This window comes from Chrysemys picta, chromosome 17, assembly GCF_011386835.1.
Source record: "Chrysemys picta bellii isolate R12L10 chromosome 17, ASM1138683v2, whole genome shotgun sequence".
In the NCBI taxonomy this organism is placed as follows: Eukaryota; Metazoa; Chordata; order Testudines; family Emydidae; genus Chrysemys; species Chrysemys picta.
Genome location: NC_088807.1, coordinates 6,796,440 through 6,866,343, shown reverse-complemented (window position 1 = coordinate 6,866,343; position 69,904 = coordinate 6,796,440). Strand labels below are relative to the sequence as shown.

The window sequence follows — 69,904 nt, the reverse complement described above, 5'->3', positions numbered from 1 at the left end:
TTGCCCCAGATCCCTAAGTGGCCCCCTCAAGGATTGAACTCACAACCCTGGGTTTAGCAGGCCAATGTCAAACCACTGAGCTATCCCTCCCCCAGTTATAGTTTTGGCCTTCACAACATCCCCTGGCAATGAGTTCCACAGGTTGACTGTGCATTGTTGAAGAAATACTTACCTTTGTTGGTTTTTAAACCTGCTGCCTGCTAATTTTATCGGGTGACCCCTGGTTCTTCAGAGAATATCAGGGTTGGAAGGGACCTCAGGAGGTCATGTAGTCCACCCCCCTGCTCAAAACAGGACCAATCCCCAGACAGATTTTTACCCCAAATCCCTAAATAGCCCCCTCAAGGATTGAACTCACAACCCTGGGTTTAGCAGGCCAATGCTCAAACCACTGAGCTTATGTGAAGGGGTAAATAACACTTCCTTATTCACTGTCTCCACACCAGTCATGATTTTATAGACTTCTATCATATCCCTCCTTAGTCGTCTCTTTTCCAAGCAGAACAGTCCCAGTCTTTTTAATCTCTCCTTATGCAGAAGCTGTTCCATGCCCCTAATCAGTTTTGTTGCCCTTCTCTGAACCTTTTCCAGTTCTTTTCTAATATATCTTGAGATGGGGCGATCAGAACTGCACGCAGTCTTCAAGATGTGGGCGTACCGTGGATTTATAGAGTGTCATTACGATATTTTCTGTCGTATTACCTATCCCTTTCCTACTGGTTCCTAACACTGTTAGCGTTTTTGAGTGCTGAGCGGATGGGTTCAGGGAACTATGGGTCCAAGGTCTCTTTCTTGAGTGGAAACAGCGAATTAACACTCCATCGTTGTGTATGTAGAGTTGGGATTACGTTTTCCAGTGGGCATCACTTTGCACTTATTTGAGAGATCCTTTTGTAACCTTTCTCAGTCTGCCTGGGACTTAACTATCTGGAGTAATTTTGTATCAGCGGCAAATTTTGCCACCTCAGTGTTCACCCCTTTTACCAGATCACTTATGAATATGTTGACTAGGACTGGTCCTTGTACAGACCCCTGAGGGACACCACAATTTACCTTTCTCCATTCTGAAAACTCACCATTTATTCCTACCCTTTGTTTCCTAACTTTTAACCAGTTACTGATTCATGAGAGGACTTTCCTCTTATCCCATGACAGCTCACTTTGCTTATGAGCCTTTCGTGAGGGACATTGTCAAAGGCTTTCTGAAAGTCCAAGGAAATTCTAGCCACCGGATCACCCTTGTCCTCATGTATATTGACTCCCTCAAAAAATTCGATTGGATTGGTGAGGCGTGATTTCCCGTGTTGACTCTTCCCAGCATATCGTGTTTTTCTATGTGTTCTTTACTGTAGTTTCAGCCAGTTTGCCTGGTACTGAAGTTAGGCTCACCGGCCTGTAATTGCCAGGATCGCCTCTGGAGCCTTTTTAAAAAATTGTCAATCCTCCAGTTCTGTGGTCTAGAGGCCGATTTAAGCGATAGGTTACACCCCCCAGATTGGAGTTCCCTCAGAACTCCTGGGTGATTCCATCTGGGCCTAGTGCCTGTTGGATTGATCAGTTTGTTCCAAAGCCGGATGTGGAATCTCGAGGAACCCCTGTTTCTAAGAGGGGACAGCTTGGGACACACCCTCCTGCCCCACAAACACTCCCCCCAACACACACACAAGAACACCCTGTTTCTGGTGCGTCGGTGCCTGGGCTGCGAGTGACCCAGCCTGGGCCATGCACTGCAGCCCTGGTCCCCGGCTGGAACACAAACGATCCCAGCCACCTGTGGGGCTCTGACAGGGTAGATGGTGCTTGGGGTGGGGGGGCTGGTCAGGAAGATGGTGCCAGGGAGGGCTCTGCCAGTCCTCCCAGCCCCACCCCTCGCCCCACTCTGCTCCCCCGCCCGCCCCAAAGGGAGTGTCAGACCCAGGGCACCCAGCTGCGCTGTCCGCGCTGGGGATGGCCACAGGGGGGCAGCAGAGGGCCAGGAACGAGGTGTCGCTGGTTGCTCGACAGACACCTGCCACTTGTTCGATAAATTATTTCAATGAGCTAATTTGCGTGTCAGTAAATCATTTGCATAGGAGTGGGGCTTCCCTCCGGGGCTCAGCCAGCGGTCTGGGTCTCCCCATGGCCTGCCCCCCCTACCCTGCCCAGAGGGGGAGTAAAGCCATTGTGGGGTCCTGGGCCAGAGCAAGTGGGAGTCCTTCCCCACCCCTTCTGCCTGAACCCCCCACGTGCTCCTGCTGGGGAAATGGAGTCGGGGCAGGGAGCACGCATTTTTGTGGGGTCCCCCAACTGGCCGTGGCCCCTGAGCATGGGCTGTGTTGGCCCAGTGGCTAATCCGCCACTGACCCCCCGACAACCCAGCCCCAGAGCTCCCCACACACCCAACCTCCACATGGCCCAGCCCTGGAGCTCCCTGCCCCCACCACAACCCAGCCCTGCAGCTCCCTGCACTCCCCTCCCCACCCCCTGCATTGTCCAGTCCTGGCACTCCCTGCCCCCTCTTCCCCCCACAACCCAGCCCTGGCGCTCCCCATGCCCCCTGCGCCCCTCTTCCCGCATGGCTCAGCCCTGGAGCTCCCTGCGCCATGCTTCCCCCCACCCCCGCATTGCCCAGCCCTGGAGCTCCCTGTCCCCCCTGCCCCCCCTCTCGCCCCCCTCCCCCCTGCATGGCCCAGCCCTAGGATTGCCAACCCTCCAGGACTGGCCTGGAGTCTCCAGAAATTAAAGATGAATCTTTAATTAAAGATTATGTCATGTAATGAAACCTCCAGGAATACGTCCAACCAAAACTGGCAACCCAACCCAGCCCTGGAGCTCTCCGTGCCTCCGGCATCCCCGGATGGCCCAGCCCTGGAGCTCCCCATCCCCCCTGCACAGCCCAGCCGCGGAGTTCCCCGTGCCCCTGGACCCGCCCCACATGGCCCAGCCCTGGAGCTCCCCATCCCCCCACGGTCCAACCCTGGAGCTCCCCATGCCCCTGGACCCATCCCACAGGGCCCAGCCAAATCTGGGGGTGGTCCAGGGTCGGTCGCTCCCAAGGGCCCAGTCGATCTCGGCCTCACTGCTGGGCCTGGGACACGTGGGCTGAGACCCTCATCCCCACGTGAGGCCCCCCCGTGGTGGCCGCGGTGTCTTTGCCCTTTGCCCACAGCCGTAGCCAGGAGGCGCCGCACAGACCCCAGCAACCATGTTCCCCAACTACACAGCACAGCGGGCCTGGCCTCCCGCACATTCGCGCCTCTACAAGGCTCACCAGCTAGTCGAAGGGATCCCAGCCAATGCCTGCCCCTACCAACGGGGCCACCCTTCAGTCCCTGCTGCGCTGGCTGGGCTCACGCTGGGCCCTCCGGCCCAAAGGCTCTGTAGCTCCGTGGCCCTGAGGCAGCCAGGCCCCCAGGAGAAGGAGGCTGGAAAGCTCAGATCTGGCGAGTGGACACAGGCCGGGTCTCCCCCGAGCCCCACACCCGCCTCCACCAACCACCCCCTACAAGCCAGTGCCCTGCATGGCTCCCTTCACCAAAGCGCCGCCTAGCACAATACAGCAAAGACAATCACAGAGTGCACTGCAAAACCAGCCTCACGCAAACCTACCGGCCGGGGGCCGGGGCTGGAGACCCAGAATCCCGGACAAACTCAGCCCTGCGCGGGCACCCAGGTCGGTCCCACGCTCGGCACCAAAGCAGGCGGTCCCGTCCCGGGCCCGTCAGCGAATGACACTGCAGCCGAGGAGATGCAGGTTTCCTTGGGAGTTCCCTGCCCAGCCCGGAAGTGCTGCCTGTTGGGGACAAGGCACCCAGAGCAAAGAGCTGGCGTCTCGGCTTTAAACGGGAAACCCGGCTCAGCCTGACCCAGGGTGCCATGAGCACAACGTGTAACTCGGCGGGGTAGGTCTGTGTGTCATAGGCCCGATGCGCGATGGTGAGTCTCCTTCAAGGATTTTGGAGCAGGGCTCTGAGTTCCACCATCCAGATCCCCCCATCTTGGCAAAGCTCGGATAAGCTCGTGTCCTGAGGCCAAACCGTGGTGCCCCCAGGCCTCGGCCCACGGGCCCTGTGCTGGGCCAATGCTCTAGCGTGGGAGGCTAGGCTGGGCCTAGGGGAGGTGACATCTCTGGGTTCCCAGCTTGGCCAGGTTCAGGGGGCTGAGTTGACTGCCTCTCGCCCCGGTGCCGCTCTGGCTGCCCTGGCTCGGAGCCGCTATCTGAGGCCAGCAGCCGGTGGGCATCCTGTGGGGTGTGAGCTTGGCAATGCAGCCAAGGGGCCGTGGTCACATGAAGCCAGCTCCACGTGGCCCGACAGGGGCAGCTCCCCTGGTGCAGGATGGTGTGATAAATTAAGGGGGGGAAGCTCCCTTTTATGGACACCCAGTAGATATAAAATCCCTGTTAGTAGCTCTTCTCTACTTGCTTTACCTGTAAAGGGTTAAAAAAGCCCATAGGTAAAAGGAAGGGAGTGGGCACCTGACCAAAAGAGCCAATGGGAGGGCTAGAACTTTTTAAAATTGGGAAAAACACCTTCCCCTTTGTCTGTCTGTTGTTGTTCTCTGGAGAGAGGAGACGCAGAGCAGCGATGTTGTAAGAAACTATAAACCAGGTCTGACACATCATACCTCGAACCTACTTATCTGAAACCACAGATATGTAAGTAGATCAGGGAATGTCTAGGAAGACGCGATTAGGTTTATCTCTTTTATTTCTTTATGGCTTGTGGACTTCTCTGTGCTAACCTCAGGTGTTTTTGTTTTGCTTGTAACCTTTAAGCTGAACCTCAAGAGAGCTATCTTGATGCTTAATTTGTGTAATTGTTTTTTTGAGATCTAGCAAAAAGCCTAAGTTCTAGATATATTTTCTTTCTTTTTGTTTTTAATAAAATTTACCTTTTCTAAGAACAGGATTGTGTCCTAAGAGGTTGTGCACATGTTGTTTAATTAGCTGGTGGCAACAGCCGATTTCCTTTGTTTTTCTTTCTCAGCTCTTCCCCGGAAGGGGGGATGAAAGGGCTTGAGGGTACCCCACAGGGAGGAATTCCCAGGTGCGCCTTTCTGGGTTCTCTAAAAAGGGTTTTTTTTTGCACTTGGGTGGTGGCAGCATCTACCCATCCAAGGTCAGGGAAAAGCTGTAACCTTGGGAGTTTAATACCAGCCTGGAGTGGCCAATATTAATTTTTTTGATTCCTTGCGGGCCCCCACCTTCTGCACTCAAAGTGCCAGAGTGGGGAATCAGCCTTGACAGACGGGCACCTGCCCTTTATCCCAGCGGGGTGGAGCTCAGGGGGCCGGGTCAGTGCCAGCCTTGGGAGGGGCACCGGGGCTGCACGGGCTCTGCTCAGGGAGGTACCTCATGTACCACAACCCTGTGAGGGGCTCCAATGCTGGACACTGGCTGGGGCGATGGGGGTTCACACAGTGTGGGGGGAGCAGGTGGGAACCCCGGCCAGGGGACCTCACTCCCTGGAGCTGGGGAGAGCCCATCTCTGCCCACACTGGGGCCTTTGCCGGGTGCCCTCTTCCTGCCCAGGTCGCCCTTCCCTCTGCTGCCTTTGCACAGGGAACTGGTCACGCTATATCCTATAGGACTAATCTGCTTGCTTGTGTGTATATCTTTTCTTATAGTTTAAGTATTTAATGTATTGTAATCGGTTTATAAATTTATATTAAAGTAAGTTTGGCTGGAATGCAAGAGACCTACAGGCCATATCCTGTATGTTAAGCTAAAGCAAAATTAGCATATCTACATTAAAACCTTTTACTCAAAAAGCAAAGTTAACCTATAGCTTGTTACCTAAATAAATAAGTACCCACGCCTATGTCTATAACCTTTTATCTAAACCAATACATAGTAAAAAATGGCATGGGGGGTTTTCCCACAGACTTAACAAGTACGCCACAAAAAACGGATGTGCGTACGTACCTGTCATCAATACGCACAGACATACTAGCCTATGGGGTAAGTGTACCCCAACATTTCTGTGGGTAAAAAAAAAATGTGGGCGTAAACGAAAAAATGTCCTGCATTTGCCCTATAAAAAAGGTAACCCACCTCAATAAAGTATCTCCATTTCTCATTCTCCATTTTCTCACTCCATCTCCATTTCGCACTTACTCCGGTCTCACTTTACTCTGGTCTCACTTACTTCCTCCACTCTGTCTATCTACAACAACTGCTCCTCTTGGTAGGCGATACTTGTTCTTCTTAAACTTGAAGTTTCAAGGGAACTAGGCTAAGGTCGGTTTCCCGAAGTTTTATTCTTAGTTTGTTTATTAGGTTTTGATTTAAGTTTAAGTCAGTCAAGTAAACCCTGGTCAGCTTTGATAGCGCTTAGCATTTTCTAAGCACTGCCTCCCTCACTCAAAAATTAAAAAACCTAAACCGCAAAGTTGGTCCTGTGTCTCTTATCATCAGGTTATCAAAAAAGGGTGTGAGTATATTAACCGAAGCTTTGTTGCATATAATACTATATTATCATCTGAATCTTTTAAATAGCAGTAATGCCATTGTAACTTTGTCACTCTTAAGTATTTTACCATTTACTTGCTATTATTAATTTTAATAAAAAGTCTTTAAGGCTATATCTGTCTCTGTGTGAGCTTCCTGTCATACCCCCGAGGGTCCTTTATAAATCCTGTAAAGCCTAATTCAAAACAAAAACTTTTATCTTCTAATCAAACAAATTGGCAAGCCTAACCCCTGTGACGAACTGGGACTGTTCTTGCTGGGGTGTGTGAGTGCTGACAGGGGAGAGTGGCTAGGATGGTCTGCATCGGGGGATGGGAGTCTGCCCGAAGGCGCATACCTGAGCGTGTAACATGAGAACCCAGGAAGGGGTTGGAGGCCAGGTGACACCTGGGCCCGGGAAACTGAACAAAGGCTGTGGGAGGGGTCGCTGAAGGCGGTGTGCTGGAAGCGGGCTGGAGAGATGGCTGGGAGACAGAGATGGCTCTGACCCCCCAAAGGGGGGTGGGCTGGGATGCCCTGGGACCCCAAGCTGGACCTAACTGAGGGGGGCCCTGTTGTCTGTGCCTGCAAGACCTGTCTTGGACTGTATTCCTGTCATCCAAATAAACCTTCTGCTTTACTGGCTGGCTGAGAGTCATGGTGAATCGCAGGAAGCCGGGGGTGCAGGGCCCTGAGTCCCCCAATACTCCGTGACAACCCCATACTAATTAATCTTATTAATAATAATTATTATTACAATCAAATAAAATTAAATTAATAAATTAAATTCCCATCTTATCCAAATTAATATTATCATTACACTCTCAATCAGGCTACAACGTCCCGTCTGGACCCCGTGTGCCCGACTGGCTACCTGGGTTCAAGGACGAGGGGTTCAGACTGGCGCGGGTGCCGGGACAGGCTGCTGGGCTGTTCAGGAACCACGAGTGCCTTTGTCCTGGGTTTGTACAGCGCCGAGCACAGCGGGGTCCTGGGCCAGGGCTGGGCTCCTTGGCACTCGGTCATGACCATATTGGAGAGCAGGAGATGGGCACAGCTGGGCTCTTCGGCTGGCAGCGCGGGCTGCCCGGAGCAGGGGGTGAACGCCAGGATGGGCGCAGAGCTAGTGAAGCGCAAGGACAGTGTTGGCACCAGCACAGCTGGGATCAGCTGGCCAGGGATGGGTGTCACCCCATGGAGGGGGCGGGTCTGGACCAGCCTCTCAGCGGGAGCAGGTTTCTGGCTGGGATTCTGTGCCAGGATCCCCCTCCGGCCCTGTTGCTGCTCCCCTCTGTGCCAACCTGGCACATGAAGGGATCCTGGGTGAGGATGGCCTCAAGGCCAAGCTGCCTGGCCGCTCCAGAGCCCCCTGGGGGCAGTGGCTGTGGTGGGGGAGCTGGAGAACCTGGGGTGGCAGGTTTGTATAATTTTTGGTGGTGCCCAAAATGCTGGTGACCCCCCGGCTCCTGCCCTGTAAGCCGATATATATATCACTGGTCTACAATTTTTGAGAAGTCGTCTGCTTCAGAGATAAAATGTGCTTTTTATTATGTATTTTGATGTGCTGAATTCAAATATGACAATTAAAACAACCGATTGGCTACTGTTTCTAAGATATTTAAGTTTTTACATTTTATGTCCATGTATATTGTGTAGATAGTAGAGTTTTAATCATAAATTGTAAACCTAGGTCTTTTCATGTGTTTATGGTTGCTTTACATAATAATATTTCACCTGTCCTGTTTTTGTAACACTTTAAAAATCAGCAAAAGGGTTATATCAATAAAATTTATTATGAAACAAAAGGCAAAAAACTATTCTGTACATAGTTTAGCCCTATTCAGTGTCTACTCAGCACTTCTTGGCTTGTCTCTTTTATTCATTAAATGGAGCATCTCTTGTCACTGTCCAGCGATAGTCTGCAAGCATTGATGGGCTCCATTTGCCCTGATAGCGTTTCTCCATTGTTGTGATGTCCTGGTGAAATCGCTCGCCGTGCTCGTCGCTCACTGCTCCGCAGTTCGGTGGAAAAAAATTTAGATGAGAGTGCAAAAAAAATGTATCTTTAGTGTCATGTTGCAACCAAGGCTTTTGTATGCCTTGAGGAGGTTTTCCACCAACAGCCTGTAGTTATCTGCCTTGTTGTTTCCGAGAAAATTTATTGCCACTAACTGGAAGGCTTTCCATGCCGTCTTTTCCTTGCCACGCAGTGCATGGTCAAATGCATCATCTCGAAGAAGTTCACGAATCTGAGGACCAACAAAGACACCTTCCTTTATCTTAGCTTCACTTAACCTTGGAAATTTTCCACGGAGGTACTTGAAAGCTGCTTGTGTTTTGTCAATGGCCTTGACAAAGTTCTTCATCAGACCCAGCTTGATGTGTAAGGGTGGTAACAAAATCTTCCTTGATTCAACAAGTGGTGGATGCTGAACACTTTTCCTCCCAGGCTCCAATGACTGTCGGAGTGGCCAATCTTTCTTGATGTAGTGGGAATCTCTTGCACGACTATCCCATTCGCAGAGAAAACAGCAGTACTTTGTGTATCCAGTCTGCAGACCAAGCAAGAGAGCAACAACCTTCAAATCGCCACAAAGCTGCCACTGATGTTGGTCATAGTTTATGCACCTCAAACGTTGTTTCATGTTGTCATAGGTTTCCTTCATATGGACTGCATGACCAACTGGAATTGATGGCAAAACATTGCCATTATGCAGTAAAACAGCTTTAAAACTCGTCTTCAATGAATCAATGAACAGTCTCCACTCATCTGGATCGTGAACGATGTTGAGGGCTGCCATCACACCATCGATGTTGTTGCAGGCTACAAGATCACCTTCCATGAAGAAGAATGGGACAAGATCCTTTTGACGGTCACGGAACATGGAAACCCTAACATCACCTGCCAGGAGATTCCACTGCTGTAGTCTGGAGCCCAACAGCTCTGCCTTACTCTTGGGTAGTTCCAAATCCCTGACAAGATCATTCAGTTCACCTTGTGTTATGAGGTGTGGTTCAGAGGAGGAGGATGTGGGTCCTGTGACATTGATGGTTCAGGACCAGAAGTTTCATCCTCTTCCTCTTCCTCGTCTGACTCAAGTGAGAATGATTCTGGTGCATCAGGAACCGGCAGTCCTTCTCCGTGGGGTACTGGGCGTATAGCTGATGGAATGTTTGGATAATGCACAGTCCACTTTTTCTTCTTTGACACACCTTTCCCAACTGGATGCACCATGCAGAAGTAACAATTGCTGGTATGATCTGTTGGCTCTCTCCAAATCATTGGCACTGCAAAAGGCATAGATTTCCTTTTCCTGTTCAACCACTGGCGAAGATTTATTGCACAAGTGTTGCAGCATATGTGTGGGGCCCATCTCTTGTCCTGATCTCCAATTTTGCAGTCAAAATAAAGGTGATAGGCTTTCTTAACCATAGTGGTTATACTGCGCTTTTGTGATGCAAAAGTCACTTCACCACAAACATAGCAGAAGTTATCTGCACTGTTCACACAAATACGAGGCATCTCTACTCACTTTGGCTAAACAGAAATGTGTCCCTTTGCAAAATCAAACACTGACAAATAAGAGAGCACGACACTGTATGATTTCTAGAGCTGATATAGGGCAATTTGTTCAGCAGAGTGATGTAAGCTTCGTTATGATTGCATCATCCATGACTTCTAGGAATAACATGATGCAATTCATATCATGTATGACGCAATACCAGCTTCAGATTGCATCATTCATTGTTTTGCCTAAAAAGCAAGTACTGTCCAAACCCAGTCATAGATTTATTCATAGATCCAGTCAAAGATGTATTTTAGTCATTTCTGGTTTAAACTGAGATCCCTTCCCTTTATAACTCACTTATCCTCCGCCATTCCCAAGTCAAGGGTCGTATATACTGACCCAGTAGCATATCTTGAAAACTAGAGCCAATCAACACTTTTAAGCATCATTTTCGTTCTCAGTGACCCAGAATGAGTAAAGTTTGACTACGTTTATTTCAGAAGCAGTTTGGCTGTAGAGCAGTGTATTTTATTAAATAGTGTAAACATGGACTGGAAGCCGTAAGCATTTAAGTTTCTCTTCTCAGTTTCCCCTGCAAGGTGTCAACTGAAGGTGTTGGGGACAAAGAGATCAGGTGGCCTCTTTGTCAGGAAGAGACACAAAAGCCAGAGGAGGGAGTTTCAGTTTGGAGCTGGCTGGGGAAATGGGGAAAGGCCCAGAACTTGGGTCTGGGCTCCCCAGCCCCCAAGATGGACCTGACTGAGGGGTCCTGTTCTCTGTAGCTACAAGCTCTGTGTTCCTGTCGTCTAATAAACCTTCTGTTTTCCCGGCTGGCTGAGAGTCACGTCTGACTGCAGAGTTGGGGTTGCAGGGACCTCTGGCTGCCCCAGGACTCCGCCTGGGCGGACTCGCTGCGGGAAGCGCACGGTGTGGGAGGGGAGGCTGAATGCTCCGAGATCAAACCCAGGAAGGTGGAAGCTTCTTGGCCTGGAGAGAGGAGGCTCCCCCGGAGTCCTGACTGGCTTTGAAGGAGTGGTTCCAGAGCATCCCAGCATCCCCTTCCACACCATGCGCTTCCCGGAAGTCCGCACAGGCAGTGACACTCCCTCCTCTGGCCTTTGTCTCTTCTCCAGGTATTAGGAGGCCACCTGATCCCTTTGTTCTCCAACACCTTCAGTTGGCACCTTGCAGGAGAGCGGCCTAGGCCATCAGTTGCCCGGAGACAGGGTGTCGGCCATTCTCTGTGCAGACAGCATCACACTGGCCCTCTAGGGCTCTACAAAACCACACCCCCTTATCCCATCATCTAGATCCTTAAGAAATGCGTAGGGGAAACTGAGGCACCCACACAGTATTCAGAGAAAACATTAAACACATTCCCACTTCGTAACACCCTGTATACGACCAGTTACATACTTTAAAGGGTGTAAAATAATCAAGTATTGTGCTAAACACAATGATACTCCAAACTGACCACCAAGTTTAAGTTGCGTGTTTTTCCCCTCAGGTGAGGGCTCTGGGGTGGAGCTGGGGATGAGGGGTTCACAGTGCAGGGGGGTGCTCAGAGGTGGGGCTCAGGGTTGGGGTACTGGAGGTGCAGGCTCTGGGGTGGGGCAGGGCTGGGGATGAGGAACTTGGGGTGCAGACAGGCTGCCCCAGAGCTAGGGCCAGAGAGGACTCCCACCTCCCATACTGGCAGCAGCAAGCTCCGGGGGAGGGACCCCTCCTCTCCCCCCTCCACCCCCCCGCAGCACACTCACTCTGCACCACGGTCACTGCACATGCTCCTAGGGCCTGTCTCAGGTCCAGAAAGCCCACTCACCTCCCCTATGGGGAGTACTGGGGGGGGGGGGTTGGGGGTTGCCATCATGTGTGGCCTCCCTGCTGCTCCCCTCACATAGCCTCAGGGGGGATGGGGCTGCCCCTTGCCCAGCATGGGGCAGGTGTGGGGACTGCAGAGTGGGGGGGGCAGGGTGTCACAAAATTCCCCCCAGCCGCTCAGGTCTAGGAAGCCCCCATCTCCCCTGTGGCGGGTGGGTGCTGGGGGGGGAGGGGACTGTCATCACATGTGGCTTCCTTCCTCCCCTGCTGCAGCCTTCTGCCCCTCACCCTACCCTCACTGGGGGTGGGGGATGGGGCTGTCCCTTGCCCAGAGTGGGGCAGCAGTGGGGGCCGCGGGGGGGGGGGTCACAGGGTCAAACACTCACCAACGCCCCAGCAGCTGCTCAGGTGAGCGAGGTCCACTCCAGATGTCCGTCTCCCGGCTGGAAGCCCCCTTGGCGGCTCCTCCAGGTGGGTGCGGGGGGGGGGGGGGGCTGCCAAGCACGCGTGTGCCCCCCCCCCCCAGCGGTGCTGCAGCACTCTGCCAGCGCGGCGCTTGTGCACCAGCAGCGGCAGCCAAGCAGAAGCAAGGGAGGGGCCCGGGCTGTTTTCTTTCAGGCTGGGAAGATGCGGGGGGGGGGGGCCGCCCCAGGCAGGGCAGAGACCCAGCTCCAGAGATGGGTGGAGCGGAGCCGGCTGGCCCCTCTCCAGCTCCGCAGTCCCACATCGCTGCCAGCCCCCCGGAGCGGACGCGCCCCTGGGGCGTGGGGAGGGAGCCGCTCTCCAGACAGACACCGGCGCGGGCTCCCCCCAGCCCAGGAAAAAAACCGGTGATGACCCTGCTGCGGCGGGGGAGGCTTCCAGCCAGGGCCACAGGGAGGGGCTTCCTCTCAGGAAACCCCCCCTCCCCTCCCGACACCCTCCATCTCCTCCGGGCGTCCAACTCACTGCGGAGCCACTGGCCGGTGCGGCTGGGTCCCGGCAGGCAGGAGATGGAGTGAGCCCCAGGGTCCCCTTCAGAGCACGGTAAGGGGGGGCGTGCGGGGCTCCCGCCCCCATGAGCCTCCATCCCCATCCCCATCCCCGCCCCGCCGCCGCTGCCCGGCTCTCACTCCAGCCAGCCCAGGGGCCCAAAGCACTTCACCAATATCCCCAGACGCCGGGGGTCCCATTGGAGGGAAGAAACTGAGGCACGGGGAGGGGAAGACAGCAAGTGTGAAAAATCGGGACAGGGGGTGGGGGGTAATAGGAGCCTATATAAGAAAATATAAAATCGGGACATCTGGTCACCCTAAACAGCAAGTCAGGGACTAAGCCAGGAATCAGAACCCTGGAGTCCTGTGGCTTAGCTCCCTGCTCTAACCACTAGACCCCACTTCCCTCCCCCCCAGGATTCTGTGTGTCTGTGAGCCTCACAGCAGGGAGCCGCAGGGCTGGGGCAGGCTGCAGTGCCGGTGCTGGGTACGTGCCCTGCCGGCTGGGGGAGCCGGAGCCGGTGCTGGGTACGTGTCCAGCCGGCTGGGGGAGTCGGAGCCGGTGCTGGGTACGTGCCCTGCCGGCTGGGGGAGCCGGAGCCGGTGCTGCGTATGTGTCCAGCCGGCTGGAGTTGTTGGTGCCAAGCAAATGGGAATGAGCCAAGTCTCTGCCCGGCTGCTGCCTTCACCATCCTGGCGAGTCCAATGCAGCCTGGTCCTGGTGTGGTCCAAGCAGGGCTCCCCTGGCGGGGCAGATGGGCACAAGCCAGCCCCTGCCGTGGGGTTCCTGATCTCAGGCCAGTCGCTGCGGGGTGGGGCCGGGCTGGACCTACTGGCCATGTCTTGGTGCCACACCCCTGGGGGAGGGGCCCAGTGGGACTGGGACCCCGGAAAGTGAAAATGGGTCCGCCCCCGTCCATGCATTTGCTGGACTGCACATACCCCCATGCCCCCCTGTGCCCGTCCAGCTCCCCTTGCCCACCCCACTGCCATGGCTGTCCCTCCCCCCACATCCCTCTTCTCCCATCTGTCACCCATCCCCCCATGCCCCTGTTGCCCCCCCACTTTGCCCCCACCAACTACCCCTCTCTATTGTCTCTCTGCCCCCTGCTCCCCCCCAACTTTGCCCATCCCCCTCCAGCACCAAAGTGCAGTTTGACCCCGGGGAGCCTCAGGCTCTGGGACTCACCCAGGCCCCTGCAGCAGGATAGAGACAGAGTCAGGAAACCTGGCACCTGCCAATCTTGTGGCCCTAGAAGGCCAGCCACTGCCAGCGCCAGGGATAGAACCTAGGAGTCCTGGCTCCCAGCCCCCTGCTCTAACCACTAGACCCCAGTGTTTCCTCAATTCTCCTCACCATGCAACTTGGCCAGACTCTGCGGGAGTTTGGTCCCTGGACCTTTGGCATTTTGCTCCAATGCCGTGCAGAGGGGAACCCCCCGTCGCCCTGCCGTGGGAGCAGAGCTTCCAGGGACATTGGCTTTGGCTGCTGGTAATTACTGTATGGATCTAACCCCGCCAAATGCACTGTCTGCCCCTCTCTCTGGGCACCCTGCAAGGTCTTTGTTGGGGGGGGGGAGTGAAGGTGACTGGGGCGTGTGTGTAGGGATTAGGCAGGGAGCAGAGGGGTGGGGGGGAGCACATTTGTATTACGATCTGTGATACTGTAGTCCCCAGGACCTCAAATCAGTCCCCTCTCCCATGGCGCTAGGTGCTGTACAAACACACGACAGACAGTCCCTCCCCCAAGGGGGCCTCCCCAGTCCTGGCCCATGTCTAATCTGCCCCTGTCGCTGTCCCCAGAGCCACTCCCATACCCCGTGCTCTGCCCCTCCCTATTGACAGCTCCGCAGGGCAGGGGTCTCCTTCATCTCCTGCCTGGCTGGAAAGTGCTGGGTGTCCTGGGGCATCTATGTGCCTGCCAGCCTGACGGCAGGAGCGGGTGCCCCGCCCCACCGGTGTGGGGTGTCCAGACTCGCTCAGAAAGCTGCCAGCTGGCGTGGCAATAAGAACAGTCAGACGGCTGGGCTCCCTGCAGGCTCTGGGGTGAGGAACAACTCCTCGGCCCCCATCCAGGGGCTCCCAGCCCCCAGCAGGCCCAACAACCCAAGCCCTGCCAGGCACCTTTCAGCAGAGGTGCCAGGGTGCCCTGAGGGAGCGGGTCCGAAGCATTAACTCCTGTCCCTGATGCAGAGGGGCAGGCAGAGGGTTGCTGCAGATTGCAAAGCAAGGCAAATGGGCAGGGGGTGGGGGGAGACCCAGGAGTCCTGTCCCTGCCCCCTGCCGTAACCCATCAGGGTAGGGACAAGAACAGCAGCGTAGTCTGACTCCCAGGGAGGTGGGTGGGGCTCAGCCATAGCCCGAGTAAATTGACCTGGGCGCTAGGACTCGTTGCTGCGAGGTTAGTTTTGCAGTGTAGACGTAGGCTAGACCCCACTCCCCTCCCAAAGCTGGAGATAGAACCAGGAGTGCTGGCTCCCACTCCCCTGCTCTGACCACTAGACCCCACTCCCCTCCCAGAGCCAGGGAGAGAACCCAGGAGTCCTGGCTCCCCAGCTCTTTCTTGAGCTGCCAGACCCCAGTCCTTCCTCCCGCGGACATGAGCTCTGACCGGCTGCCAGGCCCTGCTGCCCGGGCCCTGTGTGCTGCGATCGGGGGCCGCACATGCTGCCCCCTCCCCCGCTCCTGCCTGGGCTGCCAGTTCAGCGCAGAGGGATCCAGACCCGTTTCCTGCCGTCTGCAGCCCTCCGGCCTGGGGGTCATTTCCTGGTCTCAGCCGGCGCCTCCGGAGCTTGGGGATGTGACTCACGGGCTCCCTGCCCCCCAGGGTCCCACCGCCATGCCAGGATGGCTCCTGTCCTACTGCAGGGCTCCCAGCCTCAGGACCTGCGTGGCACCAGGCACAACAGTTGCACTGCTCATTGCTGGCCTGGGCACAGCTGGCATCTGAGCCAGGCAGGGGGCTGCAGAGGGGTGGCCAGGCTCCCCCTTTGTCTAGAGGCCTCCAGGGGGCACCTTGGGGTGTTGAGCCCCACGGGGCTGGGGTGGGGGTCTGGATTTGGCCTGGAAAACGGGTTCGCTCCATTTCCCCGGAGAGCTTTGCTGGCCTCTGAGCCGTAACCCCCAAGCATGGGAGTGAGTCGGAACAAGGAGAGTTCCTGCTTCGCAGTCTCAGCTGGGAGCCCCGGCAGGCCCTGGGGGGAAGCAGAGCCTGGAGCGCTGCCTGCCCCGAGCGAAGGGCGCAGACGTGGGGCCTGCTTCGGTGCCTGTCTACACTGCCTACGCCGTGGCAGTGCTGTGACCTGGGCAGTGCAGTCACGCTTTATTGCCAGGGGAGAGCTCTCCCGGTGATAAAAAATAACCACCCCGAACAAGGAGTGGTAGCTTTATCGCCGGGAGTGCATGATAAAGTGCTGTCTATACTGTTTTCTTACACCCCTGCATGACTAAAGTTTTAGCACCAAAAGTGGCAGATTAGACACAGCCTTAGCTCCAGGGAGGGGCAAGAAGGGGCTGGGAAGGGCCCGTCCTACTCTAGGCTCCTCGCTGTTCACCAGCTGGGCTTTCTAAGTGCTCTAAAATCCACAGGCTGACTCGATGGCTGTGCCCTATGGGTGCAGGGGGGACCCTACCCAGCTCTGGGAGGGGAGTGGGGTCTAGTGGTTAGAGCAGGCAGCGATCTGGAATCAGGACAACCGGGTTCCTTTCTTGGCTTAAGGAAGTGGGGTCAATTGGTTAAAGGGGGAGGGCTCAGAGCCAGGACTCCTGGGTTCTGGCTCCAGCTCTGAGAGCGGTGTTAGAGCTCTGCTGGTTAGAGTGGGGGGCTGGGAGCCTGGGCTGCTCCAGCTATGAGAGGGGAATGGTCCCTTTGAGAGATGGGGCCTTGTTGGAAAACAGCAAGGACACCAAGGTTGGGCAGATCTTATCACGCCTGTGTGCATACCCGGGGCTCCGACTCTGGCTCCGACCCTCCCTTGTGAGGAATTCAGGGCTGGTCCAGCCTGCCCCGGGGACGCTCTCCAGACGTGGGCACCGGAGCGTGGGGAGACGACCCTGCAAAATCAGCCAAGGTCCCAGCCACCTGCACCCCCAATCGAGGGCCCCTTTGGATCTGGGGGCAGCTGAGCCTGGCCCGGCTGGGGGCTGTGTTGGGGCCAGTGAGGCTTCTCCCCTCCAGGGGCATGAAGGGCATTCCCATTTGCAGGGCTCCAGTACCAGCGATGGGCCCTCTACCCCCCCGCCCCAACAAACACCCACACAAGCGGGAGGTGAGAGCGGCTGCAGACAGCCTGGCTCAGGGGCAGGGCATTGGCAGGGCCCAGCCTCCCGCACCAGCTGCATCCAGCTCCCGGGTGTGTGTGTGTGTGTGTCTGGGTGCAGGTGTGTGTACATGAGCATGTGGCATGTTTGTGTGTGTGCCCTGGGCATGTCCACATGAGCATACAACTGTGTCCATGCATATGTGTGTGTTTGTGTGCATGCTCACACCATTATGCGGGCGCCCCATAACCCAGGTGGCTCAGTGCGGGCAGTTCCGCACCCGTCCCGCCCCATAGCCCGACATGGCTCAGTGTGGGCGGCTCCTCACCCGTCCTGCCCCATAGCCCGACGTGGCTCAGTGCAGGCTGCTACCCACTCCATAGCCCAGGTGGCTCAGTGCCCACAGCTCTCTGCCCCATAGCCTCAGGCGGCTCCGTGTGGGTGGCTCCCTGCCCCATAGCCCAGGTGGCTCAGTGCCCACAGCTCTCTGCCCCATAGCCCAGGTGGCTCAGGGCTGGCTGCTCTCTGCCCCTGTCCTGCCCCATAGCCCAGACGGCTCAGTGCCCACAGCTCTCTGCCCCATAGCCCAGGCGGCTCAGTGCCCACAGCTCTCTGCCCCATAGCCCCAGGCGGCTCCGTGTGGGTGGCTCCCTGCCCCATAGCCCAGGCGGCTCAGTGCCCACAGCTCTCTGCCCCATAGCCCCAGGCGGCTCCGTGTGGGTGGCTCCCTGCCCCATAGCCCAGGTGGCTCAGGGCTGGCTGCTCTCTGCCCCTGTCCTGCCCCATAGCCCAGACGGCTCAGTGCCCACAGCTCTCTGCCCCATAGCCCCAGGCGGCTCCGTGTGGGTGGCTCCCTGCCCCATAGCCCAGGCGGCTCAGCGCCAGCTGCTCCCCGCCCCTGTCCTGCCCCAAGGGCGGGCGGGGCCGGCCTGTTGCCCAGGAGTTCCCGGAGCTGCTCGCCCCGCCCCAGCGGTCAAAGGGACGGTGCCGAGGGGCGGCCACCTGCCGAGGCGGACGCGGGGGGCCCGGGCCGTGGGGGCCGCTGTCAGCAGCGCGATGCAGCCCCAGGTACCGGCTCCGCGCTGCTCCGGGCGGGGCTTGGGGCCGCGGGGGCCGCCGCAGGGCCACACCCGCGCGGGGCTCCCGGGGGACCGGGCCGGGGGGTTGCAGCTGCCCAGGGCTCGGGGTGCCCGGGAGCTTCCCCCAGCACCGGCGGGTTCTCGGGGCTCGCGCCCGGGCACGGTCCGTGTGGCTGCTGCAGCCCGGGGGTCCGGGGAGGGCGCGGCACCGGGGCGCGTCCAGCCCCGGATCGGATCACATTGTCGGGCTGGGGGCTCCCCGGGGGGCGCTGGGTGCGGGGGGCTCTGTGCCGGCCTGGGGGGGGATCAGGGGGGCTCTGTGCCGGCCTGGACCTGTGGGGGGAAAGGGGGTCTGTTTTGGTTGGGGTTGAGAGGGGCTGTGTGCTGGCTGGGGGGTGCGGGAGCGGGGTTCAGGGGGGGCTGTGTGCTGGCTGGGGGGTGCGGGAGCGGGGTTCAGGGGGGGCTGTGTGCTGGCCGGGGGGTGCGGGAGCGAGGTTCAGGGGAGCTGTGTGCTGGCTGGGGGGTGCGGGAGCGGGGTTCAGGGGGGCTGGGGGGTGCAGGAGGGAGTTCAGGGGGACTGTGTGCTGGCTGGAGGGCGCCGGAGGGGGGTTCAGAGGGGCTGTGTGCTGGCTGGGGGGTGCGGGAGGGAGTTCGGGGGGGGCTATGTGCTGGCCGGGGGTGCGGGAGGGGAGTTCGGGGGGGGCTGTGTGCTGGCCGGGGGGTGCGGGAGGAGTTCGAGGGGGGCTGTGTGCTGGCCGGGGGGTGCGGGAGGGAGTTCTGGGGGGGGGCTGTGTGCTGGCTCAGTGGGCCAGTGCCAAGCACAAGGCATTCGGTCCATTGGTGCCTTCCCCATCGCACGGCCACGTACACCAGTGCCCGCCCTCCTGCCAGGGTTCCTGGGGTGGCTTCAGAAGGCGAGGGCCAGGAGCGTGGCTGGGCTGACCGGGAGCTGTGATCAGCCGGGCTATAGCTTTGTGTGTGGCCAGGCTGTCAGCTGGCATCATCATAAATTAGCCTGTGCTGGACCCTGATGCAGTCAGTGCCCGGAGAAGCCTCCACCCTTCTCCCCAGGGCTGGGCTGGGCTCAAGGCCACTGCGGAGCCTGCTGGCAGAGCAGGGCAAAGTCCTGTGTCAGGCCTGGCACTCGGGTGTCTATCTGCTGGCTTCAGGACAGGTGGGCACCGGCTTGCAGAAGCCCTTTCTCCCATGGGTGGCTGGGGCCCCCGGGGTGTTTGCTCTGCTCCCAGGGAGCAGCAGTTTCGCTTTCGTCTTGGCTGCCTACAGAGTGGGGGAGGGGGGCATTTCCCTTGGCAATGGAGCAGAACTCAGCTCCCCCCAGCGTTCCCTGGCCCCCGGGCGCTCAAAGGGCAGGGAGAGCCTGTGGGTCGCCCCTGCGGAGCAGTCACCCAGTGCTTGTCAGCCTCCCCCAGCAGGCCAGACTCGCCAGGCACTGCCCTGGGCATGGCTGGCACCCTGTCTGCCTCTCACCAACAGCCCTGGCAGAACTGGGGGCCAGGGGGCACTGCCCTGGGCATGGCTGGCACCCTGTCTGCCTCTCACCAACAGCCCTGGCAGAACTGGGGGCCAGGGGGCACTGCCCTGGGCATGGCTGGTGCCCTGTCTGCCTCTCACCAACAGCCCTGGCAGAACTGGGGGCCAGGGGGCACTGCCCTGGGCATGGCTGGCACCCTGTCTGCCTCTCACCAACAGCCCTGGCAGAACTGGGGGCCAGGGGGCACTGCCCTGGGCATGGCTGGTGCCCTGTCTGCCTCTCACCAACAGCCCTGGCAGAACTGGGGGCCGGGGGCACTGCCCTGGGCATGGCTGGTGCCCTGTCTGCCTCTCACCAACAGCCCTGGCAGAACTGGGAGTGAGGGGGGATCAGTCCCCATGGAATCCAGTTCTCTTTGCCACTGGGCCTTGCCCAGCCACCCAACTTCTGGGCAAGCCACTCCCCCTCCGGGCCTCCATCTGGCCCTGGGTGAAAGGGGGGCGCTCCTGCCCTGGGCAAAATGGGGGGTGCTCCTGCCCAGGCAAGGGGCTTGGAGATCGAGGGTCGAGAAGCCCCGTGCTAGGGTTACTAGAACCGCTGTTATCTGAAAGTTCGCCCACACCCTGGGGGTGGAGTGGGGGGCTGTGCAGTTGAGGTGCACAGGGAGGCTGCAGCTGTGCTGGGTCCGATGGTGATGAGCGTCCGCGAAAGGGGTTGGAAGGAATCCACCTCCCCAGTGGGGCAGCTCTAGTTCCGAGTCTGAGTCCGCCGTGTACCTCTGCGGGCTGGAGGTGTGTGTGTGTGTGGAGGGGGGGGGGGGAAGAGCTGTGTCAGTATATTTAGTTTGTCTCTATCACTCCATTAAAAGGAATTCTTGTGACCTGCGCTCCCCCCTCCAGTGTTTGCAGCAGATCTTTGCTGTTCAGCTGAACGCCCCCCTTGGGCCTTTGCTTTGTCCCTTCCCATGTGGCTGACCCTTGTCTAGGTGGGAGAGTCCGACCAGTTCTACAGGTGTAACTAGGCCCAGCCTGGCCGGGGAAATGGCCCAGAATGGCCCTTGCGGAGCCTCCCCCCCCCCCCCCCACTGACACTGAGGTAAAGCGCCTGGGTTGGGTTTAGCTCAACCCCCTTCCCCAGGGACATGAGCTCAAGGCTTGTCTACACCCGAAACTCGTCCCAGTGTAGTGAAAGCCGTCCAGCCCTGCTAGGGCGAGGGCAGTTTTACTGGGATAACGTGCTGGGACTGGCAGAGCTGTTGCCACGCTGGACGGGGAGGGAGCATTCTGGGTATACGGCCCCTTTGTCCCAGTGTCGCTGCGCCCAACTAGGCTGGTTAAAATCGGCCCTGAACCCACGTGGTTGCACTGGGACAAACGCTGCATGTGGAGCAGGGATACAGAGACGACGTGCTCAGCGTAGCCTCGTGGATAGACTCAGTCCTGTTCCTGGCTCTGCCACTGGCCTGCTATGTTACCCTGGGCAAGTCACTTTGCCCCTCAGTGCCTCAGTTTCCCCACCTGGGGATAATGACACCGACCTGCTTTGGAAAGCACCTTGAAACCGACTGTTGACAAGAGCTGGGTGGGCATGAAGAGCGTCCCCAGGGATGGCACCGTCGAGTGGGTCACTTTAAATTCACACCTGCCGCAAACACTTCCCATGTGGCTCAGGCCTGGCTCCTGTGGGAAACATGGGCACTGCCAGAATCAGTGAACGTTCCCAGGCTGGGCTCACACCCCCACCAGACACTGCGCTGGGAACCCCTGGGCCCAGGCTTCTCCCTGCCAGCGTCCCATCTCCCCAGGGAGCACAACACGGGGCAGGAGCCCCCTCCTTGGGGGTGGGGAAGAGAGACAGCTGGGTTGGGTGCCCTGGCCAGCCTGTGTACCCAGCACTTCTCCTCTCAGAGATAACAGCTAGTCCTGACGTGCCAGTGCCCGCAGTCTGTGTGATGGTGCTGAAAGGTCAGGGTTCAAACCTACCCACGAGACAGCCCGGGGGGCAGGGAGGAACAGGGATAGATGCACATACAAGATTTTGTTTTTATCTCTGTCTTTTCAAAGCCAAATCCAAACCTCAGGAATGGAGGGGAGGGGACGATGAGGCTGATTTGGGGGGGCGGGGAGGAGACAAGGAGGCTGATGGGGGGGCAGGGAGGGATGGGACGATGAGGTTGATGGAGGGGGGATGATGAGGTTGATGGGACAGGTGGGGACTGTGAGGTTGATGGAGGGGAGGGGACCATAAGGCTGATTGGGGGGGGGGGGCAGGGGAAGGGACCATGAGGCTGTTGTGTGGGGAGGAAGGGACGATGGGGCAGAGGCAGGGGGAAGGGACGATGAGATTGATGGGACAGGTGGGGACCATGAGGTCAATGGGAGGGGAGGGGATGAAGAGGCTTGGCGGGGGGGGGGGGGGAGAAGAGGAGGGGACCAGGAGGTTGATGGTGGGGGAGGAGACCAGGAGGTTGATTTGGGGAAGGGGACTTTGTCTGCTCTTTCTATCCCCAGTGGCTGGACATGGGGCGCTAGATGGGGAGGTCTCTGAGCTACTACGGGGAATCCTTTCCCAGCTCTCTGGCTGGTGGGTCTGAGCGCCAGAGGTGGGGTCAGGCAGGAATTTCCCCCCCAGGTCAGATTGGCAGAGGCCCTGGCGTTCCTCTTTCCCTGCAGCCTGGGACACAGGTCACTTGCAGGTTTGAACTAGAGCCAACGGTGGATTTGCTGAGACTTGATTCATGTTGGGAGCAAAGGCCATCGGTGACTCCATCTGAGGTTCCGGATGAGAAGCTCTGGCTGTGGAGGGGGCAAAGACAAGTTAGGGAAGCCCGACTGACAGTTGCCTGGGCGATCCTAGCCCTCCCCCGGCATGGGCACCAGTCCTGGTTACCACGGGTTAACTGGGTTTGGGATCAGAACCACACGCTTGTCAACATTTAACTTTGATATTGGAGAGTTTAACAGTTAAAAATCAGTTACAGTGATCAGAGAGGCAGACCCATGATCAAGATCCCGACAGAAAAAGCCTGGGAGAATTGTGCGTACGGGGCGCGTGGCCTTTTAAGAAAAAGGCCCCAGAGCAGGAACTGAAAAATCTGTTAATTGCCAGTAGGATGATCAGACAGCAAGTGTGAAAAATCGGAATGGGGTGGGGGGTAGTAGGCCTCAAATATTGGGACTGTCCCTATAAAATCAGGACATCTGGTCACCCTATTTGCCAGTGATAAAGAAGCAGACCCAGCGACAATGCTTGCAGAAACCAGCAGTCAGAACGTGAACAAAAGTAAAAACGAACTGCTATGGAAGGAGAAGGTGCTGAAAGAGAACGCCTGTGCTTTGAACAGGGACAAAGAATGGCATCGATTCGATTGCAGGAACTAGAAGCTAAGGCAGAAGTGGACAGACTTAAGCTCCAACTCCAAAGAATAAAGGAACAACAGGAACTGACTGTATCATCCTGGAAAGCCAGCTCCTCTCAACAACAGAGCTGGGGATAGAATCTATCCAGTTTGTAACAATGTGGGGAGGTTGTTTGACTCTAAGCAGTTAACTGTGTGTAACCAAACTTACCCCAACACGGCCCCCTTTTATGTAGATGCTTTTACTGTGAGCTCAGGTGAAGGTGAGCCCATAACTGGCCCAGAGAATGTAAAAGTCAATGGTAAAAGCTGTTTAGGGCAGATTACAGCTTCTAACATCACGCTTGTTAAAGCAGAGCTTATCAAAGAGGAAAATTACTTACCAGATAAGCCGGGCCGGCTCCAGGCACCAGCTGAGCAAGCTGGTGGTTGGGGCGGGAGATTGTCGGAGGCGGCATTCTGCCCAATCCTAGGGCGGCACGGCCGCTTTTTGTTGTTGTGGTTGTTCTTGTTCCGCTCCGGCTGTAGGGGGCGGCGGTGCGGAGAACCAGAGCGCCCTGCAGGGCAGTCGTCTTCCTTCCCTCCCCGCCGACCGCAGCGGAGCCCTCGCGGCAGGAGGCGGCGCGGCGGGAGGTGCCGCGTGGCAGCGCCCCTGCTGTAGCCCTGCCGCCCCCTTCTCTCTCTCTCCCGCCCGCTCCCTCCCACTCCCCCCGCCCCAGCTGGTCCCCCTGCACCCGCGCTCCCAAAAGCCAGAGCCGGCCCTGCAGATAAGAGGGTGAATATTGTAATCCCCTATGAGTTTGCGGTAAAAGTGCCTTTAGCCAGAATCCATCTTGATTGGATTGGTGTTAAATGTGAAGTTATAGCTGGTGCGAGAAGTTATTGCCTAAGAATCTTTTGATTGGGGATGATATTAAAGCTTTGTTCACTCAAGTTGGTGACATAAACCAGTCACAGGAAAGAAAGAATCCTGAACCTGTGTCTACGAGGGGCAAGGATTTGCCTATGGAGGGTTTCTCCCAATGTTTGTCTGAGGAAGATGGCTGTTTGTCTGTGCAAAGAAGCAGGGCAGATGTGGAAAACATTTCTGAGTGTTTGTCTGGTATCTCAGAAGTGAATCTGGCATTAGCTAGGGCCAGGGTGACCACATGTCCCGATTTGTGGGTCTTTTTCTTATATAGGCTCCTATTACCCCCCACCCCCGTCCCGATTTTTCACACTTGCTGTCTGGTAACCCTAGATAGGGCTCAGGAAGATGTTTCTCTAGAGCAAATTAAAGTTGGTGATCAGGTTAAAGCCCCCCCAACTGAGGAAGGAAAGGATACAGTCTTGGTGGGTGATACATTATTGGCTAGTAAAGCTTGGGAAAGTGAGTCTGACCCAGGTAAAAGTGATGTGCTGAAAGTAGCTCAGTGTAATAAGACGCTATTGGTGGAAAACAGGAGTTTATCTGTTAAGGGAGGGGAAGGGATAGCTCAGTGGTTTGAGCCTTGGCCTGCTAAACCCAGGGTTGTGAGTTCAATCCTTGAGGGGGCCATTTAGGGATTTGGGGCAAAAATCTGTCTGGGGATTGGTCCTGCTTTGACCTCCTGAGGTCCCTTCCAACCCTGATATTCTATGATTCTAAGGCAAAGAAAGTTTAGATGAACCTAGGCAGCCTTGTGAGCTGATGGCTTTATCTAATCAGCCGTTTGGGAAGGCAAGGTGTGTGGAACATGAGTGTCCCTAGACCTTACCTGTCACCAGTGTGGAGAATTGTGACAGTGAAGGAAACGTTCCTGTGTCTGGTAGGGGTAATGACTTGCCTATGACTAGAGCTATCCTGATCCCCAGGTAATTGTCCGTGAACAGCCCTGCATGTTGGGACAAGGGAAATGAGATCCCAAGCTTTTTGGTTGTTAAAGGGGAATGTTTTCCTAGCTCTTTTCTGTTTGTAGAGCAAACAGAAAAAGCCTGTCAGCCTATGATGGTTGAAAATGTATCAGTTGACCCAGAGTTGATTCTGGATACAACTAAAGCCCAGGAAGGAAGTGGTCCTGCTTGTGTGTACGGACTGTGCACAGCAGGGTGTATCGGTGGGGGTTGCCTGGCGTGGGACAGGAGTGTGGCATGGCATGGGGTGGGGGCACATGGGATGGGTGTGCATGGGGGATCATAGGGGGTACACAGTATGGTGGGTGTGGGATGGGGGTACATGGCATGTGGGATGGGGCAATATGGTGTGGGTTGAGGGTATGCTGGGTGATTGGGGGTACACGCTGTGCATGATATGGGGTACACAGCATGTGGGATGGGGCACAGGGCATGCGATACAGGGTGTGTGATACAGGGTCCGTACAGGCTAATATGAGGGGGCAAGGAGTCCAGGAGAGCTGGCTGTATTTTAAAGAAGCCTTATTGAGGTTGCAGGAACAAACCATCCCAATGTGCAGAAAGAATAGCAAATATGGCAGGCGACCAGCTTGGTTTAACAGAGAAATCTTCAGTGAGCTTAAACACAGAAAGGAAGCTTACAAGAAGTGGAAACTTGGACAGATGATTAGGGAGGAGTATAAAAATATTGCTCGAGCATGCAGGGGTGTAATCAGGAAGGCCAAGGCACAATTAGAGTTGCAGCTAGCAAGGGATGTGAAGGGTAACAAGAACGGTTTCTACAGGTATGTTAGCAACAAGAAGAAGGTCAGGGAAAGTGTGGGACCCTTTTTGATGTGGAAAAAGCTGAAGTACTTAAAAAAAAAAAAAAAAAATTAGGAAGCCAAAAAAGAATTTGAAGAACAGCTAGCCAAAGACTCAAAAAGTAACAGTAAATTTTTTTTAAGTACATCAGAAGCAGGAAGCCTGCTAAACAACCAGTGGGGCCACTGGACGATCGAGATGCTAAAGGAGCACTCAAGGACGATAAGGCCATTGCAGGGGGGGGGGGGGGTGTTCTGTAATTCTTTCCATGTACTGCTTGTGTCACATGTGTTCCTATGGAGCTCTACTCCTCCCTTCTGCAAGTCCCCTCCCCATGGAGCTATCCTGCAGGACCTAGGTTCCCCAGGGCTGGGTTCCTGCAGCCCCAGCATCAGATGAACACACCCACACACACACTCACACACCCACACACATCAGCGCAAGTCTGAGTGGACCTGGTCAATCAGTACTCTCAAGCTGACCCCCTTATACGCCCCTGGACTCAACAGGCTGTGTCAAGCAGCACTTTCGAGCTGCCACAGGTACCGCACCGGAACAGAGTAAGTTAGCCAGAGCAGGCCGGGTCGAACAGCACTTCCAGGCTGTCACCCTTGTATGTCATAGGTTCAGCACGTCCCTATCCCCACTTTCACGTCACAATTATACTGGTAGGATCCCACTTGATGAGCAAACCCCACCGGATTTTTAGGCACTACAGGGATCTTTAGCTTAGGTAAGAGGAGCGTTGCTGCAGAGTAAATGGGGAAGCCAAAACCGCAAAAGAGTAAAGTTCAGAGAGAGAGAGACGCAACCAGCTTAACTATAAAAGTTATTTATTGACTAATGATAACTACATAAGAAGCCTAAACCGACATCACAGTTACATCCGGGGTAGGCAGCCTGTGGCACTCACACTGCCCGGGTCCTGGCCACCGGTCTGGGGGGCTCTGCCTTTTCATTTAATTTTAAATGAAGCTTCTTAAACTTTTTAAAAACCTTATTTACTTCACATACAACAATGGTTTAGTGATATATTATAGACTTCTAGAAAGAAACCTTCTAAAAATGTTAAAACGTATGACTGGCACGCGAAACCTTAAATTGGAATGAATAAATGAAGACTCAGCACACCACTTCTGAAAGTTGCCAACCCCTCAGTTACATTATTAAAGGTTAATACCTGAGGTAGAAAAGAAAACAGAGGGAGGGAGGGAGGGATCTCCCCCACTCCATGAGGCTTGAACTGGTCGGGGTTCCCAGGTGATCGTGGTAACTCAGGGTCCTGAGTGCTGGAGGCAGGCAGAGCCCCCAGCACCCATGGCTGCCCAGAGGATTCAGGGGGCCCGGGGTCTTCAGCGGCGGGGGTCCTTCCACTCGGGCACTTCGGCCCCCTGCCGCCAAAGACCTGGAACAGAAGGACCCTCCGCCACCAAATTGCCACCGAAGACCCGGCACTTCGGCGGCGGGTCCCCGGACGGAAGGACCCCCCGCCGCAGGTCTTCGGGGCACTTCAGCAGCGGGTCCCGGAGGGGAAGGATCCCCCGCTGCCGAAGACCTGCGGGTCCTTCACTCGCTCCAGGGGGCCCGGGCCCCCACGAGAGTTTTCCAGGGCCCCCAGAACGAGTGAAGGACCTGCTCTGGGGGGCCCTGCGGGGTCTGGGGCAAATTGCCCCACTTGCCCCCCACTCTGGGCGGCCCTTTAGCACGATCAGTCAGAAGACGATGGAGTTCCTGTGGAACTGATGGAGAGTTTGGATCCAAGCATCAGAACACTTACTTGGGCATAGGTAGGGGTTTTTGTAGAGAGAATGCAATGGTTCAAGGGAGAACACTAGATTTGTTTATGGGTAAACTGATAAGAACAGACACTACACTTGGACCACAGCTCAGCCTAAAGAAAACCCTTGAGTCAATAGGAGCTGATCACTCCTGGCTATGGACGGTGTCCCTTCCAGGGAGCTCACAATGCAACTAGGCTGCTTCAGTATTTGGATATCAATCAAGGATTCATTACTAGAATTGGTCTGATAACTGCTGAGCTGGGTGTGGGCAGGCGTAGGTTCATTAGTATCTGGAGCAGAGATTCCCCAGGATGCAGTGCTTCCCTGCTTTTCTGGTTCCAGAGTTCAGTGTGGTTTTCTGTTCTCCATTCTGTATGCAAATGGAGATGTCTTTGTTCTTGTCACCCTTGTCAGGAGGGGTCTAGGTGTGTCTCCCAACGCCCTTCACTGCTCTCTGCAAGTCTTTTCTCTGATGGGTTTTGGTTTAAGCAGAGGCTGGTGGTGGTGGGGTGTCAGACAGGCTAGATACTGCACCCTGGTTCCCAAAGAACACATAGCTGACTGGTATCAGTATGGAACAGCTGCCGTATAAAGAGAGATTAATAAGACTGGGACTTTTCAGTTTGGAAAAGAGGCAATTAAAGGGCGATATGATAGAGGTCTATAAAATCCTGAGTGGTATGGAGAAACTAAATAAGGACGTGTTATTTACTCCCTCTCCTTACACAAGAACTAGGGGCCACCAAATGAAATTAATAGGCAGCAGGTTTTAAGACAAACAAAAGGAAGTATTTTTTCACACAACGCACAGTCAACCTGTGGAACTCCTTGCCAGAGGAAGTTGTGAAGGCCAAGACTATAACAGGGTTCAAAAAAGAACTAGATACATTCATGGAGGATAGGTCCATCAATGGCTGTTAGCCTCTGTTTGCCAGAAGCTGGGAATGGGTGACGGGATGGATCACTTGAGGATTACCTGTTCTGTTCATTCCCTCTGGGGCACTTGGCATTGGCCACTGTCGGAAGACAGGATGCTGGGCTAGATGGTCTGACCCAGTATGGCCGTTCTTATGTTCTTACTCAGTCCTTTTTTTGCCTCAGTCTTCACAGACAAGGTCAGCTCCCTGATTGCTGCACTGGGCAGCACAGTATGGGGAGGAGGTGAGCAGCCCTCAGTGGTGAAAGAACAGGTTAAGGACTATTTAGAGAAGCTGGACATGCACAAGTCCATGGGGCCAGATGCATCTGAGGGAGTTGGCTGATGTGATTGCAGACTCATTGGCTATTATCTCTGAAAACTCCTGGTGATGGGGGGAGGGCCTAGACGATTGGAAAAAGGCAAATATAGTAGTGTCCATCTTTAAAAAAGGGAAGAAGGAGAATCTGGGGACCTACAGATGGGTCAGCCTCACCTCAATCACTGTAAAAATCATGGAGCAGGTTCTCAAGGAATCCATTTTGAAGCACTTGGAGGAGAGGAAAGTGATCAGGAACAGTCAACGTGGACTCACCAAGGGCAAGTCATGCCTGACCAACCTGATTGCCTTCTATGATGAGATATGGGGAAAGTGGTGGTCATGATATACCTTGACTTTAGCAAAGCTTTTGATACGGTCTCCCACAGTATTCTTGCCAGCAAGTTAAAGAAGTATGGATTGGCTGAATGGACTATAAGGTGGCTAGAAAGCTGGCTAGATCGTCAGGCTCAACGGGTAGTGATCAATGGCTCGATGTCTAGTTGGCAGCCGGTATCAAGCAGAGTGCCCGCAGTGATCGGTTCTGGGGTCGGTTTTGTTCAACATCTTCATTAATGATCTGGATGATGGGATGGATTGCACCCTCAGCACGTTCACGGATGACACTAAGCTGGGGGGGAGAGGTAGATACGCTGGAGGGTAGGGATAGGGTCCAGAGTGACCTAGACAAATTGGAGGATGGGGCCAAAACAAATCTGATGGGGTTCAAAAAGGACAAGTGCAGAGTCCTGCACTTAGGACGGAAGACTCCCATGCACTGCGACAGGCTGGGGACCAACTGCTAAGCAGCAGTTCTGCAGAAAAGGACCTGGGGATTACAGTGGACGAGAAGCTGGATATGAGTCAACAGTGCGTCCTTGTTGCCAAGAAGGCTAATAGCATATTGGGCTGCATTAGTTGTAGCATTGCCAGCTGATCGAGGGAAGTGATTATTCCCCTCTATTCGGCACTGGTGCGGCCACATCTGGAGTATTGTGTCCAGTTTTGGGCCCCCCACTACAGAAGGGATGTGGACAAATTGGAGAGAGTCCAGCAGAGGGCAACGAAAATGATTAGGGGGCTGGGACACATGACTTATGAGGAGAGGCTGAGGGAACTGGGATTGTTTAGTCTGCAGAAGAGAAGAATGAGGGGGGATTTGATAGCTGCTTTCAACTACCTGAAGGGGGGTTCCAAAGAGGATGGAGCTCGGCTGTTCTCAGTGGTGGCAGGTGACAGAACAAGGAGCAATGGTCTCAAGTTGCAGTGCAGGAGGTCTAGGTTGGTTATTAGTTTTCACTAGGAGGGTGGTGAAGCACTGGAATGGGTTCCCTAGGGAGGTGGTGGAATCTCCATCCGTAGCTTGACAAAGCCCTGGCTGAATCATGGAAGATCAGGGTTGGAAGGGACCTCAGGAGGTTCTAGTCCAACCCCCTGCTCAAAGCAGGACCAGTCCCCAACTAAATCATCCCAGCCTGGGCTTTGTCAAGCCTGACCTTAAAAACCTCAAAGAAAGGAGAAGAAAGGAGAGCAGTAGAATACGGACCCTGGACTTCAGAAAAGCAGACTTTGACTCCCTCAGGGAACTGATGGGCCGGATCCCCTGGGAGAATAACATGAAGGGGAAAGGAGTCCAGGAGAGCTGGCTGTATTTTAATGAATCCTTATTGAGGTTGCAGGAACAAACCATCCCGATGTGTAGAAAGAATAGTAAATATGGTAGGTTACCAGCTTGGCTTAACAGTGAAATCCTTGCTGATCTTAAACACAAAAAAGAAGCTTACAAGAAGTGGAAGATTGGACAAATGACCAGGGAGGAGAATAAAAATATTGCTCAGGTGTGCAGGAGTGAAATCTTGAAGGCCAAATCACACTTGGAGTCGCAGCTAGCAAGAGATGTTAAGAGTAACAAGAAGGGTTTCTTCAGGTATGTTAGCAACAAGAAGAAAGTCAAGGAAAGTGTGGGCCCCTTACTGAATGAAGGAGGCAACCTAGTGACCGAGGATGTGGAAAAAGCTAATGTACTCAACCTCTAAGGCTGGGATGATTTAGTTGGTGTTGGAACTGGTTTGAGCAGGGGGTTGGACTAGATGACCTCCTGAGGTTTCTTCCAACCCTGATCTTCTATGATTCTATGACATGGGGTACAGGGCATGGGAGGGGGTACAGGGTACAGTAACTCTTCACTTAGTCGTCCCAGTTAACATTGTTTCATTGCTGATCAATTAGGGAACAGGCTCGTTTAAAGTTGTGCAATGCTCCCTTCTAAGGTCATTTGGCAGCTGCCTGCTTTGTTCACTGCTTGCAGGAAGAGCAGCCCGTCGCCGCGAGCGGGTGGGGGCTTGGAACCAGGGTGGACCGGCAGCCCCCCTATCAGCTCCCCGCTCCCCTAAGTTCCCTGTGCAGCAGCTGCCCAGCAGGCTAACAATTGCAGCTGTTCCTCCCCCCACTGTCATGTGCTGCTCCTGCCCTCTGCCTTAGACCTGCTCCGGGAGCCTCCTGCTTGCTGTGTGGGGGGAGCGGATGAAGAGGGGGGGTAATGTCAGGGCAAGCTGATCCATTAACAAGACCGGGTACTTAAAGGGGAAATGTGCATCTCTCTCTCTCACACACATACAGGTGTGTGTCTCTGTCTCTGTCTGCGATGCTCTCTCCCCTCCCTCCATTCCTGCTCCCTTGTAGAGTGTGAGAGTTAACCCTTGAGGGCTCAGCCAATTGCTAGTTCATCATTTAGCAGTAAGGCATTCCCTGGGAAATATCCCACCCTCTGACTCCTCCACCTCAACCAAGCTTCACAATTACCATTGCTGTGTACCGTATTAAATTGTTTGTTTAAAACTTATAGTGTGTGTGGGTGTGTGTATATATATATATATAGTCTTTTGTCTGGTGAAAAAATTTCCCTGGAACCTAACCCCCCATTTGCATTAATTCTTACGGGGAAATTGGATTCGCTTAACATCGTTTCACTTAAAGTTGCATTTTTCGGGAACAGAACTACAATGTTAAGTGAGGAGTTACTGTATGTGTGGTACAGAGTACAGGGCGTGTGATGGGGTACAGGGTATGTACAATACAGGGTACAGGGTATGTACGGTACAGGGCATGGGATGGGGTACAGGGTATGTGCAGTACAGGATACAGGGCTTGCGATGGGGTACAGGGTATGCGCGATGTGGTACAAGGAAAGTGATGGGGTACAGGGTACAGGGCGTGGGATGGGGTACAGGGCGTGGGATGGGGTACAGGGCGTGGGATAGGGTGCAAGGTATGTGCAATAAAGGGTACAGGGTGTGCGATGGGGTACAGGGTATGTACAATACAGGGTACAGGGGATGGGGTACAGGGTATATGCGGTAAAGGGTACAGGGCGTGCTATGGGGTACAGGGTATGTACAATACAGGGTACAGGGCGTGCAATGCGGTACAGGGCGTGCGATGGGGTACAGGGTATGTGCAATACAGGGTACAGGGCGTGTGATGGGGTACAGGGTATGTACAATACAGGGTACAGGGTGTGTGATGGGGTACAGGATATGTACAATACAGGGTACAGGGCCTGCGATGGGGTACAGGGCATGCAATGGGGCACAGGGTATGTACAATACAGGGTACAGGGCATGGGATGGGATACAGGGTATGTACAATACAGGGTACAGGGCCTGCGATGGGGTACAGGGTGTGCGATGGGGCACAGGGTATGTACAGTACAGGGCATGGGATGGGATACAGGGTATGTGCTGTAAAGGATACAGGGCGTGTGATGGGATACAGAGTATGTGCGATACAGAGGACAGGGCGTGTGATGGGGTACAGGGTATGTACAATACAGGGTACAGGGCATGGGATGGGATACAGGGTATGTACAATACAGGGTACAGGGTGTGTGATGGGGTACAGGGCGTGTGATGGGGTACAGGGTATGTACAATACAGGGTACAGGGCCTGCAATGGGGTACAGAGTATGTGCGATACAGAGGACAGGGCATGCAATGGCGGTATATGTTGCTAGGCTGCGGTTGGGTGTTCCATGTCCCTAGCTGCTCCTCCTCCCATGGCACCGGGATCCCTGCATCCCGCACTCGGCACTTGACCCTGTCTCCTGTGTTGCCAGGTCCCGGATAGTGGCGGCCATGCCGGTCCTTAAGAACCCCTACAAACTGAAGATGGCCACGGCCAACAGGGCACCGGGCGGCACCGGGGAGCTGATCCTGGCCCAGGAGAGCAGCACCAACCCCTTCGAGGAGGATCTGGAGGAGAACTCGGGGGACTCTGTCCTGGGGGAGCAGAACCCCTTCCTGGAGGAGGCAGAGGAGGAGGATGGTGGCTTTGAACGTGACATCATCAACGGCAGCCTGGATCGGCGCCGGGCGACGCGAGAGAAGCTGGCGGGCCTGTCCCCCTTCCGGCTGGGCAAGGGCAAGAAGGGGGCGGGCAAAGAGAAGGCTCCTGCCGGGGACAAGGGGCCCGACCGGCGCCCCTTCCTGGGCCTCGGGTCCCTGGAGAAGCGGAAGGTGCGGCGCTGCTCTGAGGACTTCCGCCTCCTGCAGCTCTTGAACGGGCGGCGCAGGGAGAGCCAGGGCGGGCCGGAGAGCTCCCCGGCCGAGCGCGAGGGTGTCCCCGACGCCGGGAAGCGAATGAACTTCCTCAAGCTGGGCCTGGGGGGCCGGGCGCGCCGGGCCTCGCTGGTGGACAAGCCCAGCCCCACCGAGGCCCCGGAGCCGGCGCTCGCCGCCCAGGAGGTGGAGACCGACGCCAAGGCCCAGGAGCCTCTGTCAGGTGAGCCGGCGTGCGGCCGTGGGAACCGGGCCCTGGGCTCGCCCTCCGTGTTGCAGCTGGGGGGCCCTGCCACGAGGGGGGGATGTGGGGGAGGGTGTGCCCACATACATCCCGGGGTGGCAGCCTGCCCGACGGAGCCACTGATGGGCCGAGTCATGGCGCCGGGGCGCCCCCTCCCCTGGACTGTGAGGAGCTGTGGGGGAGCCCCTCCTCTCCCTGTCTTGGGCACCGCCTGCCCCCCCCACCCCATGAGACCCTACAGCTACCCCATCCCAGGAGCCTCCGTCCACGGGGGAGCCCCCTCCAGCCTTGCTTCTTTCCGTGTTCTTCTCCTCCCCTCCCCCCCCCCCCAACTGAGTCCCGCCCTTGGGTGACAGGTCGGTCCCGCTTCCTGGCCGGCCCCGGTGCTGAGAGGAAGCTGCTGTGGTGAGGGCCAGTCGCAGGGCATCCTGCTCGCAGAGTGGGACCCTGGTGCCGACCGTGACATGCTCCCAGCCGAGATGTGTGTGGGTTCTAGTCCTGGGTCTGAGAGGGGGTCTAGTGGTTAGAGCAGGGGGCTGGAAGCTCGGACTCCTGGGTTCTATCCCCAGCTCTGGGAGGGGAGCAGGGTCTAGTGGTTAGAACAGGGGGCTGGAAGCTCGGACTCCTGGGTTCTATCCCCAGCTCTGGGAGGGGAATGGGGTCTAGTGGTTAGATCGGGTGAGAGGGGGCTGGGAGCCAGAACTCCTGGGTTCTATCGCCAGAGCGGGGAGGGGAGTGGGGTCTAATGGTTAGAGCAAGGGGCTGGGAGCCAGGGCTCCTGGGTTCTATCGCCAGAGCGGGGAGGGGAGTTGGGTCTAATGGTTAGAGCAAGGGGCTGGGAGCCAGGGCTCCTGGGTTCTATCCCCAGAGCTGGGAGGGGAGCAGGGTCTAGTGGTTAGAGCAGGGGGGCTGGGAGCCAGGGCTCCTGGGTTCTATCCCTGGCTCTTGTGTATGTCCATTTGCCTCTCTGCCTCAGTTTCCCCATCTGCACAGTGGGCTCTCCCTACAGCTGGGCTTGGTGTAGGGCATCGCTCTGCATGGGGTGAGCCCCGTCTCTGGGAGTGGGGTTCCTGGACAGGGCAGCCCTGCTGTTGCTAATGGTTCTTGGCAAAACCCCTAAAACCACAGAGGTGCTGTGAGTGACACAGGACGCAGCTGCATGGGATGGGTCCGGCAATGCCCTGGCTGGTGCCTGACCTGGGGCTCCGCCGGAGGGGGGGAGCCAACAATGCGGGGGGCCGAATGGGAAGATAACACGGCACCAGGGCCTGGAACAGCCAGTTCTGAGCAGATCCCTTATCATTCCATGGAGCCGCCCTGTCTGGCCCCCGGCCCCAGAGAGGCCCCATTGTCCCACCCCAGGGCACCAAACCCAGTGGATGGAGAGCAAACACCCGCCAATTAAGGATCCTTTGAGGTGCAAATACATTCCCCCCCATGTTTCTGTTTTAAAGCCAGCTGGTTCCTGACTGGAGATCCAGTGACCATGAGGCCCGCACCTGGGAGGCGCTGGGACGCGCTGAGGAGGGAGGGGTAGGGACCGATACAGATGCAGCGGGTCAGGTCTCTACCTGGGGGGCTGAGGGGGGACGGCATTCTGAGGCTCCCCCTCCAAAAACCCTTGGAAAATCCAGAGTCAGGTGCCCATGCCGAGGCCCGCTTTGCCCCCTGGCGTCTGTGCCTCTCGGTCTCCCTGGGCCACGTTCCCAGCTGCCCTCTGCAGGGCTGGACGTGGGATGTTTCCGTCCCAATGCCAGCGGAGCTTCCCCGGCACGGTGCCGGGAGGGGGCGCGGAGCGAAGTCCTGTTGTGCCCCCGGAGCGGGCGTCCCGCAGAGCTTAGCGTGTGCCGCCCCATGGAAGGAGCTGTCCCGCTGGGGGCGAGGTTTGATGGGCGCAGGAGCTGGCCTGGTGGGGAGCCGGTGAATCAGACATGTGCCCGGAGCAGGCGGGCTGGGGGGGGGAAGCAGGAGATGACCCCGGTGTTCTGCTTTGCCAGGGCCACATGGTGCTCAGTGCCCCTTTCCCTGCTCGGAAGGTCCTGCCACAGGGCGAAGGCAGATGGGGGTGTCACTTGCAGGTCATAGAAGGGAGTCAGAGGTCACCTGAGGGCACCCCCTGCCCCCCCCCCATGCCCAGATAAAGACTCTCCGCTGGTGGAGCACCCCTCCCTGGCAGGGGAGGAGAAGGGGGGCACTATCTGCTCCCCCCGCAGGCCCAGCACCCCATGTCACCAGCCTGCCCAGGCTGGCCGTGGGTCCCAAGGGCTGGGCAGCGCTGTGCGCCCAGGTGTTGGGCCATGTACTGTGCCCCTCACCCCAGCCAGGGGCCATGCTGTGGACTGTGCCTCCCCCCAACACTGTGCCAGGTGCTGTTCCCCAGGGCGAGGTGGCGGGACACCATGAGGGCACAGTGGCCGGCCCCTGGCTGGGTTGGGGCTGGGCGCGGCTCGGGGCGGCTCATGGCCACGCTTAGGACCGTCCCCAGCCCAGCCCAGCCCAGCTAAGCGTCTGGGGAGGCCGGCAGGTGCTGTTCTGCTGCCAGCCTCCCCGGACGCTGATCCAGCAGCCGGCGGGCTCCGGCAGACGGAGTGTCCCGCCCCACTGGGCAGCGCAGAGGTGGGCACTTCCCAGCCAGCGTGGGGCAGGGACACTCTGTCCCCCATATGTGCCCCTGCCAGCCGGGCATAGTTGTACCTGCCCCCCTGGGCTGGGGTCACTGGCTGCTGGCTCTTCAGCTGACCTGGAGGGCAGAAGGCAGCCCTGGCAGGGGCAGGGGGGCGGCAGGGGGCATGTCTGGCTCCAACCTAGAGTCCAGGTTCTCCAGAAGGGCTGGGGCCAACGTAGAGCCAAGCTGGGGTTCTGCGTCCCGGCTCCGCTTCCCCCCGAGCAGAGTTTGTGCTGGGGAAGTGGCCAGAGCCGGAGTGTGTGTGGGGTTACGCTCCTGACCCACGGCCCTTCTCTGTCCCACACCCAGCTCTGCCGGTGCCCCTCACTCCCGACCCGCAGCCCCCTGCCAGCCCAGTCCCGGGCTCCCCCACCCCCCCAGCTCTGCTGGTGACCCTCACTCCCGACCCGCAGCCCCAGCCCTGGGATCCCCCACCCCCCACACTCTGCCGGTGACCCTCACTCCCGACCCGCAGCCCCCTGCCAGCCCAGTCCCGGGCTCCCCCACCCCCCGAGCTCTGCTGGTGCCCCTCACTCCTGACCCGCAGCCCCCTGCCAGCACAGCCCTGGGCACCCCCACCCCCCCAGCTCTGCCGGTGCCCCTCACTCCCGACCCGCAGCCCCCTGCCAGCCCAGCCCTGGGCTCCCCCACCCCCCCAGCTCTGCCGGTGCCCCTCACTCCCGACCCGTAGCCCCAGCCCTGGGATCCCCCACGCCCCCGCTCTGCCAGAGATCCTCACTCCCAACCCGCAGCCCCAGCCCTGGGGGTCCCCCACCACCCCCTCTGCTGGTGCCCCTCACTCCTTACCCGCAGTCCCCTGCCACCCCAGCCCTGGGCTCCCCCCTCCCCCCCCGCTCTGCTGGTGACCCTCACTCCCGACCCGCAGCCCCCTGCCACCCCAGCCCTGGGCTCCTCCACCCCCCACACTCTGCCGGTGCCCCTCACTCCCAACCCGCAGCCCCAGCCCTGGGGTCCCCCACCACCCCCTCTGCCAGTGCCCCTCACTCCCGACCCGCAGCCCCCTGCCAGCCCAGCCCTGGGCTCCTCCCTCCCCCCCCCGCTCTGCCGGTGACCCTCACTCCCGAGCCACAGCCCCAGCCCTGGGCTCCCCCACCCCCCCAGCTCTGCCGGTGCCCCTCACTTTCAACCCGCAGCCCCAGCCCTGGGCTCCCCCACCGCCCCTTCTGCCGGTGCCCCTCACTTTCAACCCGCAGCCCCAGCCCTGGGCTCCCCCACCGCCCCTTCTGCCGGTGCCCCTCACTCCCAACCTGGCCAGCCCCAGCCCTGGGCTCCCCCGCAGCTCTGCCAGTGCCCCTCACTCCCGACCTGCAGCCCCCTGCCAGCCCAGCCCCGGGCTCCCCTTCCCCCGGGGTCCGTGCTGACCTCTCTGCTCCGCTGCCCGCAGTGCTGGAGATTCTGAACCTGATTCAGCAGCGGGACCTGCTGGCGGCAGACAAGCACATCATCGAGCTGGAGGTGGAGTGCGGGCGGGAGGGCCCCCCGAGCGGCGAGGCTGGGGCCGGCAGCCGCAAGGCCAAGGACGTGGCGCTGCTGTACGAGGCCCTGCTCCAGCAGCTGTGGGCTATGCTGGCCGAGGCCCTGGCGGCCCGAGGCACCTACCCGGCCCTGGAGCTGATGGTGCGGGTGATCGAGCAGGAGGAGGCCGCGGACCGGCGGTGGCTGGAGGCGCAGGGGGGCGGCGCGGGGCCCCGGCCCCGGGCCATGCGCCGCAGGTGGGCCGAGGCGGTGAAGCGGGCGGTGGGGCGAGCGGCTGGGCCAGTGCGCGGAGGACAGTGGCGGCCCCCTGGCGGGGCACGTGGAGCGCCTGACCCGCTGCTTGGTGGAGGACCTCAGCGCCGTCAGGACCCACCTGCTGCCGGCGTATCCCCCCGAGTACCAGGCCCTGGACGTCTACGCCCGCAGCTACCATGAGGGGCTGGCCCAGCTGCTGGGCAGCATCGCCCAGAGGAACCTGTCCATCGCCGAGCTCTACTTCCTCCTGGATTGGCACAGCAACACCTACCCCAGGTGAGGGGCGGGGCTGGCTCCTGGAGCGGGGGCGGGGGCGGGGGGCAGGGACGGGCTGGTATGTGGGGGGGGGGTGAGGGGCAGGGCTGGTACCTGGCACTGGGGCCCTGTAAGCTGGCACTGGGAAGGGGGCTGTGCAGGGGGGGGCCCTGCTCTCATGGCTGTCTCTGCCCCCAGGGAGGTGCTGGGGCGGCTGGACATCGCCCCACTGCTCAGCGCCCACGAGCTAGAGCCCCTGCTGCCCCCCGAGACCCGGCGCCGCTTGGAGGAGGCCTGCGTTGCGGCAGTGAAGGTAACAGCGGGGCCTGGTGCCCACCCCCCACGGCGCCTCCTCCCTCCACTCTGCCTCCCCATGGCAGCTTCAGGCTCCTCCCCTGCCCCCTGCGGCGCCACCGCGCTCCTGCCCCACTCCCTCCCCATGGCACCTCCCCACCCCCTTCTCTTCCCCTGGGTGCCTCTGCGCTGGGAGTGGGTGATTTTCCCCCCCAATAGTCCAGGGGGTTGCGGGTGTCAGTCCTTTAATAAGTAGGTGGGGGGAGCTGGTCGGGGGCGGGAGGATTTACAGTCCGGCCGAGCTGCAGGGCCTGGCTGGGAGCCGGCCAGCTGGACGCCAGGCCATAGGGTGAGAGGTGCTAGGGCAGCCCATGCGCCCCCCCCACCGGTGACATCTTCTCTGTTTCCACCTAGACCAAGATCGTGGCAGACATGAGCCGGGAGCTGCGGGAGGAGGAGCAGCGCTGGGCACAGGAGCCTGGACGGGACCACAGCCAGCTGGAGCTGTCCAGCCGGGTGATCTCTGTGCGTCCAGGGCCAGGCCGCTCACCGCTACCCGTCTGCACTGGGCCCCCCACTCTCCCTCCGGCAGTGCCTGGCCCCCGGGCCCCCCGCTCCCCCTCCGGCCGTGCCTGGCCCCCGGGCTCCCCACTCCCCCTCCCCCTGTGCCAGGCCTTCCCTGCCACACACAAACCCTCCCTCCCCCCCATGCAGTCAGCTGTTCACCCTCCAGGCGCTAGTGGCCTCAGCCTCTCGTGCTGGCTGAGCGGGGCCAGGAGTCGCCCGTTGGGCCCACGGGTGCCAGGGCAGAGGGCAGCCCCTGGCCCAGCCGAGCCGGCCTGGGGCTTGATCCAGGCTCCTCCTCTCCCCCCTTCCCTGGCGGCCAGGTCCAGCCTTCCCCTCCCTCCCCCCCCGTCCCATTACCCAAGCCGCAGCCTGGCTCTCCCAGCTCCCCATGGACCCTGGGTGTGGGGTGGGCCCATGTGCCCATCCCCCTAGAGCCAGGGCAGGGCTATAGGCTTATCCCCGGGCTCGCCCATCCTGGATCCCAACCCCTGCCAAGACACGGCTGCCCCGGGGGGACACCTGCCCCCTACTGGCTGCCCCAGGGCTCTTCGCTTGCTGGCCCCTCTGTGGGTGCCCGGCCTTGGGGATGCCATCAGGGGCCCATGCTGATCAGCTGCGGCTCCCACTGGCAGAGGGCACAGGCGGGCTCTGCCTGTCTCTCCCTGCCCTCTCCGGGCTCTAGGGGCTGCAGGGGAAAGCTGCCAACAACAGACGGGGCCCCGGGGCCGGTCCCCTGGGCCAGAGAGTCAGTCCTCTGCCCCCGCGAGCTGTGCAGTGGGCCTGTGCGGGGCTCCCCTCTGCCAGCCAGCCAGCACCACCCCCCAGGCTGCCCACTGGCCAGCCCCCCTCAGCGCCGCGCCCCGCGGGAGCAGACAGCTGCTGAGCTAGGCCTGGCCTGTGCTGGGTACCGGGGGCGTGGCTGGACCTGCCCTGGGCTGGCAGCTCGCAGCCCCTCCCCAGGCAATGCTGGGTGCAGCTGATGGTGCCCGGGGCTTGGGCAGGGCCTGCTGGGGCCTCCCTTTTGTTGCTGTCGGGGGTGAGTCAGTCGTGCCCGCCGGAGGTTTGGGGGCCCCCAGTCCGTGCGTCCGGCAGCAGGAGGCTCCCCGCTCCCCCAGCAACTCAGTGGCCTGCTCCTCTCCCTGCAGGTGCTGAAGGCCCATGTGGACAAAGCCCCCCGGATCACGCCGGAGTTCGGGGAGCAGATAGTGCTCTGCTGTCTGACTGGTCTGGCCGAGTTCCTGCAGAGGTACGCCGGGAGGGGAGAGGGCGGGAGGCTACACCAAGGCCCTGTTCTGGGGGGGTCATGTGGGACTCATGGGGCGGGGGGACAGCAGGTGGAAGGGCTTCCCGGTGGGGGGGAATCGGGATGGGTTCCCAGCCACCACCACCACCCTGGCTCCCAGCCCCACACACACACCCCCAGCGCGGCCAGCCCCGCCCCCGGGCTGGGAGACCTGTGGGCTGTGCGGAGCGATGGGCCCTGTTAATAATACTGTGTGAATTGCCAGTCGGTCAGAGGGTCCCTAGGTCCTGGCCCCAGCATCAGGCGCTGCAAGGCTCAAACCCAGGAGCTGTCTCTTGGCGAGAGCCCGGGGCGCGGGACGCAGCAAAGCCTGGGGGACTTTCACTGGACTCGGCGAAGAAGCCAGGAGGGCTTCAAGCCACGTGACCCGGTCAAAGCCCCCGGCCCAGCCCGCAGCACTAGCCCTGGGCCGAAGCGCTTCCTGGGGGCCCTGGCGGTGACAGGCAGCAGCCGGCCCTGTCTCTGGCGTGCCGATGGCTCTGATGGGCCCAGCCGGGTTGCAGGGTCAGATGGGGGCTACCCAGCTGATGACTGAAGACCCCGCTCCGCATGGTGGTTTCCTGTTAGCGATAGGCTAGTGCTCAAATCCAGCCGTTTCCCCAGCGTAGGAGGGAGGTGCCCTTCTCCTGCAGGGTAACAGATTCATCTGTGTCCAGGCCCGTTTAGCTCAGCCCCGGCACGCCCTGCTCGGCCCATGGACGGTCGTTACTCCCCTGTCCCTGCGGTGGTGCCGTCTCCCACTGAGGTTCCCCAACCCTCGGGGGAACCGTCAGGACGTCTGTCCAGCCCCCTGCCCAGGCTAGCATCTCCCAGGCCTGCAGATTTCCTGCCTTAGGGCTGAAGACAAGGAAGGCCAAGCCAGCCCCGTGGGCTACAGCCCTCGGCTCAGGTTTCTCTCCCCTCCCCATGCTGGGCGGGGTTTGGTCTGGGGGAGGAGGGGGCCTAGGAGGTGACGGCTGAGCGGAGGATGAGGGTGCGGGTCCCTCCCCTGGGGTCCGTCAGAGAGAGCACTGTGGGACATGTGCCTGGCAGTACAAGGATGCCCTTCCTGGGCAGGGAGGGGTAGGGATCCCCCCCCAGGGCTGTCCCTGGTATAGAGGGTGGGGATCCCCCCAGAGCCTCAGGACACCCCTTCAGCACGTGCCATCTCTCCCTTTTGCAGCTTTCAGAGCAAGGTGGAGCAGTTCCACGAGGGGCCCGGCAAGAGCGGCCCCCCCACCGACAGCTATGTGGGCAGGACCATCGCGCTCGTCAACTGCTGCCCCCCCTTCAGGTGCAGGGCCCCCATACCTTTTGCCTGCCCAGGGCTGGGGGGTGGCAGACCTGGGTGCTGGGGTGAGCCAGCCCATCCCCCTGCCCGAGTCCAGGGGCCTACAGAGCCTGTAGCAGGCACCCTGCGTCCCCTGGTGTGGCTGTGCCTGCCCCCAAGCCCCGCATTGGGTCCCTTGTGGCCAAGTTTCGCCCCCCCCAGCCTCCTGCTGGGTACCCCCGTGTCGTCCCCCCCCCCGGCTCCCCACTGGGTTCCCTCCCTAGTCCTGCCCCCCAAGGACCCCTGCTGGACTCCCCTGAGGTCCCCCTGCTGGGCTAGGCTCTCTGCCCCACAGCCATACCCAAGGCCCCCTGGCTGGAGAGCATGGCAAGATCTGGGCCCCTGCCAGGGTGATGGGGGCCTGGGGCCCATGCCTGGAGGGGGCGTTGCTGCAGAGCATTGTGGGCTGGCTTGCTGACAGGTGCCGTTCCCCCAGGGAATACGTGGAGCAGCTGGCGCAGTTTGGCCACTCGGAGAGCGATGCCCCCCAGCGCCAGGCCAGCGCCGCCCTGGACAAGGTGACCCGGCTCTGCAACCGTGTCCTGGCCCAGCAGCTCTTCGAGGAGCTCCGGGTACGTGGGGGCAGGCCAGGGCACTCGTGGGACACGGCCTGGGTCTGTCTCAGGGGGGAAGGTTGGTCTGTCTGAGGACCCAGTGTTCAGATAGATCAGGGGTTCTCAAACTGGGGGTCGGGACCCCTCAGGGGAGTCATGAGGTTATTACATGGGGGGTCGCGAACAGTCAACCTCCACCCCAAACCCCACTTGCCTCCAGCATTTATAATGGTGTTAAATATATAAAAAAGTGTGTTTAATTTATTAGGGGGTCACACTCAGAGACTTGCTGGGTGAAAGGGATCGCCAGTAAAAAAGTTTGAGGCCCACTGAGATAGATCATGAGAGAGTCAATATCCTGCCCCTCTATCAATCCGTATACACCCACACCTGGCAGACTGCGTGCGGGGCTGGTCGCCCCAGCTCTAACCCAAGAGGTTAGAATTGGGAAAGGCGCAGAGAAGAGGGTGGAGCAGAGATTAAAAGACGGGGACTGTTCAGCTTGGAAAAGAGATGACTAAGGGGGATATGACAGAGGTCTATAAAATCGTGCCTGGTCTGGAGAAAGTGACTAGGGAAGTATTATTTACCCATTCACATCATACAAGAACCGGGAAATTAATAGTCAGCAACAAACAGAAGGAAGTAATTCTTCGCACAACGCAATGAACCTGTGGAACTCCTTGCCAGGGGATGTTGTGAAGGCCAAAACTTATAACTGGGTTAAAAAAGCTCCTGGAGGACCGGTCCATCAGTAGTTATTAGCCAAGATGGGCAGGGACCCAGCCCCATGCTCTGGATGTGGGTGTCCCTAGCCTCTGACTGCCAGAAGCTGGAACTGGACAACGGGATGGATCACTCGATAATTCCCCTGCTCTGTTCGTTCCCTCTGAAGCGTCTGGCATCAGCAACTGTCAGAGCCAGGTGTGATGGAGTCCCCGGGCGATGCTCTGGAACTGCTCCCCACAAAGCCAGTCAGGACTCTGGGGAGCCTCCTCTCTCAGAGCAGACTGTTTTCAGGGCAAGAAGCTCACACGGCTTCACCTTTCTGGGTCTGATCTTGGAGCATTCAGCATCCTCTGCCCCTCCGTGCGCTTCCCACAGCAAGTCCGCCCAGGCCGGTACTGGGGAAGCTAGAGGGTCCTGCACCCCCACTTCGCAGTCAGACGTGGCTTTTAGCCAGCAAGTAAAATAGAGGTTTATTAGATGACAGAAACACGGTCTAAAACAGAGCTTGTAGGTACAGAGAACGGGACCCCTCAGCCGGATCCATTTTGTGGGGGGGCTGCAAGCCAGACAACCCCGTCTGCACTCACTTCCCGTCTTCAGCCAGCTCCAAACTGAAACTCTCCAGCCCCTCCTCTCTGGCCTTTGTCTCTTTCCCGGGTCAGGAGGTCACCTGATCTCTTTGCTCTCTAACACCTTTAGCTAGCCCCTTGCAGGGGGGAAGGGCCCCGGCCATTAGTTGCCAGGAGACAGAGTGTCGGCCATTTATGCACACTGGCCTTTATCCCACCACCTAGAGACTTAAGAAATGCATAGGGGAAACTGAGGCACCCCAACACTATTCAGAGGAAACATCAAGAACAGTCTCACTTCGTCACAACAGGATACTGGGCTAGCGGGGCCATTGGTCTGACGCAGCCTGGCCTAGCTGGGGGGCAGGTAGGCCTGTCTGAGCCAGAGGCGGGGCGAGGTCGCAGAGGCCCTGGGGGTGCCCGGCTCTGAGGCTGGCCTCTCCTTTCAGCCCTACTTCCCCAAGCTGATGAAGAGGAAGTGGCTGACCAGCTCGGAGAGCTTCGACGCCATCATCGCGCTGCTCACGGACTACACTCAGAAGCTGCGGAAGATGCAGCCAGAGCCGTACGAGGTGGGTGCTGCCGAGGGCGCGGGGAGCAGGCACACGGGATGGGGACGCAGTCTGCCCCTGGGCCGCCGCCTGGGCAGAAGGGAGAGCAGCCCGTGCCGCCCGGACACCCCCAGCGGCTCCTGCCCCCGCCACGGCCCCACCCCCCTATCCCAGCCCCCACAACCCTGGTGCCGCTCCAGGCCATGCCCCACTGCCCTGGTATCACAGAGTCCCCGGGCGATGCTTTGGAACTGCTCCCCACAAAGCCAGTCAGGACTTTGGGAAGCCTCCTCTCCCTTGGAGCAGACTGTCTTCAGGGCAAGAAGCTCACACGGCTTCACCTCCTGGGTCTGCCCTTGGAGCATTCAGCATATGCCCCTCCGTGCGCTTCCCACAGCGAGTCCGCCCAGGCGGGGTCCTGGGAAGCCAGAGGGTTCTGCACCCCCCACTTCGCAGTCAGACGTGATTCTCAGCCAGCCAGTAAAACAGAGGTTTATTAGATGACAGGAACACGGTCTAAAACAGAGCTTGTAGGTACAGAGAACAGGACCCCTCAGCCGGGTCCATTCTGGGGCCCAGTGAGCCAGACAACCCCGTCTGCCCTGACTTCCCGTCCCCAGCCAGCTCCAAACTGAAACCCCCTCCAGCCCCTCCTCTCTGGCCTTTGTCTCTTTCCCGGGCCAGGAGGTCACCTGATCTCTTTGTTCACCTTTAGCTATCCCCTTGCAGAGGGAAGGGCCCCAGCCATTTGTTGCTAGGAGACAGATTGTCAGCCATTATGCACACTGGCCTTTATCCCACCACCTAGAGACTTAAGAACTGTATAGGGGAAACTGAGGCACCCCTACAGTATTCAGAGGAAACATTAAGAACAGTCCCACTTCGGCACATCTCTCCCCCCTTCAAGACTGAACTGAGCGAGGTCACTTTAGCCGGTGACCTGGGGAAGTTCGAACCCACCAACGTTCCCATGGATGCCCCATCATCTCCCATTCCTTGGTGGGAGTTACACCAGGCCCTTCCAGTTTCAGGCCCTCCCGTGGGTCTGTTGTGCTTGATGGCGCTTGCAGGCTGCATGTGGGAAGGTTTATGCGGCCCGTACCCTTTTGCCACCCCAATCCCTCTGGGGTTTAAACTGGGATTGGGTCTTTTCCCAGCGCTCCAGTTTGGAGGGCTGCAATTCGGGCTCTCATGGTTAAGAGCCCCCCATCTTGACCTTGGCCACCCTCTGAACAGGTGTCTCTGTCCCCAGCAGCTCGGCCTCAGCCCCTTGCATTTGACGCCGCGACGTCGGAGGAGAGTGGTCAGTATACACAGTAAAGATACAGCTGCAGCTTTCTAAGGGCCTGCACCATGGCCGGGCATTTCTTCTCTGAGGCCGCATAGTTCTGCTCCCGGGGCAGCAGTTTCTTGCTCAGGTACCCGATGGGGTGTCTCCCCCGCTCAGCATCGGCTTGCATCAGCCCCGTGCCCAGCCCTGCATCTGAGGTGTCGGTGAACACTGCAAAAGGCTTGGCAAAGTCTGGGTTTACCAGATTTACCGAGCCCTGGATTAGAGTCTCCTTAAGTGTACAGAAAGCCCTCTGGCACTGCTCAGTCCAGACCACCTTGTCTGGCTTACCCTTCTCACAGAGCTCAGGGATGGGGGCAGCTAGTGGGTAAGGTGGGGTAGCACCCCGCCATCCTGATAAAGGCCTGGACTTGTTTCTTGGTCTGGGGTATGGGCCAATCTTTGATCATCTCCACCTTGCACTTTTCGGCTTTTACCGTCAGTCTTGCCTCCTTGAGGCAGCCCAGCACCCTCTTCACCTGGGACATCTGTTCCTCCCAGGTCTGGCTAAAGACACACATGTCATTGACGTACACCAGGGCCAAGTTCTCCATCCCCCTCAGCTTGTCTAGAATCTCCCCAGGCCTAGGCATGGGGTAGGCCTTGGACACAGTGATGGCTTTAAGCTTCCGATAGTCCCCACAAAACCAGATCATCCTGTCTTCCTTGGGGACCAGCCCCACGGGTGAGGTCCACGGGCTGTTGAACGGCTGGATCACATCTAAAGCCAGCATGTCCTTGACCTCTCTCTCTCTCTCTCCAGGTTCTGGGCTGCTTTCCCAGTGACTCTGAACGGGGAACACCTGATGGGGAGATTGGCTCCCACCTCAGGGAAGAGATCCACCAAGGGGTCTTCCCCCTTCTCCCAGTCTTCCCCTTCCAGGTCCAAGGGTCCCCTCACTCTCCTCCCATACAGCAGCTCGAAAGGGAAGAACCCTGTGGATTCCTGGGGCACCACCCACTGCCTCCCGATTCCCCACAGTTCTACTTCCCCTTGGGGAGCCCATTCCTGGTACAGGGATCCCTTCTCCCACAGGACTCTGTCCCTGCAGCCTTCCCCAAGGGGGTTTGCAGCACTGTGGCCAGAAAGTTCCCTTAGCTTCTCCAAGGAGGGATCCTTCTGCAGCTCGGTCTGGAATTCAGCTGCTGGGGAAGGGAGTGGGACCTGTTCCCTCTCGCTGGCTGAGCGTGGGGTCACATCCCCTCTGAGCCCTGTCCCTGGTAGCTCCATCCCTGCTGTGTAATCACTTCCCAGCAGCACGTCTGGACCAGGCAAACCTGGTGGGCAGCCGACCTGCCCTCCTGTGTGTCCCCCCACTCAGCTGGGGTCTCAGCTCCCACCGTGCTCAGCGCTGCCCTGGCTGTCCCAGTGGGGGCAGGCAGCGAGCTCTCTGCTCTGGTCACAGCATCAGAGCCAGCATGAGCCCCCTCTCTGGTGTGCAGGGGGGCGGGGAGCATCTCTCCCTCCCACTCCGCCCCAGGGGTCTGGTTACAGGTAGGCAGGTACCCTGAGCCCAGCAGCTCCTCCCTCCTGCCAGCCAGGTCATTTTGCATTTTCACTGACCATTTCCATCTTAGCCAATTGGTTCCCTGGATTCAAATTCAAATCTTCCGCCATTACAGGAGCAGGGCCTGGATCCTGTCCCAAAGAGAGACAGTCACCCCCCAACAGGACCTCACAGCCGATATCCTGGAGAACCCCAACGACCAGCCAGCCCGACCCCTCCTGGGTCTGCACAGGGATCCGGGCCATAGGCAGGGCGAGGGCCTTCATCCCGGGGACCTTCACCCAGGTCACACAGCCCCTCGCATCTGAGGCTGCACTACCCGGGGCCTGACAACAGTTCTCTCTGTCCCAGGATCTTGCCACCCCAGGCATGTCCCCCCCATTGACCCTCACCTTCCGCTCCCACTGGGGGTCCGAGGGACCTGAGCCCAGGAGGCTCCACACAGACGTATAGGCCGGGGCCAGGAGTGGGAGCCTGTCCACCACCCCACCCATCTAGCTGACAGTGTCTATGGCCTTGGGACCCAGCACGGGAGCTACATACCGGGGCTCTTCCTCAGGGTCCCCCTGGTTCAAATCACCTGCCTGCTCGAAGGCTGTGTGGTGGGTATCCACATCCCCCCCCCCTCCTTAACCAGGGGCAGCAATTTAGTGTCGAGGTTCCCTGCGGTACTGGCAGCCCGGGGTCTATCCCCACTCACCCCTGGGAAGCCCCCTATGCCTCTCCGCTCCACCAGCGCCAGTCCATGCTCCTGTTTCTTCTCCTGCAGCTTTTCCTTGGGCTCTTGCTCTCTTGGACTCAACTCCAAACCCATCCATCTCTGATCCCCTGATGGGGAACCCGATCGTGAAGACCCCTGTCTGGTTGGGGACCAGACTCTGGGGAATGCCTGGCTACCGCTCCAGCTGCTCCCAGATTCTCTTGTAGCCCCATCCGGGTCAGGAATCTGCTCCTCAGAGCGGTCCTCGTCCTCCAGCTGCAGGATTAACTGGGCCTTGGTGAACTTTCCAATGCGTAACCCTCTCTTTTTGCACAGGATCACAATGTCCTTCTTGAGGAGATGGTGATAGGCCATCACTCCGCTGTTCCCAAGTTGCTCTGGACTCACAGGCCTGTGCTCTTAGCTCCCCCACGGTTTCCAGGAAGACCCCCCAGTGTGCCAGCCCTTCTCGAGGTCAACACCTCTTTGCCAGAGTCGAGCTGCTGACTTCTCCGCCCCTGGGACCGCTCGCTGCAATCTCCAGGGGGACCCCGTTACTCCAACAGTCCTTCTCGCTGGTCACACACTCCCAGGGGTTAATCGCCCCCTGAAACCGTCCCTCTCTGAGCCTTCAGCATTCCTGGTCCTTATTATCCGTCCTTCATTTTACTGCTTCCCAGACACTTACTGCAAGAAGCGCCATTCACAGAGTGCCGTACATCCCACTCTGCCACGAGTTGTCACAGAGTCCCCCGGCGATGCTCTGGAACTGCTCCCCACAAAGCCAGTCAGGACTTTGGGGAGCCTCCTCTCCTTGGAGCAGACTGTTTTCAGGGCAAGAAGCTCACATGGCTTCATCTTCCTGGGTCTGCCCTTGGAGCATTCAGCATATGCCCCTCCGTGCGCTTCCCACAGCAAGTCCGCCCAGGCGGGGTCCTGGGGAAGCCAGAGGGTCCTGCACCCCCACTTCGCAGTCAGACGTGACTCTCAGCCAGCCAGTAAAACAGAGGTTTATTAGATGACAGGAACACGGTCTAAAACAGAGCTTGTAGGTACAGTGAACGGGGCCCCTCAGCCGGGTCCATTCTGGGGCCCAGCGAGCCAGACAACCCCGTCTGCCCTCACTGAAACTCTCCAGCCCCTCCTCTCTGGCCTTCGACTCTTTCCCAGGCCAGGAGGTCACCTAAGGGGTGAAAGTAACTTACAGGACTTACCGGTAGGGCTGGAGTCCTGAGGGGGGCGTGGCCTCAACTGGAAGAGGCGGGGCCTCTCAAGATTTAAAGGCCCTGGGGCACCAGCTGTGGCTGGGAGCCCCAGGGCCTTTAAATCACCCCGGATATCCCAGCTGCAGAGGTGGCTGGGAGCCCCCGGGGCTCAGGGGCAAATTAAAGGGCTCGGGGCTCCCTGCAGCGGCGGGAGCTGCGGGCAGGATTTAAAGGGCTCGGAGCACCCCGCCCGGTGCAATCTGGCACGGTGTACTGGCTTTTGCTGGTATGCCAGATCGGACCGGACCGGCTTACTTTCACCTCTGGGTCACCTGATCTCTTTGTTCACCTTTAGCTATCCCCTTGCAGGGGGGAAGGACCCCGGCCATTTGTTGCCAGGAGACAGAGTGTCGGCCATTATGCACACTGGCCTTTATCCCACCACCTAGAGACTTAAGAACTGCATAGGGGAAACTGAGGCACCCACACAGTATTCAGAGGAAACATTAAGAATAGTCCCTCTTCGTCACACATGGTCCTGGCCCCTCCTTCTAGGACTTCCGAGTTGCTGAGCTGGACGCTCTGGGACCTGCACCAGTGGGACAACGTCCAGGGGAGGCTTCTCCTGGAGATTCTGCAGCTGAAGGCCCTGGGGACAGGGAATAGCCGCAGCGCAGTGCACTCCGGCCACGCCCCCGATCCGCCCCCTGTGGGGCCTGGGGGCGGGGAATAGCCGCAGCGCAGTGCGCTCTGGCCACGCCCCCGATCCGCCCCCTGTGGGGCCTGGGGGCGGGGAATAGCCGCAGCGCAGTGCGCTCCGGCCACGCCCCCAATCCGCCCCCTGTGGGCCCTGCGGGCAGGGAATAGCCACAGCGCAGTGCGCAGCAGCATTCCTGGGGGCTCCCCCCCGCCCTGGCAGCCCAGCTGGGGGGAGCAGAGCCCCCCCGCGGAGTCCACCCCTCCCCTGCAGGTTGCCCAGCTGAGCCTGCCCTGTGGCCCGCAGGTGCTGGTGAACGAAGTACACCGGTGGGTGCTGCTCCAGTACGTCCGGCCCCTGCTGCAGGTCCGGCTCGTCTGCAGCTCGAACAAGATGAGAGGCAAGGTGGCGGCCCGGCTGGAGGACGAAGGCCGTCAGCTGCAGGAGCTCTTTGGCCAGCTGGTGAGCTGGGGCGAGGCTGGGAGGGTGCGGGGGGCCCGCTGCACAGTGGGGCAGGGCGGGCTGCCCTGTGAGGACCTCCCCCCCCCCTCCCCCGGGGCTGAATCTCCAGTATTGCTCAGCTGGGGCGGTGGATTGGGAGAGGGGAGGGGGTCTGAGCTGCAGGCTGCCCAGAGGGGGGTTCCTGGTGGAGGGCAGAGCCTGGCAGTGCCAGCCGGCCCAGCTTGGGGTAAAACGGTGAGGGTGGAGCCGGGATACCCAGCACGTCCTGTTGCCCTGTGTCAGGACTGTGCCGGGATCGGGGCACCGGACGCTGCGCAGACACCGAGCCCTGCCTGCTGGAGTTCCCTGTGTGAACAGACGCGGGGTGGAAGAGGAAACTGAGGCACGGCGCAGGGCAGTGATGGGGCTCGGTTCCCCCAGCGGGGGGGTGACGGAGCCGGGACGAGCACCAGCCTCCAGCCCTGCCTGCTGGGCCGTGCCGCCCTGGGTGTTGTGCAGCCGCTTGACTGAGCCCCATTGCTGGGGTTCTCCTGGGGGACCGGGGGGGAAAAGGGGGGGGCTGAGCTCCAGCTGGCTTGTCCCCTCAGTTTCGCTGCTGGCGCCAGCCCCTGAGTGGCATGGTTGGGGGTGTGTGAGGGGGGTCTCCTTAGCCCCTGCCCTGTCCTGACTGCCCCCTGCCCACAGAACTCGACCTCATCCTGGCTGAATGAAGTGGTGCCTCACCTGGCCGAGATCCTGCGGCTGGAGGACACGCCTTCCATCCAGATGGAGGTGGGGATGCTGGTGCGGGACTTCCCTGACGTCCGGTGAGTGGGGGGCACCATGGGACCTGTGCAAAGCCCCTAACCTATACCTCCCCCGGCAGGGTCCCCCAAATCCTCTCTCCGGGGGACCCCCCCCTCAGTGTCGCTCCATCATCGGCCCACGGGGGGCTGGTGGGTGGAAACGGGTCCATCCTTTGAAGCGTCGGTGAGGGGGCCAGCACCTTGGCGCCCCCGCTGGACTCCTGCGGCCAGGACACTGGGGGCCGTGCTGCTGTCTGGCCCCCCCACCTCGGCAGGGTTGCGGTGGGTGGTTGGATGGGAGATCTGCGCTCTCGAGGCTGTTAAAGGTCTCGGCTGCACTTCAGCTCAGCTAATGAATCTCCCTCCATTCCTGCCCTCCCCCTGGGGCGTGTTATACAGCTGCCGGGGCTGCAGTGCTGGGGGGATCCTTCTGGGGTTACAGCTGCGCTGCCCTCGCCGCTCCCCCTCTCGCTCCTTGTGCCCCGGCTGAGTGTCACAGAGCCAGGCGAGCTGAGGGCCAGGCGGAGCCCTGAGCTCCGTGGCTGCCGTGCACTTGTCATGGGGGAGGGAGGGCTCCGGGCTGGTTTGAGCTGTGGCAGCCGCGTGGCCCCAGGCAAAGCCCCAGGGGCGCCAGATGAGTACTGCCACTGGAGAGGGACTCTGGGGGTGCTGGGGAGGGGCCACCCATCACTTGAATGCACTTTGCCCTGGGGCAGGACTGGTGGCTCCCAGCTCCCCTGGGTCCTCATGAACTCCGAGCCCCCGCGCTGGGACCTCTCCTGTAGCGGGAGCTGGGCCATGCTCTGCCAGACAGCAGGTGGGTTCAGAGCAGCATGCGACTCCTGTATCTGATGCTCTTAGGGACAGTGAGCTCCCATAATGCACCTAGCCAGGGGTGTGATGCAGGTCCACGGTTCTTCCCCCTCCCGCGGTGGGGGTTGGCTCCTGGCCCTGAAATCAGGCAGATCTGGGGAAGGCCGGGCCCAGCGTGTGACCGCACGCCTCCTGTGGCAGAGAGTTCCACAGGTCACCCCAGCTGAGCCAGAAGATTGACAGGGACAGATGGCTCCAGGGCGGACACGGGCGTGAACTCGCCGTTGTGACCAGCTGGGAAAAGGGCAAATGGTTTTGCCACCACAGCCGGGGCCTCTGCTTGAGAAAGGGGCAAATGTTCCACATGCCCCCCAGGGAGATGCCCTCTGGGGCGACCCCCCCCCCCAGCTGCTTCCCACGCGCCAGCGGAGCTGACTGCCGCAGCCCCCTGCAGGGATCTCTGGCTGCTTGGCCCCGCAGGGGTCGGATTCTGGCCCTGGAGGCTGTTGGGTTTGACCCTGACGCACACACCCTCTCCAGCAGGGGGCAGCAGTGACACACACTGGCAGCACGGCGGGTGCAGGTGGTGCTGACGTGCCAAGGCCCTGCTCAGCCAGCCCTCCCCCTGGCACCAGGCTCAGGCAGGCCCGGCCTTTGGCAATCTGCTTCCCAGGGGCCCCAGCTGGCCTCTCTGCCGTGCTCCAGGGACTCTGCCCGCTGCTCCCACCATGTAGGGAAGGCTAGGGGATGCCCCATGTGGCACACGCTGGTGCCAAGGAGCAGGGCACCGGTGCATTGGCCTTGGTGTGCTCCGAGGACTGAGAGGAGCAGGCCTGATGGGGTGGGGACAAATCCCTGCCTGGCTCAGAGGAGCAGCATGGACCTGCACAGGCCCCAGCGTGCCGGGTGCCGCATGGGTGCGAAACCAGGGACAGTCCCAGCCGCAGAGCGCTCGCCGGCCAGGAGCCAGGTCTTGATCCGGAGCAGCGGCACCCGCAGCACGTCCTTGCCAGCTCACCGGCTGATCCCAGCCGCTGCCAGAACGCGGCCCCCCCAGCGCGGCGGTGTGGCCAGAATTAGGAGGCCGATCTAGGCGTGGGACACCTCCCCTTGCTCCACGCTTCCAGCAGCGCTTTCCTGGAACCCGGAGTCACAACCCGCTTCCCAGGACCAGGGGAGATAAAAATGCCCCCGTCCGTGGCATTGCCCGGCGCTGGGCTCTGCCGCGGCCGCCTGCGTCACTCTTGGGGCGAAGGGGGGTTATCGTGCTCCTGGCACGGCTCCTCTTTCCATCTTCCGCTGATTGCATCCGGGCACAGGGCTGGGAGGCGACAGATCGCCTGCGAAGCGTGGCTGCGAGCCGTTTCCTGCAGCCGGCCAGGGCGGGGCGGCGAGCAGGGGTGGCTGAAGACGGGGCTGGAGGAGAAAAACAAGCGGCTGGGCTCAGACAGGAAGGGGCCCGGGAGTGACTTCCCCTGGCTGCCATCGTGGGGCAGTTCGCGGTTGTGGAGACCCATGGAAAGGGGCCAGGGGTGGAGGGCTGCTCCGGAAGAGACCTTCAGTGTGTGTGTGTGGGGGGGCAGACATGTATAACCCCCCACCCCCATGCAACCCACCCTGCCCTCCACCCCATCCCCTCCCAGCACCACACAACCCCCACCACCCGCTGGCCTGGCATTGCCAGGGGCTGGACTGCGCTGCCCTGGGAATGCATCTGGGACACCTGCCTCTGGAGAGATCCCCCTAAGCCAGCCCCCTGCCAGCCGGCTGCGTCTTCCCAGCAGTGGGATTCACAGGTCGCGGCCCCCCGGGGCTCAGCACCGTGGCGGAAGCCCCCCCAGGAAAGAAGTGTTGAGCTGGCGGCTGTGCCGGGCTCTGGACAGGCGCTGGCTCACGGCAGGGCCCCGGAGCAGTTGTGGGAGCCAGAGCTGACCCCAGCGGGGCTGTCCCCCAGAACCAGCTCCGGGCCGGGCACCAGCAGGCGCACCAAGCTGCCTCTCCCCCCCCCATCGCCCCCCCGCCGCCGCCTGCAGGAGCTGCCCGGGAGCAACGTGTGCCTGGAGGGGAGGCCGGGACCTTGCTGATTACACGGGCGCTCTGCCAACATCCTGAAAATGCCGGCAGGAGCTTTAAATAAACTCCTGCCCTGCAGTGCGGCCAGCCGCCCTCGCACAGCGTGTGTGTGTGCGGGGAGGGTCCTGGTGGGCACCGGGCTACACCGCCAGGGGGTGCTGATGGGGGGGGGGGACTCCCAGTGGGCACCAGGCTGACACCGCCAGGGGGTGCTGATGGGGAGGGGACCCGGTGGGCACCAGGCTACACCGCCAGGGAGTGCTGAATGCCTCCCCCCCTCCCCCCCGCTCTGTGGCTCCCCTCAGTCAGTGCCTCTGCCCAGGTGTGGCCCGGTTGCCAAGGGAGGGGTGCTCGCCTCACTGCCCCATGGCAGAAGGCAGCTGCATCCCCAGCCCCACTCACATTGGGTCCTTCCCTGAACCCTTGGTTGGGCTATGGGGGGACTGGGCCCCCTTGTGGCCTGTCTGAGGAGTTGCCCCCTCTCTGGGCTGGGTCAAGAGCTTGTTCCCAGGTTTCCGCAGGGAGCTGGCCTGGCGTCTCCCATCTCCGGCTCTCTGGGTGGTGCCCTGGCTGCAGGCTCTGCCCCGTAGCCGTGTGCACCACTGGCGTGGGTGGACACGGCAATGGCCCCAGTGGCGTGGCTCTGCCCGGTGCCGTGGGGGGCTGTTCTGAGCACCCTCTCCTTGTCTTGGCAGGAAGAAGCATGTGGCGGCCCTGCTGGACGTGCGGGGCCTGCGGGGCCAGACGCAGCGCCAGGAGATCTTGGCTGTGGTGAAAGACCTGGAGCTGGGCAAGGGCGAGGTTCCAGAGTGCCGGGAGCGGACCTTCTTCTCGGAGATCCCCGCCGCCCGTGAGGTGGGCTGCTTCAGCGGGGCCCTGCCACGCCTGCCGCCCGTGCACCACGCCTGCCTGGGCTGGCTGCGCTGGGGGTGCCTGGGTCCCGCGCCTGATACATGCCAGCCCCAGCCCAGCGAGCATGAGGCGGACATCCAGGTGTGACCCGAGCCAGGACCCAGCCCCTGAGCCGCGCCAGTGAGCAGCTTCCTGTATCCTGCTGGCCCCAGGCCACGTCACCCAGCCTGCACCCAAAGACCCAGTCCTGACAGCTGGGTGGGTGAGGCCGGGACACAGGCATCCAGCCTTGCTACCTGTGAGCCCCCCTCAGGCCCCAGCGCTTCGGTCCTAAACTCACACTGGTGCCCAGCGCTGCCCCCGAGCAGGGGGTTTCGGATGTTCATTTATGGCAGCCCTCCCCAGAGATGCACTTGGGCCCTTCGCGTGGGGCTGCAGCTGCTGGGGCAAGGCCAGGCCTGTGGGTGGGACATGCTGGGGGGGTGTTTGACCCTTTGTGCCCACTGGCCATGCCACCTCCCACTGGGGCTGGTAGCCCTTCTGCCCTGCTCCCCTCCGGCTGCCCCACCTCCCAGTGCCCACCCGTGGGGTAACACCATACCCCCCAGGGCCCCTCCTGGCTGTGACTTGCCAGCCCCCCAGAGGATCCAGCCACTACTGACCCCCTGAGCAGCAGCTGCAACTGGGTCCGTGCCAGAGCCCTGGGCGCTGGAGCCAGGTGTGGTGCCCACCCCCACAGCATAGGCCCAGGGCAGGAAGGGGCTCATTTCACCCAGTGGGGGCTCTCTGCATAGCCCCCCTCCCCAGGCTGCCTGGTTATGGGGTGGGGTCTGGCTCACCCAGGGCTCGAGTTCAGTCTGTAACTGTATGATAAGGAATAAACATTAATTTAAAGGCTGCTCTCGGGTGTGTGGGGCCGTCTGCACCGATCGGGGCCTTGCCCAGCCGGGCGCCCCAGGGGCTGCTGGTGGGGTGGCTGGGCTGAGCGGGGAGGGAGGGGCTCTTTCCCTCCCCACTTCCCAAGCACTGACCCCTCATTCTCCAGGCCAAGGCATGGCACAAAAGTTGGCCATGGAGCCGGGGCTGGTGCTAGGGCAGCGGGTTCCCTGCCGGTGCCTTGGACAGCGCCTGGCACAGGTGGGTCTGTGTCTCCCACATGGTCCCTGCCCGGCCCCAGCTCACACGCACCGTGTGACCCTTTGTCCCAGCCTTGCCCTGCCGGAACCGCTCCACCATGCGGCACATCCTGGCCAAGTTGGCTGTGTTTTCCAGGAACAACCCGTCCCTGGCCACACCGGCAGCAGGGCAGGGGGCTCGGTTCTTCCCACCGCCCGGGGGCAACATCGATCTGCCCCCCCCACCGAGGGGGAATCTGGGACAAGGTGCCCCCTCCCACACCTTGCAGGGCCCCCCTGCCCCAGCTCCCCCCGACCCCTGGCTCACTCCAGGGAAGCCGGTGGAGTCCAGCCGGGGCTTGGAGGAAGGAAATTCCTGCGTGTGAGGGGAGCAAAGCTGGGAAAGTCATCAGGCCGCTGCTGCCAGCCCTGCCTGGCGGGGGCCCGCGGTGTTTCCCACACGCCTGGGACCTGGGGGGCTGGGGCCAATCGGGGAAGGGGACAACAGCGCTCTTACTACCTGGTCTTTGCCAGTGTCCAAGGGGGGTAGGGCTCTAGGGAGCCCCAGAGGGAGGGGGCAACGGCAGGGCCCTAGGGCAGGCCCAGGCATGGGGATCCCCCAGCAGGAGGGGGGGCCGCAGGGGGCAGGACCTAGGACAGGCTTGGGAGAGGGGCCCCTGAGGTCCAGGTGTGGGGGAGGGGTGACAGGCCAGGGCTTGTCATTCTCAGTCACCCCCCAGGCCGCTCCCATCGCCCCAGGGCCTCAGACCAACCCCATGGCCTCTGCTGAGCCCCCCCAGCTCTGCCGGTGCCTCTCAATTCTGACCCACAGCCCCCTGCTGCTCCCAGCCTCCCCTCCCCCAGCTCTGCTGGTGCCCCTCATTCCTGACCCGCAGCCTGCTGCCAGCCCAGCCTTGGGCTCCCCCCCCCCCCCCCCGAGTGCCCCTCAATCCCACAGTGCAGCCCCCTGGCCTCCCAGGAATCCCTTGCCCAGGTCACTGGCTGCCCTCTCCCTTGTGCCCTGGCACCAGTTCATCCAGTCGGGGGGGGGGGGGGGGGGAGCGCTGGCCTGGCGTACGCAGCTACTGAGATCCGGCCAGAAACACAAACATCCATCCCAGCCGCCAGCCCCTGGCTGCCCCCACACCCCCGGCCCCATGGAAACAGGGCGAGGGCAGGAGGCCATTTATCTTGACAGATGTAAACTGTGCTGATGGCAGAAGAATAGCAAGGGAGCAGGCCAGGTTCCCCCCCACATACACACACAGCTCCCAGCCAGGTCCCCCCCCACACACACTGCTCCCAGCCAGGTCCCCCCCCCCACACACACACAGCTCCCAGCCAGGTCCCCCCCCCACACACACACACACAGCTCCCAGCCAGGTCCCCCCCCCACACACACACACAGCTCCCAGCCAGGTCCCCCCCCCCCACACACACACACAGCTCCCAGCCAGGTCCCCCACACACACACACACACTGCTCCTAGCCAGGTTCCCCCCCACACACACACACACACTGCTCCCAGCCAGGTCCCCCCCCCACACACACACACTGCTCCCAGCCAGGTCCCCCCACACACACACACTGCTCCCAGCCAGGTCCCCCCCACACACACACACAGCTCCCAGCCAGGTCCCCCCCACACACACACACACACTGCTCCAGCCAGGCCCCCCCCACACACACACAGCTCCCAGCCAGGTCCCCCCCACACACACACACACAGCTCCCAGCCAGGTCCCCCCCCACACACACACAGCTCCCAGCCAGGTTCCCCCCCACACACACACACACAGCTCCCAGCCAGGTCCCCCCCCACACACACACAGCTCCCAGCCAGGTCCCCTTCCCCCCCCCCACTGCTCCCAGTTATCGTCCCTCCCCCCCCACACACACTCTGCTCCCGGCCAGTCCCCCCCACACACACACTGCTCCCAGCCAGGTCCCCCTGCCCCTCCCCCACTGCTCCCAGTCCCCCCACCCCCCACACACACAGCTCCCAGCCAGGTCCCCCCCCACACACACACAGCTCCCAGACAGGTCCCCCCCCCACACACACACAGCTCCCAGCTAGGTCCCCCCCCCACACACACACTGCTCCTAGCCAGGTCCCCCCCACACACACACACAGCTCCCAGTCCCCTCCACACACACACACTGCTCCCAGCCAGCCCCCCCCCACACACACAGCTCCCAGCCAGGTCCCCCCACATACACACACACAGCTCCCAGCCAGGTCCCCCCCACACACACACACACTGCTCCCAGCCAGGTCCCCTTCCCCCCCCCACTGCTCCCAGTTATCGTCCCCCCCCCACACACACACACTCTGCTCCCGGCCAGTCCCCCCCCCCAAACACACCTCTCCCAGCCAGGTCCCCCTGCCCCTCCCCCACTGCTCCCAGTCCCCCCCCCACACACACACAGCTTCCAGCCAGGTCCCCCCCCCCACACACACACAGCTCCCAGCCAGGTCGTCCCCCCCCACACACACACACACAGCTCCCAGCCAGGTCGTCCCCCCACACACACACACAGCTCCCAGCCAGGTCCCCCCCCCCCACACACACTGCTCCTAGCCAGGTCCCCCCCACACACACACAGCTCCCAGTCCCGTCCCCCACACACACTGCTCCCAGCCAGGCCCCCCCACACACACACACACAGCTCCCAGCCAGGTCCCCCCCCCCACACACACACACTGCTCCTAGCCAGGTCCCCCCCCCCACACACACACACACTGCTCCAGCCAGGTCCCCTCCCCCCCCCCACAGCTCCCAGCCAGGCCCCCCCACACACACAGCTCCCAGCCAGGTCCCCCCCCACACACACACACACAGCTCCCAGCCAGGTCCCTCCCCACACACACACACACTGCTCCCAGCCAGGTCCCCCTGCCCCCCCCACTGCTCCCAGTCCCCCCCCCACACACACTGCTTCCGGCAGGTCCCCTGCTCCCCCCACTGCAACCAGTCCCCCCCACGCACACACACACTGCCTCCGGCCAGGTTTCCCCACACACACACACCCACTGCTCCCAGCCAGGTCCGTCCCCCCCCAAACACACACACTCTGCTCCCGGCCAGGTTCCCACACACACACACACACTGCTCCCAGTCCCCCCCCACACACACACACACTGCTCCCAGTCCCCCCCCCCACTCCCCCAGCCACACTGCTCCCGGCCAGATCTCCTCCCCCAAGCTGCCAGTGGCAGATCGATAGGTTTCAGAGGGGTAGACGTGTTAGTCTGTATCAACAAAAAGAACGAGGAGTCCTTGTGCACCTTAGAGACTAACAAATATATTTGGGCAGAAGCTTTCGTGGGTTAAAACCCACTTCACCGGATGCATGCAGTGGAAAGTAAGTAGGAAGATATATATACACAGAGAACATGAAAAAATGGGTGTTGCCATACCAGCTATAACGAGACTAATCAATTAAGGTGAGCTATTATCAGCAGGAGAAAAAAACACTTTTGTGGTGATAATCAGGATGGCCCATTTCCAATAGTTGACAAGAAGGTGTGAGTAACAGTAGGGGGAAAAAATAGCATGGGGAAATAATGTTTACCTTGTGTAATGACCCAGCCACTCCCAGTCTTTATTCAGGCCTAATTTGATGGTGTCCAGTTTGCAAATTAATTCCAGTTCTGCAGATTCTCGTTGGAGTCTGTTTTTGAAGTTTTTTTGTTGAAGAATGGCCACTTTTTAGTCTGTTGAGTGACCAGGGAGGTTGAAGTGGTCTCCGACTGGTTTTTGAATGTTATAATTTTTGACGTCTGATTTGTGTCTATTTATTCTTTTGCGTAGAGACTGTCCGGTTTGGCCAATGTACATGGCAGAGGGGCATTGCTGGCACATGATGGCATATATCACATTGGTAGATGTGCAGGTGAACGAGCCCCTGATGGTGTGGCTGATGTGATTAGGTCCTATGATGGTGTCCCCTGAATAAATATGTGGCCAGAGTTGGCATCGGGCTTTGTTGCAAGGATTGGTTCCTGGGTTAGTGTTTTTGTTGTGTGGTGTGTAGTTGCTGGTGAGTATTTGCTTCAGGTTGAGGGGCTGTCTGTAGGCGAGGACTGGCCTGTCTCCCAAGGTCTGTGAGAGTGAGGGATTGTCCTTCAGGATAGGTTGTAGATCCTCGATGATGCGTTGGAGAGGTTTTAGTTGGGGGCTGAAGGTGACGGCTAGTGGCGTTCTGTTACTTTCTTTGTTGGGCCTGTCCTGGAGTAACAGACCGCCACTAGCCGTCACCTTCACCCCCCAACTGACACCTCTCCAGCGCATCATCAAGGACAGTCTCTACACAAAAGAATAAATGGACACAAATCAGACATCAAGAACTGTAACATTCAAAAACCAGTCGGAGAACACTGTTACTCACACCTTCACGTCAACTGTTTGAAATGGGCCATCCTGATTATCACAACCAACGTTTTTTTTTCTCCTGCTGATAATAGCCCACCTTAATTGATTAGTCTCATTAGAGTTGGTATGGCAACACTCATTTTTTCATGTTCTCTGTGTATATATATCTTCCTACTGTATTTTCCGCTGCATGCATCCAATGAAGTGGGTTTTAGCCCACAAAAGCTAATGCCCAAATAAATGTTAGTCTCTAAGATGCCACAAGGACTCCTCGTTCTTTTTAGTGGCAGGTCGGTGGCCCTGACCCTGTACCGTATTTCCTAGAACCCATCCCAGGGCTGAGCCCCATAGAGCCCGAGACCCCACACACATGCACAGAGCTGTGCCCAGGGGGCTGTGCGGCATCAGGCTGGCCAGCAGCGGCTCAGGAACGTGGGTCCCAACCTCGGGCCGGCTGGGCACTAGCCTCACGCTGGCTGTGAGCTCAACGCTTAGTTTTCACCAACAGTTTCTGAAGTGTGAACTCCCCAGGTCCTATAACAGCCTCCGTATGGCATCAGAGCCAGGCCCCATGGCTGGCCCCGTACCCTGAATGCCGCTGTGATTCTCGGTGTAACTCCCCGCTCCAAAGGGCCAGTCACTCATGCAGGCCACGGGCTCCTGAGCGCTCACCACAAACCCCCGCTGAACAGCCTAGCTGACGTGTGGTAACTAGGGAAAGGAGCCGAGCGCTAAAGCTGGGTTAAAGCAGGGACCAGCCCCACACTACGGCTGCAAAGGCAGATGCTGCTATAACCAGCAAGCTCCGGCTGGCCTTTGGGGTGGCCCAGGCCAGGCACCCCATTTCCTCCTTGTTTGGGCAGTTTACTCCTTCCCCCTTTTGCTTTGAGTTGCAAACTCGGCTGGTGGGAGGAACCCAGCCGCCCCCTCCTCTTCACGGGAGCGGGGCGCAAGCCACGAAGGCTTTGCTCCTCCGCTGGGCACAGCGGCTACGCGGGGATCCCCTGGCGGAAACGGGTCAGTCCGGGGTCCCTGCACTGTGGGTACAGCTGTGAGCCCCATGCCGGCAGCGCCTCACAAGTCTAACCACGCAGCCCCGCCAGCCCAGAGCTACCAGCCCGGTGAGCTGGGTCTGTCGGGATCCCACTGCGGCCTGGGGACCTTTGCAGGAGATGGCACCTGCCTGGCAGCGGCACAGGTGGGCTGGCTGGGTGGTGGTGGAGATCAGAGGCTCAGGCAGGGTGTGTGTGTGGGGGGGGATGAATGGCCCAATCAGCCCCTGGCTGGAAGATCCTGTGGCGAGTGGGGCCTGGGGTGCTAATGGGGCCGTGGGGCGCCCCTTTCTGGGTGGGACCATCCACAGGCCTGGCCCCTTTGCCCTCCTGGGCAGATTGCAGGGCAGCCTGGAGTCTCAGCTGCTGAGCAGAGGCTGGGGAGACGTCGGGGCGGGCGGGTGGGGGAGTGAACAGCCCATTCATTCAGAGCCCCCTCAGGAGAGTGCTGGGCTGGGCAGACCCTCCGGCTCCAGGGCTCTGGTGTGTCATGGGGCAGCTCGGGCTCTGTGATAGCCTGGCCCTTCCCGGAGCCTGCACTGGGCGTGGTCCAGGGGTCCCCAGCCCTCCCCTCACCCAGCTCCCCCGCCAGCCCCAGCTGGGCCCTCGCAGCCCCAGGGAGTGCCCACTGCCTTCCGCAGGCTCGGCCCAGTGCTGTGGGCGGGGAGCCGACTGGAGCCACAGACAGCTCCGCGCTGCTCCAGGCCACACCATCTCCCCTTCTCCATTTCCCCCAAGTGAGCCAGGGCACAGCTCATCCTGGGGAGGCTGGGAGAAGTGGGGAAGGGGGCCCCTGCCCTTTGCACAAGGGCATGGGGACGAGCTGCGGCCCGGCCGGACAAGGAGCACAGTGCCAGGGGAAGTGGGCCAGGCAGTGCCACCCCGGCACCCCGGAAATCGGCTGGTTTGGGGGCATTGGTGGCCCCGATCCTGGCTGGGCTGGGGGAGCCTGGGGCAGCTGTGGGGCTGGCATCACAGTGCTGGGGGGGGCAGGTGGAGCGTGGCCACCTGTTCAGTTCTCTGGGGTTCATCTCCCCCATTTGACTCTGACACCCAATAAACCATCTGGAGAGGGGCCTCAAATCGTCACTTGTGGGCAGGGCTGGCAGCCCCCCCAGCCCAGGCAGGTGCAGGGAGACATCCCTGAGCCCCTGCCCCTTCCAGGCCCCAGGTGGCCAGGCTGCCCCAGAGTCCTTCACGCCCAGGGGCAGACATGGGCCCGGGGGAGGGGGGCGCTGTAACTGGTGACCTGCAGCTTGGCTGGGCCCCCCGACTGCACCACATACAATGCTGGGTCCACCCCAGCCCCAGAGTCCTCCCTGAACCCCTCCCCCCCTCCGCGGGATCAGACCCGCCTGTTGGCTCCCGAACGTGTCACACGTGGCTGGGTCAGATCAGGAGCCACGGAGCAAAATGCGTTTGGGCTCTGCAGCTCCGGCCCGGACCGTCCCTCCAGAACCCCCTCCCCCACCGGGCCAGACTGTCCCTCCAGAACCCCCCCCACACTGAGCCAGACCGTCTCTCCAGAACCCCTTCTTTACTGGGCCAGACCGACCCTCCAGAACCACCCCCCTCCACGCAACAGGCCAGACCGTCCCTCCAGAACCACCTCTTTACTGGGCCAGACCGACCCTCCAGAACCCCTTCTTTACTGGGCCAGACCGTCCCTCCAGAACCACCCCCCCGCAAGCAACAGGCCAGACCGTCCCTCCAGAACCACCTCTTTACTGGGCCAGACCGACCCTCCAGAACCACACCCCCCCCAAGCAACAGGCCAGACCGTCCCTCCAGAACCACCTCTTTACTGGGCCAGACGACCCTCCAGAACACCCCCCCCCCTGGGCCAGACCGACCCTCTAGAATCCCCTCCCCCACCGGGCCAGACTGTCCCTCCAGATCCCTCCCCCCATGCAATGGGCCAGACCATCCTTCCAGAACCACCCACCCCCACTAGGCCAGAAGATCCCTCCAGAACCACCCCCCTCCCACTGGGCCAGACCATCTCTCCAGAACCACCCCCCAACTGGGCCAGTCCATACCCAAGAGCCGGCCCATCCCTCCAGAACCACCACCGCCCCCTGGGCAGACTATCCCTCCAGAACGACTCCCCGCACTGGGCCAGACCATCCAGAACCGCCCCCCCCCCACTGGACCAGACCATCCCTCCAGAACCCCCCCGCCAGACCGTCTCTGCAGAAGCGCCCCCATCGGGCCAGGGCCAGACCAACCCTCCAGAGACCGGGCCAGACGGTCCCTGTAGAACCCGGAATGAAGCGCTGGGCACGGGGCTAGGGTGACCAGATGTCCCGATTTTATAGGGACAGTCCCGATTTTTGGGTCTTTTTCTTATATAGGCTCCTATTACCCCCCACTCCCGTCCTGATTTTTCACACTTGTTGTCTGGTCACCCTACACGGGGCTCGCTGCACATCCTGCCCCCCTGTGCAGGGCCGGGGAGGGGCCGGGAGTCTCGGCCCAAAGGGGCGGGCTGGGGCGGGCGGCGAGGCTATAATCAGCCGCGGGACGCCCCGGGCGGAAGGAGCGGGCGGCGGGCGCTATAAATACCTGCCCCCTGCGCGGCCCGGCGGGGCAGCTCCCCTGGGGCCCGGGGGGTCACGGGGGTCTCTGTGCGCGGAGCGGAAATGCGGAGCCTTCCCGTGTCCCCCCGGCTCAGGGGATGTTTTTCCTCGGGGCAGCGCAGGAAAAGCTGCTGCTCCGGCCGCGTTTCCTCCCAACAACTCGGCGGTGTGGGAGGGACCCAGCCCGGCCACGCCAACCCTGGCCTCTGCCAGTAGGGGGCGCTGGCTGGGGGCTGAGGCCAGGGGGCACTCTGGGGCACAGGGCAGTGGGCACTGGCTGGGGGCACTGTGGGGTGTGGGGCTGGGGGCAGGGGGCACAAGGTATGGGGTGCTGGCTGGGGTGTGGGGTGCTGTGGGGCACGGGGTGCTGGCTGGGGGCAAGGTGCACAGGGCAGGGGGTGTTGGCTGGGGGCATGGGGCAGGGGCTGGGGGTGCCGGCTGGGGGCAGAGGGGACAGGGCAGGGGGTGCTGGCTGGGGTGGGGGGTGCTGTGGGGCATGGGGTGCTGGCTGGGGGCAAGCTGCACAGGGCTGCGGGTGCTGGCTGGGGTACGGGGTACTGGCTGGGGTGGGGGGTGCTGTGGGGTACGGGGCAGGGGGTGCTGGCTGGGGGCAAGGTGCACAGGGCAGGGGGTGCTGACTGGGGTAGGGGGTACTGGCTGGGGTGGGGGATGCTGTGGGGGACAGGGCAGGGGGTGCTGGCTGGGGTGGGGGGTGCTGTGGGGCACGGGGCAGGGGGTGCTGGCTGGGGGCAAGCTGCACAGGGCTGCGGGTGCTGACTGGGGTAGGGGGTACTGGCTGGGATGGGGGATGCCGTGGGGGACAGGGCAGGGGGTGCTGGCTGGGGGCACTGTGCGGCGCGGGGCACTCAACTGGCCCAGCGTACCCCTGCAGGACTCCCCTGGCCATACCCTGCGGCGCTGGGTGTTGCTGGGGTGAGGCTGCAATGAACCCCCAGTGGAGCTGCACGGTATGACAGTGCTGGGTGAGGGGGCTCCTTTGGGGGGGGGCAGGGACTGAGGGCTGTTGTGGCCCCTCCCTCCAACTCCCCTTCCCCCTCTGAACGCCCCTTCCCCAGGCTCCCCCCTGCCCTGCGGGGACTCCGGCCACAGGAAATGCAGTTTGAGAGAGAGACCCGCGCCTCATGCCATGCCTGGACACCCCTCTGCTCTGCCAGTGCCCCTCCCGACCTGTAGCCCCCTGCTAGCCCAGCCCTGGGTTCCCCCCAGCTCTGCTTGTGCCCCTCACTTCTGACTCACAGCCCCCTGATATTTCTAGCCTGCCTCTACTGCATCCTCTCGCAAAGGTTGCCGATGCCCCAAACACGCCTGTGGTTCTTTGTGTCTCAATGATGCTTTGGCTGGAGCTCTTGTAACCTGGGTTTCTGGGGATCCTTCAGCTGAGGAATCCCTGGCACCCTGTAGGTCTGAGCTTCCATTAATTTCATTTGTGCTCATGGGGGAAACTTCCAACCGGGCCCTGAGAGTGACACAGCAACACTGCCTGAGCCTGCAGAGAGCCTGAGCTGAGAGCTCGGTGGGGGAGGGGGTAGCTGCCCCAGTCATCACAGGTGGATGTTAACTCTGGAACCTAACAACAACCCCAGCATCGTTAACTATTTCCTTACTAAAAAGAACGAGGAGTCCTTGTGGCACCTTAGAGACTAACACATTTATTTGGGCAGAAGCTTTCGTGGGCTAAAACCCACTTCATCGGATGCACGCAGTGGAAAATACAGTAGGCAGAGATATATACACAGAGAACATGAAAAAATGGGTGTTGCCGTACCAGCTATAACGAGACTAATCAAGTAACGTGGGTTATTTTCAGTAGGAGAAAAAAAAACTTTTGTAGTGATCATCAGGATGGCCCATTTCCAACAGTTGACAAGAAGGTGTGAGTAACCGTAGGGGGAAAAATTAGCACGGGGAAATAGTGTTTACTTTGTGTACATGTTATTAGGCTTGAATAAAGTCTGGGAGTGGCTGCGTCATTACACAAAGTAAACACTATTTCCCCGTGCTAATTTTCCCCCCAGCGGTTACTCACACCTTCTTGTCAACTGTTGGAAATGGGCCACCCCGGTGCTGTCCCATGGCACCTGCACAGCCCACCGCATGGTGAGAGGCGACCCCGTGGAGGCCATGTCCCAGCAGTGCCCCCAGGGCCGCAGTGCTGAGGGGCTCATCCCCGTTCTGCGCAGGGGACGCTCCCCATGGCAGGCAGCATCTGAGCGAACGGCCAGTGACAAACGCACCTGTCTCCGCTGGTCCGATTGCTTGTTCTTGTTCTTCCTCATGGGAATGAGAAGCATCACCTGGTTTCCCCTGGCCAAGCCCATGAGCTCCGCGAGCTTTTCCTGGAAGGTCAGTACATATTCCACCACTGATTCTCCATTGGGAGAGGCCTTCCCCTCCCATTCGTCCCTCATCAAGTCCAGGGGTCCCCTCGCTCTCCTCCCACACAGCAACTCGAATGACGAAAACCCTGTGGATTCCTGGGGCACTTCTCTGTATCCAAACAGCAGGTGGGGTAAATACTTGTCCCCGTTCTGCGGGTGCTGGTTCATAAATGTTTTCAGCATCATCTTTAGAGTCCCATTGAACCTCTCCACCAGCCCGTTGGACTGAGGGTGATACGCCGAGGCCCAGGTGTGCCCGACCACAGACTTCTCCCACAAACACTGGAGCAGGGTTGACATGAAGTTGGACCCCTGGTCTGTAAGGACGGCCTTGGGGAACCCCACTCTGCTGGAAATGGTCAGCAGCGCGTCTGCCACAGTGTCTGCCTCGATAGAGGACAAGGCCACCGCCTCGGGTAGCGCGTAGCGAAATCCACCACCACATAAGAATGGCCATACTGGGTCAGACCAAAGGTCCATCTAGGCCAGTATCCTCTCTACCGACAGTGGACAATGCCAGGTGCCCCAGAGGGCGTGAACCTAACAGGTAATGATCAAGTGATCTCCTGCCATCCATCTCCACCCTCTGACAAACAGAGGCTAGGGACACCATTCCTTACCCATCCTGGCTAATAGTCATTAATGGACTTAACCTGCATGAATTTATCCAGTTCTCTTTTAAACGCTGTTATAGTCCTAGCCTACACAACCTCCTCAGGCAAGGAGTTCCACAAGTTGACTGTGTGCTGTGTGAAGAAGAACTTCCTTTTATTTGTTTTAAACCTGCTACCCATTAATTTCATTTGGGAAGAATGTATTTCTTCCCCAACCGAGTCGCCCTGCTGAGGGGCCCCACTATGTCCATAGCCACCTTCTGGAAAGGCTCCTCTATGATGGGCAAAGGTCTCAGAGCTGCTTTAAATTTATCCCGGATCTTCCCCACTCTCTGGCAGGAGTCACAGGACCTGCAATACTATTGGACAGCGTCAAATACCCCGGGCCAGTAAAAGTTCTGAAGCAGCCTTTGTCTGGTGCGCCTGATGCCCCGAAAGGGGATTATTGTGGGCCAAGTACAACAGTCTGTGGCGGTACCTCTGGGGGACCACCAACTGCCTCCTGGCCTTCCAAGGTTCAGTTAGCCCCGAACCAGCCCATTCCTGGTACAGGAATCCCTTCTCCCACAGGACTCTCTCCCGGTGGTCCTCCCGCTGGGATCAGCACCGCTGTGGCCAGCCAGGGCCCTCAGCTTCTCCAAGGAGATCCTCCTGCAGCTCCATCAGGAATTCAGCTGCTGGGTTTGAGGATCCAGCCCTAGGTGGTGGTGCCTCAGTTTCCCCACCTGGGGACGGAGGCTCCGGTCCAGCCAGGTCAAGACCTATCCTCAGTGCTTCGGTCCCCCCCTTCGGGAGGTCCCGTGTCCCTTGCTGGCTCTGGCTCCGGGTAAGGACCAGGGCGCTCTGAGTGCCATCTGGCCAGTCCTCCAAGTCATTACCCACTAGCACCTCGGTAGGCAGGTAATCGTACACCCCAACCTCTTTGGCTCCCTCCTTAGCCCCCCATCTGCTGTCAACAAACTCATCCGGTGCACCGGTGCAGATCTTTAAGCTTCCGGTCCACTAACCACATTTTAAGGTCTGGAGGGCAGATGTCAGACAGCTGCTTCAACCCCACCAGGTTATACACGTCCTCTGCGGTAGTGGCCCCTGTACCCTTCCCCACTTACGGAGATATTCCCCCAGCAGGTTGGCGCCTCCTTGTAAGTGACACCTGAGGTCTTGCATACACCCTGGAATCATTTCCTGTACACCTCGGGGGTCGGTTCAAACTTCAGCAGCAAAGCCTGTTTGAACAGGTCATAGTCCCTTGTCTCAATACCATCCATTTGGCTGAACGCCTCTATGGCCTTGGGACCCTGCAGGGGGGTCAGACAGCGAAGCCTGTCTGCGGGGTCAATCTGGTTCAGATCACAGGCCTTCTCAAAGGCTGCGAGGTAGGCATCAATATCCCCCCACTCCTGGAACTGGGACAGCAGTTTGGTGTCTAGATTCCCCGCAGAACTGGTGTCTTGGGCCCTTCCCCACTTACCCTCCGCCAGGCCCTCTTGGCCCACTGCTACTCCAACTCCGACTCGTGCTTCCGCTGTTCTGCACAGTTCACCAGCCTCTGCTCCTCCAGCTCCAGCGCCTTCACTTTCAGCTCCAGTCTCTGCAGCTCCTCCAGGGTGTTGGATCTGATAGACTCCTGGCTGCTACACGGACTGCCCCCATGGCTACTCCCCGGCTCTCCGGGCATCCCGGGAGCCCCCCTAGGATCTGGAGCCTGTTCCTCAGACTGGTCGTTCTCTACCAGCCGGGCAATCAGCTGCTCCTGGGTGAGCCGCCCCACGCTCAGCCCTCTCTCCCTGCACAGATGTGCCATGTCCCTCTTACGGAGCTGGTTCTAGGCCATTTCTGCGCTGGTTCCCTCAATTCCCTCGTTTTAGTTCTGGCAGCCACTCACTGCAAAGCACCTCTGCTCGCAGCCAACCGTCTACAGGGTGCATCTGCCAACCATCCTCTGCTACCACATTGTCACGGGCTCACAGGTCATGCTCACTCTTGGCCCCGTATGGTCCCTGGGGGGAACCCCCTTCAGTGTGATAGCCTTTCTCTGGGGTTCACTCTCTCCCGGGGGTTAAGCCCCTCTGCCTCCTGGAATTGCACCTCTCTGAGTCTTAGCATGCTTGTCTCTCTCCGTGGGCCCCCTCAGGGAGTCCACTCACTCTGGACCCCCGGGACCTTCACACCCAGAGGGAATAATGCAACCCTGTTCTCTAGCCGGGAGTGACTCTCAGCCAGCTTAAACCAAGAAGGTTTATTGAGCATCTGAACACAGCGCAGGAAACTCTCAGGGCCTCAGGCCTGGCCTCCCTCAGCACAGCACATCTAAGTCTCCCCTGCATCCAGGTGGGCTCTGGCTGCTCTCTCTCCCCAGTCCCGAGACCCCCCACTTTCCAGCTGGGCATCCGATATCACCTGCCCCCAAGCCCCACCTCTGTCCTTTGTCTTCTGTCCAGGTAAACAGGGTCGCCTGGGCCTTCTCTCCTCTCAGCTGTCCTATGTCCCCCACTGGCTGAAACCGTCTGGTCAGGACACCGGTTTTCTCTCTCCGCAGCCCATTGTCCTCCCACTGGCCAGAACTGGCTGTGATGTCTGAGCCGGGCCTCCAGGTCACCAGTTGCTGGGGTATCCATTCTCCCGGCCATTGGCCGGGTCCCAAGTTCTGTCGCTGGTCCTCTGTAACAACTCCCTCTCCCATCACCTTGTTAAACTAGTAACACCCAGGGAAACTGAGTCCCGCCCGCTCGGCATGCAAACCATTGAAAAAAACACAAAAATCCCCCACTTCATCACACCGAGGTCAGAGCCCTGTTGGGCCGGGCGCTGCAAAGACAAACAGTGACTGAGATCAGAGGCCCGTTGCACCAGACTTTTCACAGACACACAGTAATTGAGGTTGGGGCCCCATCCCGCCGGGTGCGGCACAGACACACAGTGACCGAGATCAGGGCCTCGCCGCGCCAGGTGCTGCACAGACAGACAGTGAATGAGGTCATGGCTGGGATGTGAGGCCCTGAAAGACGCTGGGGTCTGCCCAAGGTTGCCCAGGGCCCGGGCAGCAGAGCCAGGATTCCCACCCCGGGGCCCAGGCCAGCCGCTGAGCCACGAGGTCGCCCTTCCTCTGCCAGGTGTTATTTTTAACCTGCCAGAGCAGCGCCTTGCACATCCCCAGGGGCCTGCCCTGCTCGGGTGAATCAGACATAGGCCTGTCTCCTAGCGACGTCGGGCAGGATGAGGAGACAGGGCACGCGGCAGGCGGGGGAACAAGAGAGACAGACAGGAAGCCTGTCACCGGATGTGAGTCTGACGTGGGCAGAGTGGGCACTGGGCGTGTCGGGGTACAGGGTGTGGTTGCAAGAGGGGTACAAGGAATCCCCCACCCACCTCTGCCAGGTG

At 59.9% G+C, this 69,904-nt stretch overlaps 1 protein-coding gene across 1 annotated transcript; it reads left to right on the top strand.

Annotated features, from left to right (window-relative positions):
• The first annotated feature begins 17,896 nt into the window (after window positions 1-17,896).
• On the top strand, window positions 17,897-55,287 carry EXOC3L2 (exocyst complex component 3 like 2). Its single transcript, XM_065570687.1, is given in 13 exon segments — window positions 17,897-18,062; window positions 32,730-33,394; window positions 37,486-37,841; window positions 37,843-38,108; window positions 38,286-38,400; window positions 38,796-38,906; window positions 40,094-40,194; window positions 41,414-41,524; window positions 41,997-42,132; window positions 43,862-43,984; window positions 49,710-49,865; window positions 50,550-50,671; window positions 54,232-55,287. Coding segments are annotated over 12 exon segments (2,547 nt in total). The 5' UTR covers window positions 17,897-18,062; window positions 32,730-32,748; the 3' UTR covers window positions 54,536-55,287.
• Window positions 55,288-69,904: the final 14,617 nt, after the last annotated feature.